Genomic DNA, 72,089 nt, shown 5'->3' with positions numbered 1-72,089 from the left:
CGTAGTGTTTGATCTCTGTCTCTGTAGCTCAAGATTTTAGCTATAATCGCCTTGGGAAATTTCCGGGTTTAGGGCGAGGTGTCAGCGCTCTGTGTGCCCCTTCTACCGCGAAGAAAGGGGACAGGTCTGGATCACCTAGCAAGTCCTTAAGCAGTTTTTCAGTTGCAATTTCCAGTCGTCCCTTAAGGGCATTCTCCGGGACCCCGATGATACGTATGTTGTTTCTGCGGGATCTGGACTCCAGATCATCGCACTTGGCCTTGACAGATTTCATGTCTCGGACTAGGATAGACACTGTGTTTTGCAGCATGGTGATATTGTCCTCCTTAGCCCCAATCCTAGACTCCGCCTCAGTAATTTTAGAGCTATGCTGATCCAACTTGGATCTAAGTGACACAACATTGGCATTAATGCCATCTAATTTTTCATGAAAAGAAGCAAAGTTCTTAGCCATAGACTCCATCATGGTGGCTAGGTCGGGGCCAGGGGGGGTCCACCTGTATATCCGTGTCGCTCTGACTGGCACCGACTTGTCCTTGCTCAGGCCCAGTTTCGCAAATTTGTCCATGGCTCTGGTTTTACCTATGCCACAGGACTTGTTGGACATCGTAGATATGGGTAACGCCGCGAAGAACGTCTGGAGCCGTGCACTGCCTGCAGTGATTACAGTAGCAGGATCTTGCAGTGTTGCAGTTCAGGGGTGGCATTCCCGCCGCGGCAGTTAGAGGTGAAATGGGGTTGTTTGAGATCTGCACTGATGGATGCAGGCCAGTGTGTGGCGTGGCAAGTCTATGTAGTGCACAGTGCCAGGCACCGTATGTGGGGCGTAGAGGCAGGCATTTTCAGGTAAGTCACCTGCCAGGTCCTCCTTGTAGATGCGGCAGTTCACGCTATATATGACGGTGAAGTTGGTGGAGCCCAGACAAGGACCAAACAGACAATAGGTTGGGGGCACCCCCGATTCGATCCCGCCGTGGCCCACAATTATCATGGCAGAGCACACTGCAGCGTGGCTGATGGAGGGGGCTGCCTCAGGAGCAGGAAAAGGAATATGTCAGTCTGGCCCCCTAGGTTATATTAAGCTTGCAGCCGTGCAACCACCTAGGCATGGTGAGTCATTCAGGGACCAAGTAGAGGTTGAGCAATGCCACTTTTCGCCCAGGTAAGATCCAGGGGTGTGCTGAGTTCAAGGATCCCCCAGGCCAGGGCTCACAAAGCGTTCTTACCTTGTGAAGTAAGGTTGGGGCAGTGCCTGAAGCCACCGCCGCCGGCTCTCCAGGTGGGCCCCCAACCTCAACACCAGCGGGTGCCGTGGGGGGCCAGCCGCAGCCCTAAGTTGCAGATGCCACCTCACCAATGGGGTAGAGATCCGGTGTGGCCCCGAGGACCTCACAGCACAATCCCAGGGGGAGCCTGACACCAGCCCGGCAGGCCCAAAGACGAACGGTGGCCGCCCAGCAAGGAATCCACAGGACCGAGGGGGCCTGCAGGGCCAGCAGGGGGAGGGAGGCCCCCTCACCCCTGGCGCTGGTGGAGATGAGAAAGTCCGGGGGGGGGGCGGACCACAACCCCGGCCAAGCCTCCAGGCAGAGCGGCAGCGGCCGGCCGGCCGCAAAGAAGGCAGGCAGGAGTGCAGGGTGGGAGCCAGCCTAGGCACCAGCTGGAGCTCCCAGCCGCACAAAGACAGCAAGTGAAGATGGCCGAAGGTGCAAGCAGCCGCTGTGCAGGTCTCAGTGGGAGCTAGGGCGGCGGGAGATCCTGGCCGCCAGTCTGGGAGATGTAGGAGTCCTGGGACAGGGTTCATGTCTCCCGCCACCAAGCGGCAGCGCACACTCCAGCTCCAGTGGATGCCAAGTCAGGAGGGCGGGTGAATTGGGCGGGACAGCGGCCCACTGTCTATGATCCCGGAGGTCCGCCCATGGCTTGGATGCGCGCAGCAGGTGCAGGGGCGAATCTTCCTTAACGATATTCGGGCCCCAGATGCCCAATATCTTTATCTCCTCACCTGTCGAATCTCAGGGCTAGGGAGCGTCGGGCACCACTACTTTGTCCGGATGATTGTTGGCTGTTCACAGAGCAGGTAAGCTAAGCAGCCATCTTGGTGCTCAACAGTGCCACCCCCTTCTACACAAATATTCTTAACATGATGAGAGATAGGCGGATCCCCCAGTGCCTTCATTTGGAGCCTCCTCACTGGGGAGAATTTGGAAAGGAGGCAATGGTCAGTGTTATAGAAGTCCCACTGTTTAGTAGTATGGTCCCCTGATAAGTGACTGTACCGGCCGATAATGTTCATTCTACTATTAGCATGCCCTGTTTAAATGTGATTGCATCTGTTGCAGATGGCTTGTCCCTGCCCTAATAAAATGTCATGTCCTGATTTGGTGGAGGGACAGTACTGTTTGTTATCACAGCTATGGGCACCACCCCTGCTTCCTTAACCTGTGTTCTGAGTTTTGCGCTTTCTCCATCAGTTGCCTGATCTCCTCCTGCTGGTCCCGAACATTTTTCCACAGGCAGATATCATCCATGGGGGACTGATACAGTGTCTGTATCATTTGCAAATATATGAAAATACATCCAACCCTTCCTCCTTGCATCCAGTCTCTACTCCCTTTCCTGCATGCTCTTGATATGCTGAAGTCTTCTGTACAGCAGTCTGAGTCATAGCTAATCCTTCCCAAAGGGGTGAACCCAGGAACCCACTTATATTTTCACCCCACTCATCCATCCATCTCCCTATGGTCCACAGAATTGTATCATCAACATCGGTCCTCAGTTCTACTGGCATGGTAATAGTGGGTGGTAACACTGACCAAAGTGACATCCTTGGGCCACTGTGGTAATCTTCACCAAAATGTGTGCATTCCATCATAATTTCTGAAAATTCCAAAGGGCTCTGATTTTTTCTCAAGGGAATTTGGGAATAGATGGCCAAGAGGAAATGAACATGAAAGACTTTTCTAAATGGCCTTTATATTGTCTATTAGAACCCACTGTTTGCTTCCGCCTTGGATGGATCTGTCCCAAATTCTGTATCAGAATAATTCAAACCTGCTATCATTCTACTGCCCTTAATGGGGTGGATGCTTCATGTTCCTGTAAATGGTGTCCATCTAACACCTTATAGGCCCCAATTAAGCCTGACAGCAGCTCAGTGGGTGACTCGTCTTTTTACTGAGGTAATTCCTTCATTGTGTAAACTTTAGAATATCACTGGGGTATGAGAACCCCTGAGTCTTACTAGTTCCCCAGTTTGGTCGTGTTTCTCTGTTACTACCTTCTCCAATTCATATTTCAATCATGTTTAGTTTAGTTTAGTTTAGCTTATTTATTTGTAAAGTGTGCCACGCCCGTAGGCATCTGGGCGCTGTGCTTACAAGTTACAAAAAGATTCAAACAGAGAATACAGCAGTATAAAACATAAGGACGTTGCATATATACATAAGACATTGGAACATACATACAGATATACATAGCAATAATAGCAATAGCAGATCGTAGTTATGCGACCGGACTAGGGTCTTGCTAGTGGAGCCAAACCTTGACCTTTTTCCAGAATAAGAGGCAGGAGGGTTCCTCTCTAATCGATAAGGGAAGGGCATTCCAGTTTTTTTGATTCTAGGACTAGGAAGCTGACTCCACCTGCTCTTTGTTGCTTGAAATGTGGCATATTGACACAGTGGATCTGGGCTGATCTGGTTGGACGGGTTGAAGTGTAACGAGTGATACTTTTGGACAAATAGATAGGAGCCTGGTTAGATATGCCCTTATGGATGATGGACAATGTTTTAAGTGCAATTCTTTGCTTGATGTTTAGCCAAATTAGGGAATGTCTAGTTTCCGAAATGTGTTGTTTCCTTGAGCTATTCAAGGCTAGTCTAATTGCATTGTTTTGAATGACTTGCATTTTATTAAGATTCTGTTGTGAAGTGCCTAGATAAAGTTCATTACAATAGTCATGTTTGGAGAGGAGAGCCCAAGTTGGGCTCTTGCTATTGTGATACAGTTAGGTGGTGTCAGAAAGTGTGTACAAGCGGTAATGAGCTTACATGTGTGGGCAGAAGATGAGGCCATGGCATTGGTTTGTCTTATTAAGGATAATGCGCAGTCAGTGTAGATGCCTAAAGTTTTCATAACCTTGGAGACTTTAATTATGTTACCGTCAATATTAAAGGAGGTGAATAAGTCATCAAGTTTGTTCAGGTTGGCAGGTGATCTTAGGAGGAGCAGCTCTGTCTTCTCATCGTTAAGACAGAGCCCATGCTTCGCCATCCAGGTTTGTATAATGAGATAACTGTCATGAGAGTTTTACAGTCTATAGTGTACTCACCAGTGATGGGGCTGAGTATCTGGGTGTCATCCACATAACTGGTGTAGGTGACACCTAGATAGTCAAGGTCATCAAAAAGTGGCTTGGTGAACACATAATAGAGAGTGGGGGACACACATGATCCATGGGGGACACCGGGGGTGACTGCATTAGGTTCTGCAGAGGCTGAGGGTGCAAAGACCCTCATGGATCTGTTATTGAGTAAGGACTGGATCCAGGCGTTCGCTTGCTCCGAGAAGTGCTCAGCAGATGTAAGGTGTTTACAAATAATGTTATGTTCACCAGATCAAATGCTGCTGATAAGTCGAGTAAAAGAAGCATGACCAGTTTACCTTTGTCTTTAAGGATCTGGATTTGAGTCTTGTGGTCGATCAGCTTGGTTTCAGTTTGGGTCTGAATCCTGATTGTCTAAGACCCAACATGTTATTAGATTCAAGATATTGCTGTATTTGCAGATAGGCCGCTCAGTCCAAAACTTTCAGCAGAAAAGCTACCGTCGTAATGGGTCTATAGTTTGAAGGATTATTTGGGTCTAAGGTTGGCCTTTTTAGGAGCGGGAGTGCTCAGGCGTTTCTCAGATTATTAGGTACCCGTACTATATTTAAATGAAACGTTGATGAAGGAGGTGATGAATCGGGCCATTTCCTTCACAGCCTCCTTGATGAGAGGAGCGGGGCATGCATCTCCCTGACAATTTGATGGTTTTAGTTTCATGATTATAGTCTCAACCTCTTTGTTAGAGAAGGGGGTGAAGATAAATTGAGAATGTGAATTCCTGGTAGGAGTCGGCGGGTTCGGATTGGGATCAGAATTGGAGATGAGAATTCTTTGGGTTTCTATTTTGTTTTGGAGAATAGTGATTTTATCTTGGAGTGCATTCTGGAAGTTAGTGCACCACATGATGTCTTTAGCACAGGTATCAAGAAGCGGGACAGGCTGTTCTAGCTCTTTCAGAATGTTAAAGAGTTCCTTAGTACTGGACTTGCCTTTGGTTATGCGGTCATTATAGTTATCTTTTTTAGCTTGGACAATGGCTTCTTTATAGTTGAGGGATGCTATTAAGAAGTTGTCCTTATTGGCTGAGGATGGGGTGCTTTAATATAGTGCCTCAGAAGTTCTTTTCAGTTTCCTTAAGGACTTGAGATGTGGGGTGTACCATGTGTTAAGGTGTGCACATGGTTCAGATTTGCGTAGTTTAAGTGGAGCTAATGTATTGATGGCGTTAAGAATAGTGTGATTGTACAGGTCGACTAGGGCCGTGGGATCTGAGAGAGTCGTGGTATGGTTGATGATAGGTTGAAGCACTGGTATTATTTTCTCAATAGTCAGGTTGCGTTTATTTCTAGTCATCATGGCTGGTACTTGATTTTGTGGATTAGGTGGCAAGAATTAATTTATAATGAACAAGATTAGGTGGTGGTCGGACCAGGCACAGGGAGTGTTGAATTGGATATCGATGTTGCAATTAAGGTCAGCTAACCAATCTAAGGTTATGCCTTTATTGTGTGCTGGTTCAGCTATATGGTGTGCAAATCCTAATTCAATGATTGTGTCTTTAAGGGCGCAAGCTTTGAGGTCGTTATGGTCTTGGAAACCTAATTTAAAGTCACCCAGGATAATGACTTGTGATTTAGATTTGGTGTTTGTAGATAGTAGGTGTGAAATATAATTTTCAAAGATGGAAGTTGGTCCTGGTGATCGCTAGATAAGGTGGATTGTGATAGTGGCTGTGGCTGGGAAGGGGGGTTTAATGGATAGTAGTTCTGCTGAGGGCATAGTTTGGTTGTTGAAGCTTCTTAGGCCTAGTGAGGTTTTGTAGATGAATGCGATACCTCCCCCTTTGGAGAGGTTGGCATCTCTGTCAGATCGGATGATGGGTATAGCTAAGGCAAGAGATGGTCCTGATGCTGAATGCAACCAGGTCTCTGTGATGGCTATAAAGTCTAGGTTATGTACGGTAATATAGTCAGCGATGTCTAATGCATGTGCAGATAAATATCTGCCATTGATGAGGCCAGATTTAATTTGTGATGACGAGTCTTCTTGTTTACTGTTAAGATGCGTAGGGCTATGCTTAAAAACAGGGGCTGTGGTGGCTGGGTTAACTGGGGAGTTGGCTACTAAAGTCATACCTTTAGTGATAGAGGCAGTGTGCCGCAGTGGGAATCTAGAGCTTAGTCTGTCATTCCTGTGGTGCGTGGAGCACGGCGATGTAGATGGTGGTGTAGGTGTAGTTGTTTGGGGTGGCTGGATGTTTGTGCTGCAGAAAGGATTGACTGCATATGGTGGTACACCGCTGTGGTAACAGGGTGCCGTGGATGTGTGCTGAGCTTTCAATACTGTAGGTATGCAAGGAGGTAGGGGAATGGATGTTGATAGCGACTGTCGAGGGATAGCTTCAGTGCATAGGCAAGGTGGTAAGAACCTTAATGGTGGTATAACGACAGATGGCGGGTGGACTGAGTGCCATAGATATACGAATGTAGGACACTCGAGGATTGATATGGGGGTCCATAATGGGAGGCAGATGTGAGCTGGCTATGGTGAATAGTAATATGGACAGGCATAAACTGACAATGCAGTTTGTGATAAAGACGAAGGCTTATTTAGATAGACACATAGCTAATCCTACCTATATTATACAGGGTATCTAAATATTCACAATCAGGAGGCAAAGTAAAGCTAGACTGTAAGTGGTAGGCCTTTAGTACAGACAATAGTTAGGATCCCTAGTTCAAATTATTCTACTAAAGCGGGCATATAAAGTTAGCAGTGGGTGAGTCTGCCAAAGCCGGCTTAGGAATCAGCAATAGGTGTGTCTACTAACGCAGGCAAACAGAATCAGGCATATAAAGTCAGCTGTAGGTGTACGGACATCTCCCAATACAATGGTCAGGCAAAGTCAAGCAATTACTGACCAGATAAAAGGCAGAGCACAGGAGCACACACTGAGCATGGAAAAGCACACAAGGAAGCAGCAGTTCAAAGATGGCAGTTTAACATGAAGAGAAAGTCGGCCAAATAGAAGGGGATGGCAAGGAGGGAAGTGCCCTGGACCTTTTCAATGAGGAACTGTTACTTTCACAAATCCTCGAGAATAGAAAGCGTAAGACCAGGAAACAAGGCTGAAGTATCCTGCATTGTGCGTCAGAGGTACCCGGAGCTCTCCAAAATCGATAATTAAGGTGGGGAGAATCGCTTGCCTCTGTGGTACTGTCCTTGGTTCCTACAACAAAGCAGCACCAGTGAAATCAACACAGCCGGTGACATCGCCAGTTCCAGATTGTCACAACATATGCAATGTTTCCAAGCAGAGTTATCTGTGTATACAAATGTCTGGACAAGTACAAGGTTGTTTGCTTGTGTTGCCATTGATTTTATCAAATCATAATGCTTTTGTTAGCTGTGTATCACTGGTGTAGCACAAGCCCCCACAGCCCCCATTGTGTGGGGGCACCACCACTTCATGTCCATTGGGAGGTCCTGACCCATCTCTCACTCTGACTCATGTCAGGATGCAGAATAGGCCGAGGCCAACTGTGGCTTGTTGGCGGCACGGGAAAAGGGCACTTCACCTTTGGCTTCTCTGTACATGTTAGACAGGAAGCTGTCCATGCTTCCTGGTTCCTGTGTGCATGGAGTGCAGGATCAGGAGGCCCAGAGTGATGAAGCATCACTGCAGAAAACAGTTAAGAAAGTGTTCTTTTTATATGTTTATGCATGTGTAGTCTGCACTATGTATATGTGTGTATTATTCATGCGTGTTGCATGTGTCTGTGTGTATGTTTGTATGGGTGTGAGTGGTTGTTTCATCCTGTGAATGAGAATGCAGTGTGTGTGTGTGGATATTCTGGTTGGATGCCCGTGCAGAGAATTAAGTGTGAAAGTTCTGGGTGTATGTCTAACTGAATATGGGAGATGGTCTATGGATGAGTGACTGGTGGCTGAATGTGTATGAATGTGTGTGTGTGTGTGTGTGTGTTCTGTGTATTGGCATTATGTGCAAAGCCAACATGAGTATGGTCTTATACAGGAATACTGTCATATATTGATGCAGCCAGTATGGAAATGTATGGGTGCAGTCAGTGTGAAAAGGTTTTATATACTGGCGTATATTGTGGGTAAATATATGAACATGAATTGGGAAATGCTCCTGTGAACTCTTGGTGGCTTGGATTTTCATGGGTTACCCTACACATCTCTGTCACTCTTGCATAATTGTTGCTGATATTTACGCAACTCCAATTACAAAAATCGACCAGCCACCACTGCTGGCTGGTACATTTGGGGGCCAGGAACCACCCCCCCCCCGTCGCTGTACTAGATGGAAGCTTTATGCTTTGATTACAAAACAATATAACAGAATTTGACACATAGATGAAAGATGACAATGTACTTTTTTAATTAAAAAATGTATTTCAATTAATCACAACATTTTTATATAACAAATTCAATATCCTTAAAAATGCGCTCATAAACTTTGTCCCATCATTCATACACTTGCATACTTCCATGCTAACATACCCAAAAATATAGGTGTTGTGATTAATGTTGTTGTATCATACATTGCAATTAATATATTGTGCTTGCACCCGTTTCATATTAACAGATGTGTCCCTCTGTATTCAATACAGGAGATATAACAGTCGACATATGTTTCGGTTGATATTAAGCAGGGCATAACATCTCTTGCCCTTCAGCTCTTATAACCTTCGGCAAGACTGAAGTCAACTACCCACTGTGTGTTGCCTCGCAGATGGATAGATACATTATTCTCTTTGTATCTCATTGTCATCTTAAATTATTTATTGATTCAATTAATGAAGAACAAGTAACTTATTGCGTTAATTACTAATATCATACTCACCTCCACCACACAGCTGTTGGAGGGGAGTATAGATATGTTGAGAAATCTCTGTCTAACTCTTTCTTAGAATATGTGGGTTTAATCTTGTTGCTACTGAGCAAAGAAAAGATGGATCAGGCTTTTAAATGCCAATGGAACCTCTTCATGCAAACCTTGGTCGCATATACCAGCATTCACAGAGGATTTTAGTACTCACTTGTGTATTTTATTCCGACTGTTTAAGAGTGTCTCATTTGCAATAACCAATGGTCATCTCATGGGTGTTGGAATGGGAGGTCATCATCTTGTTAATGAATCACCTATAATGGGGTAGTATAAACACCTGTTTTAGTATTACAGATTGTTTGTATATTGTATTGAGGGTATACATATATCATACATCTCTCGTGAATTCATTTATTAATAAAGCTTTCCTTACACTGATTTGAAAGAATCGCAGCATCCCTTCAATCATAGCTGAAAAACGAAAATGTCTCCATAATCACTCTACCACCACCCTTATCCATGGCTTTCAAGCTTATTTCTTGGATTTCTTCAAAAATATTCAAGCACAGTCTATCCTGTTTGCTGATATTGTCAGGTCGATAATTTTCTTCTTCATTGCTTCAAGTACCTGTTTAGTTACTACATTCTCAAATGTTGCAATTACTATGGGGCATACAGGGTGTGGGGATTAAAAATAGATTTCATTTTTAGTCTGTGATGTTTATCATGTCATCACAGGTAGCAGTCCTACTCCCTGTTTTGTCAGTAAATATGGTAATGTGGATAAAGGTACATGTCCCAGCAGCACTCACTATTAACAAGTAACTACACGAATGCTGATACCAGGTACAATCCTTGTAATTTTTATTGTTTTTTTTATTGGAAAAAAAGGCAAATATAACAGTTAAAAGTACGATCATGGACTTTAGATGAATGGAATACTCTCATCAATAAATAAGATTCCTGCGTCAAACAAATTGAATGACAAATAACAAAGAGATTAATCCATGAGAACATCTATGTATAAGGCATGATTAAAGGAATGGTTCGGTAAAAAATGTTTATTGTCCCTACGGGTCGGCCATGTGTTTTTAAGCCTAAGTCGCTCGATTTTAGAAACATTTCCTATGGACCTTACCTGAGTTTTCGTCCATTAAACGCATGCGAAAACAGGCATCAGGGCACTGCCATTTTGTGATAATCCTATCACTTGCCCCATCGCCCTGGCTTACCTGCTTTTGTGGCACTAAATCATATCCCCCGTCCCTGAGCCTGTCAACAGCAGACGCGTACCGCCCATTTCACAACGCCAAATCATGTCTCGTGTCAACATTCACTGCGCTTCAGCTAATGACGTGTCGCCATGGAAATGGCAGGACACCTCTTTCCTCAATAAGTATAAACAGACCATTTCACAACACACAGCAGCAGATTTGCAATTCCATTCCTCTCTCTGTGTTACCTTGAGTATTCTGTGACTCGTTTCTGTGCTCTGGTCAGCTACCTTCGTTGCTTGTAGCCCGTGGGAACAGATACCAGTACCACCGCTATAAATTATTTTAGTTTGTTTAACACACAATGGCTACAATAATGCCCTACATGTACGAGCCCGAGTATATCGAGGATGAACTACTGGAAAGGGAAACACGCGAAAACGATGGGTCTTCGGACGGCAGTTGGGAGGACGATTCAACAGCTGAAGAGCCTGGACCTAGTCGCATGGACGGTGTTTCCATCTGGTGCACATGCAATAGGTGCGAGCTAATGCCAACAGAGGACGAGAACTGCTGCTGCTGTGAAAACTCAGGATGCGTGGCCTATATTTCGGAAGGCGAGCCACGACCGCAATGCATCACCGAGCTGCCAGGCTTCAGGGCAGCCTGCCTCACACGGTCCGTGTTGAGGATAATGATGGTGCTTATGCACGAACTTCGCGCAACTGTTCGTCCTCATAATCCTAGTAACGAGTAAGTATACTCTGCTTGTCATGCCACTCATATTTCATGGTCTTCTACTATATCCAAAATTACATATACATATCATTGTAACGCATGAAAGTCGTTCAATAGTGTGCAGTGTCTAGATAGCATTTGTCCGAGCAGAATGCCACTAGTTACAAGAATTGTCATTGACAACAAACGTTTATTAAACTTATCTTGGTCATTTAAAATCAGTTTGTTTCATTCCTTTTCACTGGTGGTACAGGCTGGTGGCCTATCGTTCCTTTACATGGTGGCTTCACGGGAGGCTTGGACACCGCGTTTGAAGAGTAATACCTGTCTGTGCCGTTCGTGCCATACGTGCCTGTCAGTACAGGGGATTTTCTCTTGCTGTGCTGCAACCTGACCTGTACAATGTGTAAAGTCTTGTATTTTTGTGTCATCAAAATAAGATACAAAATAAAACACCATATATATTTTAACAACGGTTGTTTTGATTTTTTAAATGAATCAAGGGTGTCTCCATTCAAGGATGGACGTCAGACATCTGTGCTCCGAATGGGTGAAGGTCAGGTCGCTGTAAAGCAGGGTGGTCACTATCTAAGCTAACATAATATATTCTCAATAATGCATGCACTAAATAACACTTGTTCAAAGTCTTTCAGTCGGTTATGTCTCTATAAAAGTCACACATATATCTATACTATCAATTGACATTGGATTATACAGGCCATAGCTTAAGGGTCTTGACCACTATAATACACTGTTTGAAGTGTGGGTCTGTCATCACAAGAATCTCTGGTATGTGGCATTTGTTATTGATAGGCAACAATATACTGCAGTAGGGGCCTAATGTTAGTTGGGGATCTGCTACGTGGGCATCATGGCGTTGTCAGTGGTCTGGCACATGAAGAGAATACCTTGCAGGGACACAGGGTCAGAATGGCAGTAAGTTTCCACTGGCTAGGGTGCGTGGGGAAGGACACGTTTGTGGAGATGAACGAGCTATGTGCTTAGTTCAGGCTGGTTCACATGCAGGACAGTGATCTCAGAGGAAGAGTGATGTGTTACATTTATTAGCTGTTGCAAATACCTCTGGAGTTTTCCAGTCAGAGTGGGAACGAGGGTGGGGGCCATGTGCTCTGCGCAGTTAGGCCTGGTCACCAAGATGGAGTGGAAAGGGGGTACAAAAATGGATGCCCCGTGTCCTGCTCAGTGGTCCCATCTACGCGAATGTCAACCAAAGTTAACATCACATAAGGTCAAGGGGCAAACCCACTACTGGAGGCACTTGGTCTGAGTTTCTACTGAGAAGTAAAGGAGGAGAGGGGCCTGATGGCCCCTCGCACCCACACACTTGCCTGCATGCCCACCGGCCCATCCATCCCACCCCCCTCTATCAAAGGCGGTTCACACCCGGAGATGAGCGCTGGCATGGGGGGCTGTCACGGGCGCAAACGGTCAAGGTGCCAAATAACATGTAAACTTCAAAAGGTATCCCACGCCAAGGGGCCATCGCTCACATGGCCTCCTCAGACCCTGTGCCTCCAGGCAGGCCTCCCCAGAGGCAGGCCGCCCCCCTGCAATCCACATAAGTGTGTCTCCATTCAGCAGTCTTCCTGTGCCTTATCTGCACGCCCCAGGCCCATCCATCCCACCCCCCTCTATCAAAGGTGGTTCGCACCTGGGGATGAGCGCTGGCATGGGGGGCTGTCACGGGCGTAAACGGCCAAGGTGCCAAACAGCATGTACACTTCAAAAGGTATCCCACGCCCAGGGGCCATCGCTCACATGGTCTCCTCAGACCTTGTGGCTCCAGGCAGGCCTCCCCTGAGGCAGGCAGCCCCCCTGCAATCCACATAAGTGTGTCTCCATTCAGCAGTCTTCCTGTGCCTTATCTGCACTCCCCAGGCCCATCCATCCCACCCCCTCTATCAAAGGTGGTTCGCACCCGGGGATGAGCGCTGGCACGGGAGGCTTTCACGGGCGCAAACGGCCAAGGTGCCAAACAGCATGTACACTTCAAAAGGTATCCCACACCCAGGGGCCATCACTCACATGGCCTCCTCAGACCCCGTGTCTCCAGACAGGCCTCCCCTGAGGCAGGCCGCCCCCCTGCAAACCACATAATACCACGACATACATACGTCATTCATTCACAAACACACCCCTTTTTCTAATACTTTATAAACCACTTGAAAGGTCTCATGAGAACATCTTTGTGCTTTTCAAATGAACTCCTGAACCTTCTACCTGAGAAGCACTGAGATCTATGCTAATCTGCTCGTCGTCGTGCTATCTGTGACCGCTTCGAGCAAACTCGTGAGTGTGCTTCCTGTGGCCTTCTACCTGTTCTCCTGCAACATACTGCTTTGCCTGCTGAATCCAACTGTTGGTCAAGGTAAGGCCATGTATCCTAGTCATATTTCGGTCATTTTTACATTTCTATCTATTTGCGATTACAGTACCCAATAGTGCTATGGTCATTGGTCTCATTGCTATTGACTTGAGTTTCAATTGTTATGCTATCAATAGATCTATTTATTTTCATCTGTGCCAATTGTCATCGAATTGCATCCTTCGGGGGTCCAGTCTATAATGTAAGCATGTTTCCTTCTCGTGCAAGACAGAACATCCAAGGGACGAGTCACATGATCAGAATTTAGTCACATCATTTAATAAAAATGTCTGTAAGTTATGCAAATACTAAGCCGCACATGATGAACTGGTATAGTTCCGGCGACCAAAACAAACATTGAACATGGTATGGTTCATTTACTTTTTTATGACATTTTTATTCATCAAGGTTTTATAATAATCTTGATATTTACTTTTCAGAATGTTCAACAATCCCTGCCTGTTTGATTAGCGGTTGCCCTTCGAAGACCCATGCTAAATCTGAAGGCACTACAATGCATGTATTCCCTAAGACTGTTGATCGAATAAGAGAATGGGTCAGACATTGCGGATATCCAACGGAAGAGCTTGAAAGTAGAGTCCAGCAAGTCTTTGAAGACAAGAGGGGTGATCGATACGGCATCTGCACCCGGCACTTTTCCTCGAACATGTACGCCACATCTTGGGAAACAAAGAAGAATAACCGGCGAACGACACGAAAATTGCTCGCAAACGCTATTCCAACTATATTCGTCCACATTCCGCCACTGGTGAGTCAAGTGCCCGGATTTAGCTTTAGGCATTGCGGAAGTGTGTAGGAAGCTGAATGGATGAATTGATATTTTAGGTGTTGTGTCCCTTGTAATACTTTCGATATTGATATAGTGTATAGCTTTTTGAATAATGACATTTATCAATAAATTATTTTTCGATTTTATAACCCCCAAAGGAAATCTATTTATGGGCACAGGGAACTGTGCTATATTTCGCATTTTCAATAGCATTATTCTCAAGTATTCTATCGGTTTACATGGCAATTTTTTAATATTTGCATTTCATTATCAAACAATAATTTACCTTTACAACTGCTTGACTATCCACTGAATCTTAAGCAAGAACATTCAACATCCGTGACGTGCCCGCAGTTATCAACCACTTCTAGCGTGTATCAGGTAATCATAGTTGGCTATTCCTCTACAGACTTGTTTTATGCATGTCAAGTAATAGTTTTTATGTATCATGTGATTATTTTACCAATTGTTTGGTTAGTGCTTTCCAATTGATATACACCTTAGTTGTCATCCCCTGGTGCTTGTTTTCAGTTATAATTAGTGTTATCCATACTAATGCAAGTACTGTTTTTCAGGGAGATGCTGAAGCATCCACCACATTGACAACAGCCCTAGATGTTCTTCAGCAGCACGAGGTATGGATACTGACAGCTCCATCGACCGTGATCATCAGGACTGGAACACTTGTCGTTTGATTGTTCTACACCTTGTTTCATTTGTGGTTAGCCATTGATATGTACCTGTGCAGTCGACCCCAAGTGTCTGTTGTGTTTTCAATATTGTAATCCTTACTAATGCAAATACTATGTTTCAGGCAGTTGTTGAAGCGTCAACACGAATCCTAGCAGTGAGAGGTCCCCAGATATACTGTTGATCTCCCATTCATACCGCTGGGTCACACTCAAGCATCTAATCACGACTATGGGCATTCATGCAGGCAGGCAGCCAATCAGGCACACGAGGTATTCAGGCCATTCACTTCTCTCCAGACACTCACAACAAGTTATGTGTATTGGCACAAGTACCGAGCCATTCAACACACCAAGCTGCATTCATACCGGTTTCGGGCAGGGTTGTCTCAGTCATTGTGTCAGCCACCAGATACTAGACACCCACAACACAGAATGCATATTCCCCACACACTCTATTCACCCAGGTCCCACCCACAGGAGGTACCCACAACATACATCACCGGGAAGGCTCCAGCTAGTCTGACTGGGCCTTCACAACAACACCATATATGGCACTTCCATCCAACAGCCAGTCAGGTCGAAGGGACAGAGTCAGGGCTTCCCAGGACTTTGGGAAAACAAGGTAATGGGTAATAGAAAGCAAGAGGCCACCGGGGCCCTCTTGTTTTCCATCAGGGATCAACTGATCCCAATGGCAGGGCCGGGGTATCCCAAAATGGAGGATACGCTGTGCACCTGTCAAATTCAGCATGGAGCTGCCACCAGCCCATACACTGCTCTGTGGGACACCCACAGGTGCCCAAAAACATACACTAGCGGCACAGGGTTGTACCCCCACCCATGGGTGCCATAAGGGTATCCCACGGGTCCGTTCATCAAACCAAAAGAAAGAGAGCTGCACCGCCAGGAGTCCCACATGAACTCCTGCGCGGAAAACATGACAGAACACATGATAAAAAGCAGTAAAGGACAAGGATACGGAGGCCCTATCCCTCCCATGCATTTCCAGCATCACAGTAAGAAAGGAACATTGTGTGTACAAATGACACAAAGCCTGAGACACCCTCTAGGGAATGTGGTGGATGTAAACATGCCACATTACAATGTGGTGCGACAGTCATGTTATGCCATAAATGAAAATGCTGTCAAAAAGCTGATTGCTATCACAAGTATGATAGAGCAGGACAATAGAGAAAGTATTTGCCATGAAGATTCTTGTCCTGTGCCATTAAGATAACGTTTTACGAGACATATAAGCATACTAATTACAATGAGAAGGAGCAGAGTTTCATTTTTCATTTTTCAGCTATGATTGAAGGGATGCTGTAAACCCCATTATGACCTCACTTGGCAACAATTGGAAGTAAAAACGAAAACATCTACGATTCTTTCAAATCAATGTAAGGTAAGTTTTATTAATAAAGGAATTCACAAGAAATGTATAATATATGTATAACCTCAGTACAATGTAGAAACAATCTGAAATACTAAAACGGGTGTTTGCACTACCCGATATAGGTGATTCAATAACAAGATGATGACCTTCCATTCCAACATCCATGAGATGACCATTGGTTATTGCGAATGAGACACTCTTAAACAATCGGACTAAAATACACAAGTGAGCACTAAAATCCTCTGTAAACGCTGGTATATGCGACCAAGGTTAAACTGCATGAAGAGGTTCCATTGGCATTCACGAGCCAGGTCCATCTTGTCTTTGCTCTGTAGGAACAAGATTAAACCCACATATTCCAAGACAGAGTTAGACAGAAATTTCCCAACATATCTATACTCCCCTCCAACAGCTGTCTGGTGGAGGTGAGCATGATATTAGCAACTAACACAAGAAGATACTTGTTCTTCATTAATTGAATGAACAAATAATTAAAGATGACAATGAGATACGAAGAGAATAATGTATGGGACTATTGTATATTTTTTAGATCATGCTGCTCACCCCATCTAGCTGCGAGGCAACACACAGTGAGTAGTTGACCTCATTCCTGACGAAGGTTGTAAGAACTGAAGGGAAAGAGATATTATGCCCTGCTTAATATCAACCAAAACATATGTCGACTGTTATATCTCCTGTATTGAATACAGAAGGAAACATCTGTTAATCTGAAAAGGGTGCAAGCACAATGCATTAACTGCATTGTATGATACGGTGACATTAGTCACAATACCTATATTTTTTTAACAAAATAGAGAGTATGTTATTATGGAAGTATGGAAGTGTATGAATGATGGGACAACGTTTATGAGCACATTTTTAAGGATATTGAATTTGTCATATAAACATTTTGTGATGAATTGAAAATATTTTTTTTTAATTTAAAAAGAAATCAAAGAACATTGTCATCTTTCGTCTATTGGTCCAATTCTGTTATAGTGCTTTACTCACCTGGAGGACCATAGATCTTTGCCAGGTACCCTTTATTTTTGAAACCTTTATTACAAAACATACTTGTATGTTTTTCTTAGAGCAGTGTGCCCGTTTCCCTGCAGTGGCATGAGCAGCATGTGTATTGCGCATTCATGATGGTCCAGACCTACCTGGAGTGTGACTCGTGCCAAGATTTGTTGAAGGGGAGCTTAGCATGGCTCTCAGTGGGACACCCACATGTTTTGTTACACCTCTGCTGTGCAGAGGAATGTCTTGGTAACCAGCAGGGTGTTTGCTTGTGTTGCTGTGGACTTTATCAGGTAATCATATGTGTGCTTCATCCAGTCCAGGCAGCTGTACAGAGAAATATCCAACTAACCACAAGGTGTTTGCTTGTGTTGCTGTGGATTTTAACAAGTCATCATGCTTGCGCTTCATGCAGGTCCAGGCTAAGACAGCTGTATAGATGAATTTCCTGGTAACCACAGGGATATTTGCTTGTGTTGCTGTAGGTTGGATAGAGTCAGAAAGCTTGTAATTCAGGCAAGGACAGATAAGTTTACTTTTCAAAGCACCTAGGCTGCAGAGCTAGACATTATATTCTCCTTAGCAGCACACACGCCTAAGATAAGACACCATGTCAGAACAGGTTTGACTGAATGTATTTGTCTAGAGGTAAAACACAGTGCAAGACATATTAAAGCGGATGTAAAGTCACATATTTTTAACAATGTCATATTATTATCATCTTGGTGAGGTGACCCCTTCATGACATATTGTGTGTTAGCTTTCTGGCCTGGCTATACGCATAAGAACCATGTCTGACCTTGCCCAGGATGTTTCTCGTTTGATCCCCTAGAGGAAGGTTGACAACATTCTTGAGGAGAAAGGAACCCTCCCTCAGAGTTACTCTGGGAAGGGATGATTCAAAGACAGTTCTGGCATGCCAACGGATCTCTCACTCCAGGCTGGTAGTTCTTTTGAAGAAGGCAGAAATAGGTAGGGTTTAGAGTTAGAGTAGCCCTGAGAAGCGGTTTAGTACAGAGACGGGTTATACCATATTGGATTGTGTTGGGTCTCCCCAAAAGTTCTGCCTCCTCCCCACTTCCTGCAGAAAAGGTTGTCTCGGTATGACATCAGAAGGCAAATGACACTTGTTACAGCAACCGATATTTTACCTCTGTCAACAGGTTTGTTTTGAGCCAACTCACTGTAGTATTTGGCCTTCATAAGGAGGAGCCCCCACATTATTGGATGCATCTTTGGACCCATAGAAGAAGAAGTTACTGGAAACTTGTTGGGAGAACAGTCTTTTACAAAGTCTTCTGCAAGAGATGTACAGACCAGGATCTTGAAGAATAAGGCAATTTCCTTTCCTCAATCTCCCCAGATGACTAATTGAGGTGAAGGGTGCTGGGACAAATGTCTCTGTGTCTTGAACACTGAACCCAGTCCTGTTCACAGGGGAGGACAGATCCCATCAGGTTCTCTCAGGCAATCTTCCTGGACTGGAAGAACAGAACACAGGAGTCATGTTAACCCCGCAGACCCTGAACTAGATCTCCTAGCAACCTAGAAGTCAGGGATCAGCCATGGCCCCTTGTTCCCACCTGGAACCACTTGTTCACTACACCGAGATGGAAACCACCTTCTTCTTTATGCCACGTGCCATTCCTGCTTTGAACGCACCACGTGTTGGACCTATTCATCAACCCAACACTAAATCACCACTCATGAAGTTCCTCAAAGCTTTTCTGAGCACTGTTGAGCCACCTGAAAAATAACTAAAGGTATTTTAATTAGTCCTGTCCCCTTGCCCTGACTTAATGGGTCATGGTGACTTGTTATACACCCCTCTCTACCTCTCTACATTATAAAAGAGATCTTCATTGAACTTGAACATTTTCTGATACATGTATTGCCTGTCTACCCTATTGTCTTCAAACCCAGAGTTCCTCTTTTATTCCAAAGTCTGCATTTGCTCAGTTTTTCTTTTTGGGGTGGGTTATTAGTCTTCTTAGTTGAGTGCATTTTTAGTTGTGGATTTCTATAGAGTCCTGACTCGACATTTCTTTTATTTTGGTACCACAGTACTAGTGTTGCTTTGTATACTTCTCTACTAGTTCACGATTCTTCTTAAGAGCATAGCCTGTCTATTGCTTCTGCTACTTTAACAGATGAAGGAGGTATACCATTCATGTTGTGCCTTCTTCCACCTTTATAATTTGGATCACTGCTGGTTTATTAGTAATGTGGGGCTGAGTGGCCCTATACTCCTGGAGAGCAGTAGTCAATAGCTCACTGTAGTCCTCAGAATATTCTGTACTGGCAACAAGCAACTGAGGAAAGGCAGCATAACTTTGCTTTGGTTGCTTAGGGATGGTCCCACCCAGATATGCTCATGCTTTCATCGGCTCTGTGATACAGCTCTAAAGAACTTCAGATGGCCGGTGACACACTAGATACATCTGTATGTATATCCATGAGCAGTGTCAGATAGGTATTTGAGATGGGAGGAGGTAGGGGATTGAGTGGGGCCCTTAACAGTACGACAGAGAATGTTGACTGTGAATGAAGAGAAATGTCTCACTAACGATACCTGATCCCCCAAGAATGACACAAACCATTCCAGGGCTGTGGCATGTATTCTGGGAACTGAGGCAAGGCATGTCCAAAAGGGACACATTTCTGAAGTGAGTTTGAGTCCGAATTTTATCCCAGATTGTCATCACTGAAATCACCAACTGATGCTCATGTTGAAAACTAGATTGGTGGCCATAAAGTAGACTCTCACTATTTTAATAAAATATAATGTTGCTTCTCTACATTCCTGAAGGAATCCTGTAGGACCAGGGTGGACAGAGGGACCTCCAGTTATAGAACAGGAGATTATGGATGGAAAAATCAAAAGTGAGCCTCTTCAGGAACCTGACCTTATACTCCAATACAGTTTAAATGTTCTACGGGGGAACAAAAAAAGTTGATGGCAACTGCAATGTGAGGACAGCAATAGAAAGAGCTTTCAATCATGTTTTCAAACATTTGATCAAATTGACCTTCTAAAAGGTCCTCGTTGTAAAAGTCATAGCTCATATTTTGGATTGATTTTTTTCTCCAAGTGTGGGTAAAACGTAATTGCGCTTTCAACATACTTTTTTTTAATGTATTGTAATTCTTGTTTAACATGTTATATTCTACTATTTCCTTTATTATATTAACAATGTATTGTGGAGTAACCGTTATTTGCCTTTTGTTTGATAAACAATCATAACATTTTAAAATCTTAAAGATGATGTCCACTGTATTTCTAGACTCTCCTAGTCACAAATGGTGTCTAACTTTTTTTTTACACATTCTGACTTCGTAAATATTCGTCTACCAAATGTGATCAGTAGATAACAATGTTGTTCCTATTTCTACCCCATAACCACCCGAAATGAGTACTAAGAAATACTAGCATCCATATCGCAGAATGTTAGGCTGAGAAAATATGATATATAGAATTGTGATGTTTTTGTACTAGCGCTATCAGACTCTCCCAAATGAGTGGTTGAACTGACCCAAAGCACTGCAGTTTATCAAATATTGTGTTCTTCTTTATGAATAACCGACTCCCAAGTGTCTCCACTAACCCCATAGAAAGCAGATCTGCAAATTGGAATCAGGGGTGTTCCATGATAAGGTCGCTTGGAAAATGACTGACAGGCGTTGACATTTCCCAAAAAAATTCACCCTCTGCAAAATTAAGAACTTTCCCCAAATATTATTGGCAATAAACTTCTACCAGTCCTAGAATATTTGGTGAAAGTATTTTAGGGGTCCGGAAGAAAAGTTGCGTACCTGGCGACTTTTTCCAGGCGACATTATCACATGGAACCGAATCAGGTCCTTCCATCCTTCTACCATCAGCACCATAGATTTTGTTCACATCTGTCTCTCCCACTGCCTGCCCACTGATAACCACCCACCCCCTTGTCTTACAGAGGCACGTACAGTGTGGCAACCAAAGGTGGCAGAAGGGCACATTACGAGGCCAGTGCTACAAACTCAGATCTTGATAAGTGGTGCATGGCATTACTGCTGTATCAAAATGAAGTGAGTGCAGAACAGTGTGCTTCAAGCGGGAGCAGCCACACAAAAATAACATCCCTGACCACAATTTGCAAGAGCCATTGCACACAAAGCATGTGCTTCTCAATCAGAAATAGGTTGGCACATTACCCAAGGACTAGTCAGCAGAGGCGTCGCTAGGGGGAGCTGAGGTGGCTATAGCCCCTGTACTTTTGGCTATAGCCCCGGATAGAAGCTCAGGGGCTACATACAAACAAAAGGCTAGCTAGCCCGAGTCCTGACAGTATGGACATTAATGTAGCTCCTGACCTTTTCCAGACCTATCAACACCCCTGCTGGGCAGAAGAAGCAATTGCTGCAGTGTGTGGCTGCCAGTATGTGGATAAAATGGTTGCATATGTTTGTGGGCCCCATGCCTACCTTTATATGGTTTTGAGGGGAAAAGGACTTCATCAAGTTGTGTTGTTGTATCCCTTTTCTACTTGTAAGAAATTAGTGGTTTTCATAATGTTGATGTAAAAGTAAATTTTCCTTATATGGTCACTAAATGCGGTTGAGTAAAAAAAAATCATAATATTTAACTGAGTTTAGCAAGTTTGTTATGACCCTATAACCATGAATGGGCATAAACATCCTGGTAAATAAACATGTTTTGATTCTGCCACCAAATGTATACATAAACATGTTGTGCTCTCCTGCCAGGTTTAAAGGTTCATCGTGCTGTTGTTGCCACGTATGTACAAAATATGCAACACACATGTTTGTAATCTCCTACGAGATATGGAATCCTTCGCAGGGTTCCACTGTGTTGTATATATATGTGCCCATCTCACTAGATGGTTAGATCTATCTGCAGCAGGAGGGCGTCATTCTTTTTATGAAAATAAAGACTTCTTTTTGGACAACTCACCTGGCTCCTGGAGGTCCCTTACTACATGTGTATTATTATTATTATTATTATTATTATTATTATTATTATTATTATTGGTATTATCAGTACACACGAAGAGAGAACGTTGAAGTGAAAAAGTCTGAATTGGCCTTTGTGTTGTTCCACGCCATTTTGGAGGCTAAGGGTTGTAAATCAAGCCATTGGGTGGGGGTGCACCTAGGTATAGTCTTAACTATAATATTGGAATACTTTAGCTGTCTTTAGACCGTCACAGCCCATCTCCTAAAACATCCTAGGTGCTTATATTTTTGGCTTTTTTTTTGTATTAGACCAGTGATTGAAGTGAGCGGGAACTGGCGGGAGCGGTGTTCCGCTACTTTCATTTTTTACTGTTTACCATTCCTCTACTTTATACGACCATATTCTCCATTCACCATTCTATATGGAGGATTTGTCCATTCATGTCCCTGTTCAAGTGTAAAGTTGTCAAAGGAGCCTTAGTTACTAGTCACATAGACTATTGCAATGCCCACTACAACACCTTGTCACATGCTTGTCACTATGCTTCCACCTACCCTCTCCTCTGCCGAGACCAGAGTTCCACTACTTTCTGTCGGTACACTTCTATTACATAGTCGTCTTTGAGACTTAATTGCTCTGCCCAGTAGCTTATTGCCCTTACACAACGTAAATGCCCTCCAATCCTGTTGTTCCTTGCCTTCTGGCCGGGGTGCTCATTTCTCAGACAGTGTTCTTATAGAACGGCACCCCCACCTTCTCTAAAGCCTTCCCTAGTCGCCCGCCTGCCCCCTTTCTCACTCCCTATTAAACGGGGAAAGCAGCTCGTATTTCTGGCCTTAGGAAGTCACACCTTCCCGTGCTTCTTCTCGGACACAGGCGCATAAACAGGGCCATTCAGCCTGTAAACAAGCCGGCCTCACAACGTGGCTCGCAATGTTGCCTCAGCGGCGAAGCCAGGTGAGTGAAAATGAATGTTTTTGAAGCTGCTGTCAAGCAGTCACTGTGCGCCTGCGTCCCTCTAGTAATGTTTTATGAAAATAGCTGCGCTTAACAGGCCATTCAGTCTTTTTATTGCATTTACGCAGCAGGCCTCTTAATGCTCAAGGTAACTGCGTCGCCTGTTCACGCTTCCCCAAAGATGCCTGCTTGTGCTCTCTTCAACTAGTTACATTTAAGCTCTGTCGCTCAAACACACACACAAACACACACCCTTCTTTCCTTTCTCTCTCTTTCACACTGTCTCTGTATACATACATATACATATTTAAAATAATAGTCATGACTTTTACTAACTTTTTCATTTCAGTTACAAGCTGTTTTCCAGAAAGTCCATAATCTTGATAATCCTCCAAAATTCAGTTCATCTTGCATTCAGGTACCATCCATGACATGCACTTGAATATCCCGCCTTAAATGTATCAGAATATTTCCTTTGTAAACGCCATTATTTGTTTTCCATGAAAAGTGAATATTACTCTCTCACTCTACTAAATCTTCTATACATATAAAAGTGAAAATGTGTTTTTGCCGAGATTTGTGGCGAAGCGTTGTTCCTTGTACAATTCCACACCATTTCACCAATCTGCACCAAATTTTGCACCGTTGCCGGTTAGGACCCTCCGGTCATTACTGGCCACATGACATTTGGACACCCCACCCCTTCAGCCGGATTTCAGTAAAAGTCAACAGTTGTGTGTTTGTGGCAAAACGTTGTTCATTATACAATTCCACACCGTTTCACCCATCTGCAACACATTTTGCATAGTTACATGTTAGGGCCCTCTGGACATTACTGGCCGCATGACATTTGGACACCCCACCCCGTTCCCCGGATTTCAGCACAAGTCAAAATGTGTGGGTTTGAAGCTTGGTGAACCTTGTTCTTTATACAATTCCACACCGTGTCACCAATCTGCACTACATTTTGCATTGTTACCTGTTAGGATCCTCCGGACATTACTAGCTACATGACATTTGGATAATCCCTGGATTTCAGCACCTTCACACATGAGACGGTTGCCTGAAATCGGCAAAAGATCAATGTGGTCGTAGAAGGACCGGTCCAGGCTCGAGGACCAACATTTGAGGTCCAGGCTCTAGGATGCATGGTTTCCAAGATATCTGCACTGCAATGCGCCGCAACGAAAGGCACCATGCCAGTGTGAGGTGACAGGTGGGAGAGAGTGCATAAGGTCCCAGTATGCAGCACCACACCAACTGTCACCTCCTCCCCCCATCTGTTGCAGGGTATTTCAGCCAGCCACACGCACCCATTCTCTGTGCAGTTTGCTTCAGGGTGCAAAGCACATCAAACAGTAAGTGCATCAGAACAGCGACCTAGAGGATCTGTGCTATCATGTCTGTCTACAGAACCCATTTGGAGAATGGGTACTTCTGCTAGTGTAATATAGAGTTAAGTCTTCAATGTAGTGAGACCAATAAAGCAAGTGCCAAGGCTATTTCCAATGAAGAACGATGAGAATGATGTTTGTCACTACTTCAAACAAGACATACAATAGATTTAAATTGAACACCCCATTTATATTAACAGCTTTTTATCTAGTGCTACTTGCCAGATTCCTGTGGCAATCAAAGATTGAGTAAGGTCTGCAGTGATAGCCTACCCCAAAGTGACCTTTTGCGAGTCACTAAATATTTGAACCACTGACCAGGCAATGTTTGCCATCACTTTCGCACCCTCAAATAGAATTCAATGTAAAGTGGTCCTATATGTCACAATGGGCCTCATTACACGGTTTGGGCCTGGTTTTACCAGGCGTTAGGGGAGGGACCCGCTAAGGGACTTCAGAGCTAATAACGGTACCGCAAATTGCGGTGCCATTATTAGCTCCTTCCCCATTCCCATTGAGACCTATGGGGGCTCAAATGGGAATGGGGAATGGTTCCCGGAATGGGGACTTGCCGGGTCCTCCAGGGTCGGAATGACCCGGTAAATCCCTATTCCGGGAGCACATACCCAGAATGCGATAAGGGGCTAGCCATGGCGCTAAAAGCGCCATGGCTACTGCCTACCGTGTAATGAGGCCCAAGGTCTTTGATTTGTGTGGCATCCTAGCACAAGGCTCAGGAAGAGGAGGGCGAGGGGTAGGCATGTTACTGTATATAGGTCAGTTTATTTGGTCATCAATAATTTAACAGATATTTAATACACAGGAACAATGAGTAGACATTCTAAGAAGTCTCAAAGAAAGTAATAATACATTTTCCACCAGAAGCAAAGTAAAGGACAAGGACAAATCAAAACAATTGTACACTCGAAATGATGGTTTGTGACATAAAATATACATATGAATTCGAAAATACCCTTATAAAAAAGATTGTCTTGCAAAACAACTCTTTTTGTTGCTGCAAAGAGGGAGAAGCATGCTTTACCATGAAGAGTCCAATGAAAAATCCACAAGTGTTATCAGAAATAGAATCCCAATAGCAGATTGCACTTGCGGGATCTCAAGGTCACCTGGCCTAGTAAGATCGTTGTCTCTGCCTTCCCTCTGTTCCCCACCCTTACCTCGGCGCGCATTGAAACACGTGAGTCTATGCGTGTTATAAATGTCATATCATATCATATCATATCATTTTGCCAATTATTTTCCATTTTTCCAGGGGTGATAGTTTTCTGTGAAAACTGTGCGGTAGCTTGTATTTAGACAGACCCATTGCACATATCATTACATATCCATTTGTCACATACATTTTTCTAAGGCAAACATGTAAGATGTCCTGTGGCCATAGACTTGGATCCATCATCCATTGCTAAAATGTATCTTTTCTGTCTCAAGTGATAGTGGACAGATCTACTAGGAGACACTATCTCTTGCTGTACTTAGATGTAAGTTACTTGGCCACCTAATTTAACCTAAGCTCCTGTAAACAGGAATGGCACAATGCCTCTGTGAAGGATTGCCAACAGGTAAGGGTGCAAAAGCACTCATCGTTTTGAGTTGTATTAATAATAATATGATGCAGGTAATCCATCTCAGACAGGGTGGTCTGCTTACCAGGCCTCTCCCTTGCAGCAAACTCCATGCCAAAAGCATAGTGTAAATGGTGGTCAGTCAAAAGGCCGAAAAAATAATACCGAATGACAAAAATCTCGAAAACAAAATCTCAAAAAAAAAAAGATTGAATTATTTATTTATTTATTTATATGTGTTTTTGGGGTCAGGTAAGTAAAAAAAAGGGTTAAAATAAAAAAAAATAGAAAAAAAGGGGGGTTGGGGGGGAACCCCCCCATTTCGAAAAAAAAGTCATAAAAAAAATTCGATATTTTTTTTTTTCGGCTTTTTTTTTCGAGATTTTTGTTTTCGAGATTTTTGTATTCGGTATTATCACTATAAACCAGTGTAAATATGTGCCATGTTGTCTCGGTAGCCTGACCTGCAGCCCCTGTTCTTCCATAGAACAGACCAGATTCAGAGGTCACAGGTTCCTCCATGTTTTACATGTGCTGGTGATAACCACGTCATCACAGTATAGAGGTTGCATTTACATCTACACCTCGGCTCCAAAATCAATTTAATTATGATAAACCATCCACTTGGTGGCAGGGAAATCTGAAAATATAAACCACATCTATTTATATATGGTGGTTGGTAGTTTACATAGTTATTAAAGCCACATCTGATTTGTAGCATACCGTGCCATTCCTTTGAGCTCAGGCAGCTATGGGGGGCTATGCGGATTTTTGGCACCTGCCTGTCTGCATACCAGTGAATGAGACAAAAGGAAGGATGCATACCTGTATTGAATCTTGGGGAGGGAAGGAAGCACCCTCCTACCAGGCCTAGGGTCTCCAGCTGAAGACGTCCTGTGAGCCTGGCTTCAAAGAGCCATGTCCATAACAAATCCCTCCCTCGTAGGGGCTGCACACCAGAGATACTTAGATGCTGCAGGCCGAGCAAGGGGCACAGTTAGGGCAGTGAGGGAAGCACCATGGGATTTGAGGAAGGGTTCCTCCATCATACTTTTCTGCTGGCTTTTCTCATTCCTGACCCCTCCACTTCCTGTGGAACGAGGCATTCTTGGCATGATGTCAGAGGGAAAGGGGCACTTGTCAAAATTGGCAGACGTTAGACCCCTTAAAGCAGGCTTGCTTTCCTCCAATCCCATGTGGCGTTTTGCCTATAAAAGAGGCTGCCTCCCACTCCTTTTCTTTGGACCATCCAGGACATAAGAACGAATTAATGTGGATCTTGTTTGGAAGAGTTCATCTTTCCAAAGCCTGTACCCATTGAGATAAGGAGTGCTCCAAGGCAGAGACAAGATCCCTAACCACTGCCACGCACTTTGGGGGTGACTCTTGCTGAGGACCAAGGCCTACCACTCTCCTGCAAACCTCCCTAGTGTGGGAGAGCAGAGACTGAGAAAGACTTACCTTGTCCAAGAGCCATCTGCATTGGGTCTCATAGCATCTGGAGAGCCATATCCACCAGGATCCCTATTTAATTGCATAAAACCAATCAAACCACAGTTGAACCATGTTTGCCGCACTCATATCAAAGGCACACCACTGCTGCTTTTGGTACCTTCTCAAATTTTGAAGAATCAATGTTTTGAATCCATCGAAGCGGCTCACTGCTGCATAGCAAGAAGCAGAGCAAATGATCTGTTCAGTCTGAACAACGAGCGTGCCACTGCGGATGGCTTAGAACATCGCTTCCGACCTCAAGCAAACACAGCTTCGAACCGCCGCACCTTAACTTGAACTGCTGGAACAACGCATTACTCATCAACCTGTAGGGAAGGCCAGAAAAAAGCAAGCTTCATGAAACACAGCTACATTAAATTGCGCTATATAAAGGAGAAATATTGAAATAGTTACAAGACGCATGTAAATTCCTACAACCCCATTGGCTAATATCCTTGTTCCCCTAAAGAAAACCATACATTAGTTGGTCATATTGGCCCAAGTTTACCCTTGAGACCCAACAGGTACAACCCCTCTAACAGTGACCTAATGTCTTGGTCAGTTATAATTCTCCATCCCCATTGTCTGGTAGGTTCTGGTACATTTGTTGCAACAGGCTGTTTCCCCATTGGTCAGCTCACCCTTGAGAATATCATTGTGTGTTTCACCCCTCAGAATTCACCAAGCCCCTGTGAAGTGTAGACAGTGTGACAACAGAAACATATATATCATCCTATTCCCTTGCAACCAGAAAGTTTGGCATCCACTGATGCCGCTCACCTGTGTGGCTGGCCAGTGGCCAGCTCCTGCTGCAAACCTCATATGGAAACATGTTGCATCTCTGAGACACATCCTTCCCTTCCTCCTATGAAAATATGTGGCCTAATAAAAATGCCACTAGGATACCACTCTTTGGAAATTAATTTCTCTAAATGATGGGCTTTATTTACCCTGCTAACTGCAGTTACAATTGAGTGAGCATTCTTCACTGGGGCAGTACAACCACAACCTAATCAAGTCCCTCTGGCCACAGGTAAACACTATCCGGTTCCTACTGAGATATGTCCTTCACCACTAAAGTGATGAGCCAATGTCTGGAACACAAACTGTTATAATGTCCTTTGTTCGAAACCCTGGGATACTGATGCATCCTACAACATCAACCTATTACCGTACAGCAATTCACACCACCTCTAAGGTCATTGACACCATCTGTTCACCGGCTGCAGCCGAATCATCTAGGGCAACCAAAAACTCCAATGTATAATGTTGCCTAATTCACTCTGGCACAACTCAAGCCAAAATAACCTAGGCTCTGCTAATACACCTTGCATGCATCTTCCTTAATACTTAATAAAATCCAATTCAGCTACTGCTCACTAGTAAATGCCCATCATGCTACTTGGCATACACCCTAAAGCAGGTCCTACAGTGTTTGAACTAAATACAAGTTACACGTGGCAAAAATGTTGCACACAATGACTAAACATTTTTGTACTAGGAGCGTTCTTACTTTGTACTTTCTCTTATGTTTGGGGCATTGGCCTTGCATCCCAACATTCCTGAACCAGCAGTTACCAATTTCTAAAACTGACTCAAACTTGAAACTGACCGACCCTGGTGAGCAATCTGCACTGCACTGCTTGAGAACCTCATCAGAACTGCACCAAGTGCCCACATCTACAGCACCTCAAAGTCCCCCATGGTCGCTGTTCATGCAGTGAGCCTGCCCCCATTTCTGAGTGGAGGAAAGACTGTTTTAATGTTACGTGTATAAAAGTAAGAACATACCAGATATGTGCAAGTGAAAATACCATTTTACCTTCAGACTTCACATCATGAGCTGAAGCAGGTAACAATGGTCCCGCAGTGGGGCACTTTGACTATTTTCACTTACTTTGGATTACCTCATTTAAAACAGAGAATATTTGTTGGAAGAGAAATGCCACTGAAGAATTAACATTGTATTAAATGTGCACATTATATGAAGATGTTAGAGAGTTGTCCTATTGTTGACACTATTGAATTTAAAAGATACAGGACTCTGTGGTATCTGCTGTTCCCTCAGTGTTCCTCTCATCAATCATTGCAATTAACATTTCCTAGGAATATTTCTACATTTGGTCATGAGCTGCATTCCAATAAAAAGCACCAAGGCTTCCCTAGCAACTTCTTTCAAATGCCAAAGGGATATTTTCACCAGCACATTATTCTCCTGCTATTTATCTGCATTATATCAGTATGTATTTGTAGTCACCTACTTTGGAATTGCTAAGAACGGACCATGATCTGGTAAGCTCTTACTCCCACCTCAGAAACCCAGGGAGCGATGTTTAACATGGTTAAGAGGGCAAGGCGTTGTCACACATGAGAACCTGCCAAGATCTGTTCCCAAATTAATCTCCTAATCAGTGATTGGCACAGGAAAAATATTTGCTCTTTTGTTGGGGGTTTGTTGGTATGATGCATTCTGTGGGACACCCTTGGATCTCCCTCTGCACCTTGACATTTTCTTTGAACCTGACACTAGTCATGGATGCTTCTAGTGACCACTTCCTTTTCAACTGGTACATTTAGTGGGTTATTCCCCAATGGAAGACTGTGATTCTGAGCTTATGGCCCTTGGACCATGCATCTTTTTCTGGATGGGATTACACCAGAATAATTCTGAGTCCAAATAGCCAGACAAACTCAAGAAGCTGGCAATTTACTGTTTTATTAACAATCATCTAAAACAGGGAGGTTACAATGAACATCAACGGACGTCTGCTCAGTCTCTCAGTGATTTCCACAAAATATACTATTCTTATACTTCATTATGCATCAGAGTGACGTCATACTATGTCATACTACATCTCAATAGTGAAACACCTATCAAGGGTTGGGACTGGTTAACGGAAACATCTAGATATATAATCATATAGGAGCTAGGATTGTTATTGGCTGTCCTTTATCAGGTGAAACATGTATGCCTACCTCTTCATATGTGTCATTTTAAGACAAAATAGATGCACAGTTTTTCATTGGTCTTTCAAGCTATACGGTCCTTTGTTATAACGACTAATACAATTTGTATCAGTCGTTATAACGCTTGTGCCATGTCTGGAACATTTGGTTCAATTAGCAGCATGTAATCCAAGACCGAGGTGCAGGGAGATGAAGCCACCTCACCACCCAGCATCTCTCATCAACTTTGCCTTCTGCCGTGAAATTGTCTTTGTACTTGGCATTGCAGAGTATTCTTGTCCTGGGAATGCACAGGAGTGACGGCACTCACTATCGTGTCAGGAAGAGAGAGGAGGGAGGAACTCCAAGTTCAAACTCTATTTCCATTCTTGACTCACGTGACATGAGGCCACGATTTGGATCATTCTGCAAGCTTTTACATGCTTTAAATTATTTCAAAGTTTAAAAGTTGGCATCCTTTGTGTTCTTTCTTGCACCTTAACGTGAGAGGATTCGATAGCTGACCTTGACTTCTTTGTACTTCAGGCCAGACTGCCTCGCCACGCAGCTCCACTAGCCTGCTATTGTACTGCAACACAGCCTTTTTTTCATTCTCAATGATTCCTTAGCTTACTATTTCATGATACCAATGTCCAGTTTCAATACAGTGGTGGCTTCGCCTGCATTCTATTTACTACTTATATCTAGCCTATACAATGATTTGATCTATCTTGCGTTTCAGCATCTGTACATTCTTCATGATTCTTTTATCTGCAGTACTTTGTTAACATGTAATCTTCTTCTTTTTCCACTTTGATAGTTCACTCAATTCTTTACTTCATCATTTGCCTCTAGGATCCATACATCATCTTCATTCAGTATCTCGGGACGTTGTGCACACTATCTTATAACATTGTCAGTTCATCTTCTTAGCTCTTTCTCATATTCCTTCAGGGAGTTCCTCATGTAGGCTATCATCAACTCGAGGGTACATTTGATATGGTTGTCTTAATGGACACCTTCTTCCATATACTCACTGTATTATTGGTACAATAGCTGAAGTTAGACAGGGCATGGTTTCATGACTCCAATACAGGAGAGTTAGGGGGTAGGATCTCCTGCAGATGTATACGTCTGCTCCTCTACATTCCCCCCTCTTGTTGAGTCCTCAATCACCTCCTTGAGTGTTTCTGATTCTTTGGACCTTTTCTCGAAGAAAGATTTCTTTGGAATCCATATCTTCATCACCCCTGTCAGGGTCCCTGCACTTTTTACATGTTCATCCATAGTCCAGGTCATGTAATTGTATTCTCCACTTGGTGTACAGAAGACCCAACATCCCATGTAATCCTTATAATCCTTTGCATACCAGAATTGTGTTCCTTCAAGTGCCACAATACTTGCTTTTAAGTGGTCTCTGATGGCCCTATCGGTCAGCACTTTGTCTTCTGGTTCGCTCTTTGTGTTGATCACGATCTTCATTCCTAATGCTTTTTTTGAAGATTTCTGGCATTGTCCAATTATTATCCTTATGATTCAGGATCCAACTATTATTATCACCAATATTGGTCCAAGTAACTTGAATAAATTTGCCATTCACTGAGAAATCCATGAAAACAGGAGTGAGAACCAATTGTCATATCCAATGGACTCTATCTCGTCCTCCATTTGTTTGTGCAGTTCTGTCAACCTTGATATAGCCTCCATCAAAGTCCTGTTCTCGATGTCATGAGATGGTATGAATGTACAACATGTTGGCCCAATCTTGGCACAAACACCCCCGTCCATTGTTGTAATCATGTTGAGGACATACCTATTCTGGAGGGTCATCAACCTTATGGCCCTCAGCTCTTCTTTGGTGTTACATCCTTTAATAGTGGCATTGCTTGTTTGCATCAACTCCCATCTGGTGATCTACAACCATTTGGCATTCACTGTTTGAATTCAAGGCATTAACATGGATGTCAACATCATCACAGTCTTGCTGAACAACTTGTGCTCACTAGGAATGTTTGTAAGCCTTTAGTTATTTTTGTGAGAAATGATTTTCTTCATCTGCTGAAGTTCAAGTGACCTTCTTTTTCTTGGGTGCTCTTAGACTTTTGGAAATTCTTCAATTTTTAGATCACTCTGAGGAATCACCAATTCTGGAGCATGGACATTTACCAAAGAACGCACTGCACCCCAATTCCTGGGCAGTTACATATATGCTCTAGATTTGCAGGCCCAATATTGTTCCATTAAGACAGGCATTCCTCTCCTCATTCCTGGAACATCAATTATGGTTTTGCACCCTTAATTCCCACCAACTCTATTTTTTCCATGCTCCGAAAGCATAGTGTCACATTAACCAATGGAACTACAGTCACTGGGTCTGCTTCGTCTTCCACCCATGTGAGCAGTTTAGAGTACTTGCCCTATGACTAGGCACTCATCATTCACCTTCTGCACCTCTTGCACTGCTTCCTTCCTCAGCAGATGAACTTCACAGGACATCATTCCATCTTCCCATCCTTTGGCCGTACTCGCTTGTGCATATATTAGCAGCTTTGAACACTCCCAGCCCTTTCAGTCATGTCAGAGCAATTCATCCTCTTAATTTCTTCAACAGTCACATTGTCTTGTCCTGCAGACGGATACACAATCATCTTATCTGTCCATCCAGACTCCTTTTCTATTTGTGTTGTCTTGATATAATCATCCTGATATGAAAATGCCTGTCTTGATCTCCTTCTTGATCTCCTTTGCAAGGTTGCCCAGTTCCCTTGAAACTGTCCTTTAGTAGTGCATACCGCTAGATGACTGAGACACTTTGCATCTTGCGCCGACATCTGTTTGACATGAAGGTCCTTACTGTACTCATGGCATAGGGGATAAGAGAGCAGAGAGAGTAGTTCTCATCAGATGCTCTCTCCCCCACCTTTCTCATGTGCTGGTACCACATATTATTCCCCAAGTGATCTGAATTATGAAGATAGGTATTTATCCCCTGGTTATTTTCTTCTGCATTCCTCCTATGTCACCTGACATGCCCAAAGAGGTCAAAGAAATTATCATAATTTGTACTCATATTAGGAAAAATCACAGGTGTTGTTTTTTCAATTGAACCATTAGAATAACAAAGACTTTGAAATGTAAGATACAGAAAGAAAAAGAGAAAGCAGATGCATATATATATTCAGCATAGATGTCTAGAAAAACATTTGGTGTGCCACACCAATACTTGTTGAACTCACTCTCTATCTATAACCACATTATCTTCTTCCTGAATCATTTTAATACACTTGTTCAATTTACATTCGTAGCTGCTCAATTAGCGCAATAAGAAGTCTTATTATAACTGGACCATTTTTTGGGTAATGGAGAAATGTGTGAATATTAACATCTCTCCTAACGAGAGTAGGGTATGACTGAAGAATAAACACAGTATAAACATATAAAATGCAACTATAATCCGATGTGTATTAATGTTGACGGGTATCATGTATTATCCTTGAAACAGATATATGCTCCTAAAAACGAATATGGGTATTGATCTCTCTTCCAATTTCTAATAAGGAATTGGTGTTTAGGCATAAATACTGATATGACTTTTACTTTTTTTCCAAAGAATCTGTAAAAGTAAGCTTAAACTTTTGGAATTCTCTGCAAGTCCATGCACTTCCTGCTAAAGTTTTAAGAAGTGTCCAAAGAATTCCAGTATTCCAGTCCAAAACAAATGTGTGCTAACCACATGCTGCGTTTGATGCTGCAGACACAGCAATTCTTCTTCTTGTCTTGCTTCTTGGTCAACGGGTGTTGGAGGGAGGGTCTTGCCTTTGTAGATTTTTACATCTCATAAATGTAACCAAGCTCTTTTTGCCGCCACCCTAACTGCAGTAGGGGACACTTCTTCTACACAGAAAGGACCATTTAATCTTGGTTCATGTCATCTATGAGTAAAATTATTTATAAGCACTTGGTCTCCAACATACAACTTTGGTGGTGCAATAATTCACTTGGATTGGTTACTGGGCCATCCTCTTCCATGTTACTTGTCCTCTCCCTCCAATGCTTGACTTGATATGTAATGAAAGAAACCCTGGTAGTCATGATACCCATCTTGGAGGATAGCTCAGGGGCAACATGCTCGCCTTGACAACATGGAGCAACACAGGTTGGATCTCGGGTCTGTGCTTAGAAACCTCTGGGTATTAAGCACGTTATAAATAACCTATCATATCATAACCTATCATATATGTCAAATAATCATGCATTTGATCCCCTAGAGCCTGCACTACACTCTGGGCATCACTCCTGATTCTAGATAGGGGTTTAAGAGGTGTCTTCATGCGGCGCCCTGTAACCAACTCCTGGGCGTAAAATGATGGTCTAAACCTAGCTGGTTTTGAAGGGCATATAAGGCTAGGGGCTGACAGTATATCCATCCCTTTTTCAAAGTAAATCTGGTCTTGGCTTTCCTTTAGGAGGCTGTTGAGTCTCTCACATATTCCATTTGCTTGTAGATGATGAGCAGAAGAGAACCTATGTTTTATACTGAATAGAAGTCCTATTTGTTCAAATAACTCATTGATAAAATGTGTCCCATTATTGGACCTTAATACTTAACACACACCCCATCTTGGAAATACTTTGCACACTAGAAACTTTGCTGAGCAAGTGGTAACAGGATATATACAAGGACTGGCTTCGATCCATCTAGAGAAGGGAAAAACCACCACTAATAGATACCTATATCCATTAAATATCTTCAGCATATCGATGTATTCAAAATGTAAATGTTGAAACAGATGATTTGGTCGAGGTATTACTCCTCTAATAGTTCTTAGTGTATGCCCAGCTGTAAAATTCTGATACGCGATGCAACAGCTCCTGCTCTTCTTGTATGGATCTTCCCTGAATCTCTATTAGTTGCGTAATTGACTGCATATTACATTCTTCTCGTACTAGCATGCTTATATTCAATACTTCTTTGACATTCTCAGTATCGAAACTTGAAATGTATGAAGAATACACATCCCTTTTGACTTCCAAATCTGCGACTTCATTTCCACACAAGATAAAGCCTGTTTGTTCAGTATGCGCTGGTAATTTTACAACCGTTATGGCAACTGGGAGTTGTAGTGCCTTGATTAGCCTGTCCAATAAAGACGCATGTTGCACTGGAGTGCCGTCTGCGCAGAGATAACCTCTCCTTTTCCAGCATGACAGCCCTGAGTGTACAGTTGACATCACATAGGCGGAGTCACTGTACACCGGTGTGTTTTTCGAGCGCAACAATAAGCACTACCAATTCTGTTGCGTGTGCTGTACACGGGACAGTAGTCTTGCACTCGCCACTACCTCAAATTCACCATTTAATCTGTGTCCTACAACTGCAGATCCCAAATTCCTCCCCCCACTAGTGTGGTAAGTTTTTGAAGCACCATCAATAAAGAGAATCTCGCCTCCCACTAGAGCAATTTCTTTTACCAGGGGTATGTCATCATTGAATTCAACATAATTTGAGCAGTCATGCACATGATCACCTTCTTCTACAGGTTTAGCTACAAACGTGGCTGGGTTCACTATTTTAAACCTCACAATTTTGATCACTGGATTAGATATCCTCACCTCATATGCAGATGCTATTTATGATGTCAATGTACCTTTAGGTCACTCTAAAATAGCAAATAAGTTGTGCTCCAAGTATAGAGTCAATTGCCAACCCATGGTAATACTTGTTGGCCTCTCAATTGCAAATGTGGCAGCAGGCAAAATATTGTTTGCATGGAAAAGGTCCCCTCATAACTGGGTCTAAAATTCCACTATAATACGCCAAAGGTTTATACCGTAGGGTTGTTATTTGTGGTAGTACTGCTGTCATTACTGACCCATTGGTGTGTGAAAACAAATACAATTCTTCACTATAATTGTGAATTCCTTAAACTGGAGCTGTACATATTGCTCTTTTTAATTCTTCAAATCCTTCCTCCATTTCTTCAGTCCACTCTATCTTTTCCTTACCAACTTGTGCTTTCCTAAGTGCTTGCAAAAGAGTTTTTTTTGTATGTGCTTTAATGGAACACCCACACCCTGCAATAATTGCATAAGCCCAGAAATTGCTGCATTTGCCTCACTGTATGTGGCTTTGGTGTTTGCATGATAGCCTTAGCTCTTTCAGGTGTTACTTTCTTTCCTTATTGTGATATTAACTGACCTATGTACAACACCTCTTTCTGGCAATACTGTAATTTCTCCTTTTCTACCTTGCATCCCTTGTCTGCCAATATAGTCATCAACTGAACAGAGTCTTGCCTACATTCATCCTTTGTTTCACTGCAGATTTGTAGGTCATCTATGCATTGAATTACTGCACTCTTTAGTTCAATATTGCCTAAATCCATCTCTAGGACCCTGTTAAAAATTGACAGGGACTCACAGTACCCTTGATGCAATTGCATATGTTTTAGTCTCTTTCGTTTGAATGAAAGTCTTTGTGCAACGGGATCGATGGAAATGCGTTCTTTAAATCGATCACTGTGAAATACTTAGCTTCAACTGGGATGCTGCACAATATTTTTGCAGGATTTGGAACTAATGGAAATTCTGCTTCTACAATCTGATTAAGAGAGAACAAGTCCTGGATACATCTGCACAACCCCCCTTTTGATTTTTTCATCGGATACACCACAGTCTTTCACAGGATTCCCTGATTCATCAATGCTGAAATAGTTTTAAATATGCCTTAATCAGCTTCTCGAGAAATAGGATACTGTTTTGCTCAGGGTAAAATTGATCCTGGCTTGAGTTTTATTTTAATCTTTCCTATTCCCTTCACTAGCCCTATATCATATGGCCCGTAGTCCAAAGGACACTTGGCACTTTTTCTAGGCCTTCCTGAAAGAACGCTGGTCGTTGACACATTAGTGCAATTCACTGTGGAACTTCCCATTTCTCTATTCTTATCCAGTATTGGAACATATCTTCATCTGTTATGTCAGTCAATGTGTATCCCTTCAAGAGATATCACTGTCCTCTATGATCTACCTTCGTCATCTACTCCTTCAAGCATTGCTATTTCCCCTCAGACTATAGCTGCTTCCAATTCTATAGGAATAGTCTGCCCTTATTCCTCATCCATAGGTACCTGTGGTCTAAATAAAAATTGATCAGGTATCCTCACAATCTTACCTACTAATCCAGGTAGCCTTGTTAATTAAATGCTCACTCCATACATGAAGACTACCCTATCTAACGGGACTCCTCGTAGAGCCACTTGCCCTGTAAATGACAGTATAAACTCTCTCATGTTTAAATAGTATTTTCCTGCAGTGGAGAACACTATTCCTTGATCAATGAATGAAATTGTCATGTCAGGTTTTGTCATTAAGTCTCTACCCAGAATGTCAACTGGCTTTTGTGGTGAATATGACAAGGGGACAGGCATGCCACATTCCGCTGTAGAAACAGGCAATTTGTCAGTAAACAGCACTAAATTCTTAGCCCCACAGAACCCTTAAGCATTCATGGCAATACCTGACATTCAATATTTTCCTGCCCTTTTACAGGATCCAGTCACCCCAGTGTCCACAAGAAAATAAAAGGTTTTGTCTTCTATTGTCACATCGACCCTTGGTTCCTCTTGGGGGTCTAATGTTACTGGTAGTACTGAACACATCAAGTCACCCTGTGAGCTGTTCTATTATTCGTCCCTGTCCCCGTAAAAGGATTCCCTCCTACCACAGTGATGCCCCCTATTCTAGGTGTCAGTATTTGCCCTGTGTTCGCATTCTGTTGTGCTTGCATAGGAGCTTGTTGTGATTGCCCTTGCAGTGGGTGCATCTGCACGGCACTGACCCCTGCTGCTGTGTCTGCTGTGTATGCTGTACTTGCAGTGCCTTTATCTGATAGGATGTGTGATCCTGGGCAAAGCCCTCTCATTTTTTGTACTGTATGATGGTGGGTAAGCTGTCCTCCCTCTTGAAGACTATCCATTTTGATGTGTATTTACTCTGCCTCTACATTCACGTGCAATATGCCCTATCATCCCACAATTCCAACACACTGGTGTTATTCCTCTGGCAAACCCACCATTATATCCTCCCTGAGTATTCTGACTCCCACCTGGGGTATTTTGAAATCCACCTCGGGTGTTCTGAAATCCACCTCTTCCTCTAAATCCTCCACCTATACCTTGTGACCAAAACCCATACCCACTTTGATCCATTGGCTGTACATTATTCACCTGTGATGCACCCGTTATTTCTTGCGTTCCTACACCTTCTCTACTTGTCAATACTGCCTCTTCCATATCAACTTACTTAGCTTCCTCGATCTTCTTGTTCTCATCTCTCTTTCTGTTTTTCTCTTGTAATAACCGACAATGATGCATGATAGTTAATTGTATCTCAGCCCACAGATCTGCTTCTGTTCCTACTTGTATTTTCATGTGTATCTGCACCTGTTCTGGCAACCTCTAACCCAAATTATCATAGAATAGCACCAGTGTTTTTCCCATGGTTCACGTGTTTCAAGCTGCCATCTCTCTTGAATATCCTAAATATAAGCAATAGGGTTCCCATCTTCTTTCATTTTACGAGTCATTATTGCGCTCATATCGGACGTATCAGGATACTGTACTCTGAGAGCCCTCCAAACATCTGTATTAAATGGTACTCCATCATGCGCTGTCTTTTGTGCTGTCACACTCGCATATCCCGCTCATCTCCAAATGTCACCAGCTCCCTCTCCAAGAATAGCTTCAAGTAGACAATTTATGTCTCCTATGGCCAATGTATTTCCCCAGTCATTTTCTCTAATTCGTATATCCATTTCCAAGCCCCCAAAGTCAAACTAGGTAACTTACATTTTAAGTTATCCTTATGCTTCTGGGGCCATTGAATATACTGCAGTATTGTTCACCCCTTCTCTAGCAAGGGGAGCTGTGAGAATCCCATCCCATAATCGGATCCCATTATTCGTTTACCCAATGCAAGGGTAATCGCCCCTATTCGTCTTCATGCTAGTAACAACCTTAACCTACTCACATAAGGTGGCGATTCTCCTCTCTCACTACACTATCATCTTCAGGGAAGGTCGGGATATGGTATGGGATCTGGTGTCTACTCCTTAGGGTGTTCCATATCTGACCATATTACTTCTTTATCTAAATGTTGACTTCCAAGGGGGACACATGTAACCTCCCCTCCTATCTCACGACCTGACTCTAATTCCTCATCTGACATAGCTAGACCCCAACTGGTATGACTATCAACCTCCTCTTCTCTATCTAAATGTCATCTACTCAACGACAATACTCTGAGTTGATCACTGAACATGTATTCCTTCTCATCCCATGGTTTAGGTATCAGGGATCGGTTGCCACTCCCTAGGGTCCCATACTCGATGTTCTGCCTCATTTACTGATATATTTTGCCAATTTTCTCTCCAATACTTTCTGCATCATATCTTTCCTCTTCCTGTGCCACTTTAAGTATTTCTTGACTCTTTTCTCTCATCGGGAGAACTTCGCTTATCGTGTCCCATCGCCCTGTATTTCATCACTCAGTCTTACTCGTTCCTTGAGAACAAGACTGGCATCAAGACGTTGCTGCCTTCTATTCTGTTCTGTTCCTTTTTCTTCCTCCCTTCGCTCTCTCGCATCTCTTCTTGCCCTCTCTTCTTCTTGCTTTTGTGCTTCCCTTCTTATTTCTTCCCTTTGTTCTCCTTCTCTTCTTCTGTGTAATCTTTTTTCCTTCCTAGATAGTGCCTCTTCTTCCTCTCTCTTTCTTCTTTTCTATCACTTTCTTCTATTTGTTTCTTTCTACTGTCGTACTTCCTTTGGTCCTGCTTTTCGTCATGTTCGTGTTCTGCTCTACATATATGTTCCCTTCATTCCCTGCTTTTTCTTTTTTGCTCTGCCTCCTGCATTATCTTTTCGCGTTGCCTATCCTTCTTTTCTTGCTCTTCCTTGTCATTTGTTTGGCTAACCTAAAATGGTGCCTTACCGTGGATAGATTTGGGAACCAGGGGAAGACATTTTAATCTGGCCCTGTTTTGCATTGTCAGCCAACCATCCCTATGACGGCACAAGGAGTTAGGTGCAAATTTAGGGATTTCATAGAGAGTACTGGTGACAAAGTTAATGATCTTGTCGAGAGGACAGAAAGTGATGTTGGGGAGACTGAAGAGGATGCTGGCACAGCAGTCCAGTTTAGAGAAGACGATAGTGATTAAGAGATGCGGGGCAGGGTTTAAAGGAAGGCATTGCCTGATTTTCCTAATAGTTTGGAGATTCACGTGAGCTACTGTTCCAGTTTTGGAGATGAAAGTAGAGAAGGTTTGAGAAAGGTCATAGATAACGCTGAGGTTTCTAGCTGAAGAAGAGCAGGGGAGAGTGTCATGTGAGAACAGGATAGGCAGAGTAAGAGATGAGAGAGATCATTTGTTTGTGAGGGAAGAAGAGCAACTCTGTTTTGGTAGAGTTTAATATCAGAGATTGCAAAGCCATCCATTATTTAATGGCAGAAAAACAGTTGGACATAATTTTGATAGAGAGATCAGAGGATGGTTCAGGAAAGGAGAAGAATATGTGGGTATCACCTAAAAAGAGTTGATATGAGAATCCAAAGGACGAGATTAGTGCCCTAAGAGCAGAGGTGTAGAGTGTAAAGCGGATTGGACCCAAGACATTGCCTTGTGGAACACCAACAGTTAGAGGAGTGAGTTGAAAGGTGTTGTTGCTCCAGGAGACAGAGTATTGGTGAGGTGCAAATTAGAATTCAATCCAGGCAAGTGCTTGATCGCGAATCCTAAGAAGAAAGAGAATATTAAGGAGATCATAGTGATAGACAGTATCAAAGGCAGCAGACAGACCAAGGAGAATTAGGATATTAGTATAGGTTGGAGTGCTTAGCAGAGGCAATGAAGTTGGACACATTCATGAAAGCAGTTTCCGTGGAGTGACAGGAGTGGAAACCCGCTTGTAGGGGGACCCAGAGGATGTGGATGTCTAAGAAATTGTTCATACGGTTGAACACAATCATTTCTAGCGCTTTAGAGAAGTGTGGCAGGAGAGACACAGGGCAAAAGTGAGCTGGTAGGTTCGGGTCAGCCCTTGGCTTTTTTAGGAGACGGATGACTGTGACTACTTTGAAAACAGAGAAAGCAAGTGGAGTCGAAGGATAGGTTGAAGAGTTCAGCAAGATGAGAGGCCACTAAAGGGGTAATAGTCTTGACTAGCCGAGGAGCAAGAGGGTCTGATGGGGTACAAGAGGGCTTAGCCCTCATCATTAGAGATAGCACTTTGTCCGTATTAGTGTGACTAAAGTGGGAGATAGAGGCAGAGGATGATGGTAGAGTAGGCAGAGTGTAAAATGTAGGAAGACATAGTGCCAGGGAGGTCAGGAGAGAGTCTCTAATTTTGAAAATGTTTGCAGTGAAGTATTCAGCTAGGTCATTAACTGTGAGAGTGTAGTTAGTAGTCATATACTTAGGAGGCGTGAAGAGTGATTTTTTGGCGCCCTGTAGCCATTGAGCATGGTTAGAGTGAGAGTCAATGAGGGTTAGGTAGAATTCCCTTTTTGCTCCATCAAGAGTGGACTTGAAAGAGTTCAGGACAGAGTCCTCATGTAAGTGGGTACGCTTCCATTTGTGCAGCAGCCGACACATCTTTGTGGAGAGAGTGTATGAATGGGGTGGCTCATAGCTGAGGATGCTGAGACGTATAGGGTGAAAGAAAGCAACTGGAAGTAAGTGGAGAATTAGTCATATAGTAGGGATTGGAAGCTTGAGAATGCAGTGTTGGTGTAAGAGGCATTGGTTGTGAAGGAGGAGATTGAGAACTGTAGGTCGGAGAGAAAGGGGGAATGAGAGAAGGTTTAAATGTCCTTTTAGTAATAGGTAAAACAAGTGGTGAAGAAAGGTCAGGGGTGGAAAAGAGATGGAGGTGGAAACAATCGAGTCATTAGATATGGATGCTGTGATGGTATTATTAGTGGCTGAGAGGGAGCGCTGAATAAGAGATTGAAAGAATTACCCCCTATGTGGGTAGGTAGGTTATGGATTGATTTGAGAGTGTGGCCACTAAGAAAAGACTGAAGATCATAATTATGAGAAGCGGTTGGCGAGGGAAGGTTAAAATCACCTAAGAGAATGAGGTGTTGGTTAGTGGAAAGACAATCAAGGAGTTTCCCAAGATCATCAAAGAATGGGCTGGTGGGACCAGGAGGTCAATAGTTGGAGATGATGTGAACTGAGTAAGGCAGAGCAATAGTAGAGATAGTGAATTCAAACGAGGTAGGAACAGATGTGGCATTGGAGATTTGTGAGGCATTGAGGCTGGAAGAGAGTAGATGTCTGACACCTCCACCTCTGCCAGTTAGTCGAGGAGAGTGAATGAAGCATAGTTTGGAGTCATATAGGGCTGCCAGGGTGGCAGTGTCAGGTAGAGAAATCCAGTTTTCAGTAATAGCAAGAAGGTCTGGAGGAGGAGAGACTGAGTGAAAGTAGTCAGTGAAAAAGGAAGTTTTGTTGTTCACAGATTGAGTGCAATAGTCAGTTGTTGAGGTAAGGAAGAGTATAGAAGTTGTATCTCAGAGGATGAGAGCCGAGATGGATCGGTGTTAGAGGATGTACGGTTTGCTTGTCGGCATTGTTGGAAGGAGATGGAAGAGAGATGGAGTAGTGGGATTTTCGAGTTGTGAGTTTCATAATAGGAATAGGAAAGGAAGAAGTAATAACGTGATTGGAGAAAGCACAGAAAGAGGTGATTAGGAGGAGCAGTAGCAAAAGTATTATAGGTGAGTAGCACAGTGTGGATCGACAGTACAGTCATTAGGAAGCTTCGGGTACTCACAGGTTCAGGTGTATACAAGGCATTTTGGTGGCAACCTATGGCAACCAGGGGCTAACAGGGAGCACAGAATGAAATAGTAAAGCAGCAACCTGTAGCTCTGTCTTCCCTTTGCTCTGGACGCCCGTGCGAATGGACACACAAAAGACAGTGCTCATGTACCCAAAGTAACCTGGAAGTACCATTGTCGGAGGTGACGGGGCAGTCCAAATATCGATCCTGGATGTGTTTTTTTGGGTCTTCTGACCTATACAGGCATCCTCAGGCATATGGTGGATTCTGGTGGTGTCGGTGTGAGCTCTGTGTTGCTCCCAGCCCAATTGAAGTCCCTCCATGACTACACAGAATGTATGAGTGTTTACATCCATCAAAGTATGTTACTGTCTGAATGTGTAAATATATTTCAGGAGGGGCTCCTCCAAAGACTTGAATGGGTCTCCTTTAATTTATATTGACATTTTAGTTACATAAGGTAGTGCAATGCACGTCAAGGGTGCATATTCTACCGAGTGTAGATTCATTATCGTGGCCATGTAACTTAAACTGGTATAGTACTCACGAAAAAACTAGAGCAAAAATAAACATATTCAGCCCTGCCAAAAGGTGACTGAAAATGAAATCAATAATATACATATTTATGATATTTTCTTTTATTCTACATTTCAAACTGTAACACAATATCTACTATTTTAATCTGCACGCATTGAATGTTGCTATTGGTAAGCCTGGACAGGATGAGAGATATTTCTTTAGGATAAACACAATGCAGTATGTTTAAGCAGAGCTATTAATGCTACGCTTTGCTCTGTGTGTGTTCCAGTTAGGGCAATTCCCTGCAACTAATATCAAACATTAACGTTAGGGATACACTAAGCTGTTACAGGATAACAAGAACCAGAGACGTTTTTATGGGAGCGCAAAATGGGCACTTGCCCAGGGCCCCCACCTTGGAGGGGCCCCCACAAGGCCAGCTGACCTGAACAAGTAAGATTCCATTGTTCACCACTCTTAAATAGCATATGTTAGGATATTTTTTGGGGTGCTGCTTAGGCTCTAAAACCATTGCCTTTCTGTTTTGGCAAGTGCATTCTGCCTTGATCAATTCATCATGAATTGCTTTCTGTGTTCACTGTGGTATACATAGTTTGTGTGTTCCTTATGGCACAACTCTGTTGCATTCTTTCAATCCTGTGGAAATTATGTTTATCATGTGCAATAGGCAATGGTGAAATGCATATTGATAATTTGAGTGCTACAATGGTTCAGAAGTTAGCTCAGTGTGTGAAGCACCCATTGCAGAGATATGTGTTCATATGCAAAATTAGAATATCACATTCCAGCAAGGCTGACTGAGTCTTTCCTATGTCTGAAGCTTATAAACCTGCCTGCATATGTACTTGATTTTGCAGAACAACATCTGCTATTATCCGCAATGTACCTGTACCAGATAAGGGTTGCTATAAAAACGAACATATCATCCATATGTTGAAGGTCTAGAAATTGGTTTGTTGAGGTGGGGTGTTGTAAAATCTAGGCAAACGCATCCAACAATGGCATAAACTGTTAGTCCAAGAGGTGATAAAGTATCCAAATTCAAGACTATGGAACGACAGCGTTCATGTTTATATCCTGGATTTGCCAGCAGACGATACAGTGATCCTGGTCAAATCATCTAATGTATCTTACATTACTGTGCTGTCTTCTGTGAGGTTTGCCTTCTTGCATGCTGCTGGTATCATTTAACCCATGAATTGATCTTCTTATGTAGGCCATTTGGGTGGAAGGGTTGGTAGACAGAATAGAGCGGACCATATGTTGCAGGCCTCAGGCAAGCATATTTTAAGGCCTTCTTGTTTGAGACAAAAAACGGTTTACTTTTTGGTACAAGTCAAAAGGTTTATTGGAAGTTTATAAATGGAAATGTCACAAGCCATTGTTTTGGAAGTATTTAAAGCTTTAAAATACAAAAGGCAAACACAGATTAAATGTGTTAAATCACATCGATTAGTATGCTGGTTCTTATATACTTCCCTTGATGATAGAGAGAATGAAACTAGAATCATTCCTATTTTGCATAACACCCTTCTATAACATTTTGTTTAAAAATGGTCATGTTTGATAAGGTGATTTGTGTACTGTCCAGGTCCGTTTTTTTTTTAATTGAATGAGATTGTTTTAGTTCATGTTAAGAACTGGAAAAGAAAGGGTTAAAATGCAGAAATTGCAGAGTTGGCACAAATCCCAGCTTCACCCTTTCACCCCTTAAACAATGTGTGATCCTGGGTATCTCATTTAATCTTGTATTGCCTAAACTCTAAATATTGCCAGTCCCTAAACCTCTGAAAATGTTCAGCCCTTCCGAGTGATTTCCTTCTCATGGTATGATCTTCATAAAATCTTATTCATGGTTTCACTAGGCCTCATTATGAGACCGGCGGTAGCTGTGCCAGTAAAACCGGCACGGCTGCCGCCGGAATCATTTTTTTTCCGGCGCCTGGGAAAGGGCAATAACCCGGGCATTATGGCCATGGCGGACCCGGTAATTGCCCATTCCCGGGCGCCAGAAAATATTAGTCCCCATTCCTATTTGAGTCCCATTGGACTCAATGGGAATGGGGAGGCCGGATGCAGCGGCACCCATCGTGAATGGTGCAGGTGCATCGACATGGTCTGCTCGCGGGTGCCGGTCCCCCGCCAGGTCCGACTTGGCAGGCGAAAAGGCACCCGCAAGTAGAACCCGTAGTTGCCGGTCCGGTACCAACGGTACCGTCAAGTTTACCGGTACCGTTGTTACTGGTCCGGCAAACTTATGAGGCCCATTGTCTTAATAGTGAGCATATTTATATCGCACACCACAGGCATTTATTCCTTTGCTATCTAATGGCAACACTATTTGAAAACCATATCCCACTTCTAATCTCAGTCTGTCTGGATAAAGACACCTTCCTGGTAGCTTCTAATCTGCCTCCACTATCCATGCTACGGTATGTGTAGCGTTCTCCTTCCTTCCAATTGGTGGTCTTGATCCATGCATGAGCACTTTTGCATTCTGTGAGGCAGCTAATGTGAGTTCTCTGTTTATTATGGGTTACATGTACCTTTTTACATACGGTCCTGCATTAATACTACATCTACCTGCCTGGATGTTATTGATAAAAAAGTATCCTGTATGTACTAAAACAGTAACCCCTTTGTAGACTGCTAATGTCGGTCTTCAAATGCTACTTGTTTATCATTCTCATTAGAGCAAGAATGAAGAGGGCAAGGGGACTTAAAGGGAGTAAACATGCTTATTATGCTGCACACGCGATTGGATCTGGGTATGTGTATTTCGGGGGTGCGCAGGAAGTTTCACACGCGAAAGGGCCTGTGCGAGTGGGGTACGTGTATTCATGGGGTTCGCGTAAAGTTTTACACGCGAAAGGGCCCTGTGCGAGTGTGGTACGTATATTCCTGGGCTTCACGTGAAGTTTTACACGCGAAAGGGCAACGCCCGTGCGTGATACGTCACAGACGCGCTTACGCACTAAGGGCCTTTGGTCCAATGAAATCGCGTACGTGTGCTAACCCGCTTACGAGTCAGGGACCTTTCCTCGAATTACACGCCGACGTGCAAATATTTTACGCACCAAATCACTCTGTATCAAGCTGGAGGGGGTGGAAACCTGCGACATCAAGCACGTCAAGAAGCGCTGGGAGGACTTCAGGTCCAGGACCCTCCACAAGGCCCGGCGCCTCGCGGACGGGGACCGGGCACGCATGAGTAACATCCAGATGAGGGTCCTGGAACGCGTAGGCCCAGCGCTCCATGCCCAGATCCTTCGGAGGCAGACCCGTCTGGAGTTGAGCGGTAAGTGGCCAAGCATTGCTGTGTGAGACAGGGCATGTTGCAGTGTGCTGGTAGTCTGATGCGTGCCTGTATGTGTGAAATAGGCCATGTATGGATGTGTGTGTGCAGGGACATCATGGTCATGCATGTGAGACCAGTTATGTGTGAACCACATGGTTGCTCCATGTGTTTTAATGCAACATGGGGAGCTCTATGCGGAATGCACACATGAAAGCATGGCTGTCTCTGTTCCTGGACATGAAGGGGTGGTGAGGAATGGGTGCTGATGTCATGTACATGTATGGTGCACATGTGTGTGTGTGTGTGCCTGAGAAGTGTGTGTGTGACTTTGAAACGCCATGGATGCATGTCACTTTGAAGGCAACATCTTGGTTTACAGTGGCCCTTCTACATGGATGTTGATGTTGATTGCAGGTGCCAGGACTGTTTCTGCATGTGTGTTGTGTGCATTCACCCATGTGTTGTGGAATGACAGGAAGGAAGTGACATTTGACAGTGCCACCCATGTGTTATTGCTTCCTGTCTAGGGTATTTTGTACTGTACCCTGATGCTTGTGTTCTATGTCTCCCTCTACGCAGCATCAAGTGAAGAAGAGGGCGGAGACGGCGCTGTGGAGCCAAGCGGCGGGGATGCCTCCACTGGGTGGCGATGCAAGGCCCAGCCACCCTCCCAGGAATTACCATCATCCGGGACCGAGGGGGCTGGTGCTGCGTCTGCCACAACGGCTTTGGCAGAAGGGCCGGGTGAGACCCCACAGGGGCTTCCAATGGCGGAAGACGGTGTGGGACATCCAGATTGGTGGTCTCCACAGAGAAGGAGGAGCCCCCTACTGAGCCACACATGGGGCCTGGTGGGGGTAGTACCACTGGTGCAGTCCAGGGCCAGGGTCAGGAGGCAGCACAGGTCACCGCAGAGGGGCCTGTGCATGTCGCTGTCCCTGACCCTGTGACTGCACCACCATGCATCAGCAGGGAGGCCCCGTCCCAGGCCCGTCCGCAGGTAGGGGAGAGTTCCATGTCATCTGCCTCTCCACTACCTGCAGATGAGGGGTCCCACAAAAGTATGGGCTCCGTCCTGGTTGGTGTTGCGTTGGGCACGCATGTCATTTGTGATGATGTGCGTTCTTCCTAGGCGGAGAACGCACGCCATCACAGAGAGCAGCGTCGTGATGTGGCACTGCTGGGAGGGGACCTGGTTGGTGGGTTCCTACATGTGTCACACACTCTGGCGGACCTCTCCTCCTCTGTGGAGACTGTGCGCCAGTCGTTCTCCACACCGTCTTCCGGCCGAGATTCCACTAGGGCCCCCTGTGGACCTGGCCCAAACAACACAGCCAGCTTGGTGGAGCTCACATCCTTGCCACAGTCGGGAGTCAGCGGCCCAGCAGGGGTGGACACCACAACTGGAGACCAGCTGATGGAGGATGTGCAGGCACCATCAGACACGGCACATGGACAGCAGCAGCAGGAGCAGGCTCTAGGTGGGAGCAATGATGGCTCGGGGACATCAACATCAGAGGGGCAGGCATCGGCCAGAGGGCAGGAGGACCCAGGAATGGGAGTGTCTTCCGTGTGGCACCGGTTGGGCCAGCAGATAGGTGCGGAGCGGCGGCGGGCGGTAGAGGCACAGCTCACTATGGTCAGGGCGGAGTTCTCCATGCGTCGGGCTTTGAGGCGGGCAGAGTGCCTCGAGGCAACTCGCAGGGAGTTGGAACAGGACATGAGTGCCTCCCTGCGAGACCTCGGGGCCAGGACAGAGGCCCGTCTCCGGCAAATAGACATGGAGTTCGATGATGCCCTGGCCCGGGACACCACAGAGTGAGACGCTGGACTTGCCCGCCGCCATTGTATATGGTTAGATAGTGTTAGGTTTCCTTTCATTTTTTCTTTATTTTGGTTGCGCTGGACAATGCACCCTGTTTTTGTTTATAGTTTTTTAATAGGTAGTATTTTTGATAGGATTAATTTCATCAGTTGGGCTCATGGACCCTGGATTGTTCATCTGTATATAGTTCACCATTGGATTGTTCTCTTCTTTTTTTATTTTCACCATGGAGCAATAGTTTTCACTTTCTTTTTTCCCTTGGATTTGCTTTGTTGGACTGTGACTTTGGACACCATTTCTTTTGGATTTGTTTGGATTATGATTTTCTTTTTTTTAATTCTTTTACGGACATGCAGCTTTTCTTTTATCATTCCCATTGTTGTGTGTTGGATTTTGATTACATTCATGTTGTGTTTAATACATTTTTTTCTTCATACTTCGATGTGTGTTATTATCTCATTGGTTTCATGCATGTCATGATATGGGTTTTCACATTCACTTGCACCCATTGTGTGTGTGTGACGGACATGTCTTCATTTACATACTTGCCAATGGGGTTGTATCATGTAATTGCCTTTTCTATGTGGGTGGATGCAATACTTGTTTGGGTCTTTGGGCTGGGGAAGCTGGCCATAAGGACCACAATTGAGGATTGTCATGACCTGGGGGCAGGGGGACATGAGTGGGACATGAGTGGGGGCCTGCTGGCACGTGCCCCTCAGTGCTGGGGGGTTGGGGTACAGGGGGACATGAGTGGGGGCCTGCTGGCAGGTGCCCTGCACTGCTGGGGGTTGGGGGTGCAGGGGGACATGAGTGGGGGCCTGCTGGCAGGTGCCCTGCACTGCTGGGGTGTGGGGGTGCAGGGGGACATGAGTGGGGGCCTGCTGGCAGGTGCCCTGCACTGCTGGGGGTGGGGGTGCAAGGGGACATGAGTGGGTGCCTGCTGGCAGGTGCCCTGCACTGCTGGGGGGTGAGGGTGCAGGGCGACATGAGTGGGGGACTGCTGGCAGGTGCCCTGCACTGCTGGGGGTTGGGGGGTGGGGTACAGGGAGACATGAGTGGGACTCATGTCCCACTCATGTCCCCCTGTACCCCACCCCTCAGCAGTGCAGGGCACCTGCAAGCAGGCCCCCACTCATGTCCCACGCATGTTCCCTTGCACCCCCAGCCCCCAGCAGTGCAGGGCACCTGGCAGCAGGCCCCCACTCATGTCCCCCCTGCACCCTCACCCCCCAGCAGTGCAGGGCACCCCCCGCCAGTGCAGGGCACCTGCCAGCAGGCCCCCACTCATGTCCCCTTGCACCCCCACCCCCCAGCAGTGCAGGGCACCTGCCAGTAGTTCCCCACTCATGTCCCACTCATGTCCCCCTGCACTCCCACCTACAACAGCATGAACAGCCAAAGGTGAGCCTGACATCACATGAAACACAAGGAGTGCACTAGACATGCACACACGCCACCACACTTAAATGCATGTCTACATCTCCTCCAACTGTTGCAGTGATGAGATCGCCATACATGTCACATCTGCCATTCATCCTTCTACATATCTGTGTCACGTGCATCCATGTTGCATCACAGTTGCACACTTGTCAGATACACATACATGTACATGTGCACAGTGCAGATACATGCATTATGACCCACCATCCATGCCACAACCATGCCAATGTACATACACAGAAATTCAAACATGTGTGCCTCCACACCTGCATTTGCCCAGCATGCTTACCAACACATACACCATCAATGTGTCTCACAACTGAGAGGACTCACATGTGGCAGCCTCACGTCCATGTTCATACACATCCCTACATGGCCCTACAGAAACACATGTGCAACCTGCACACTACTGGCACACCACGACACGCACAGCATACTATCAACATGCATGTACACTTACCGCTCGACTCCAGACGGGTCTGCCTCTCAAGGATCTGGACGTAGAGCGCTGGGCATATGCGTTCCAGGACACTCATTTGATGGTTCGACAGCTGGCCCTGGCACCCCTTCGCATCTGCTGCCTAAGCGAGGCGCCGGTCCTAGTTGAGGGTCCTGGACCTGAAGTCCTCCCAGCGCTTCTTGACATGATGTAAGTCACGGACTGCCACCCCCTCCGCGTTGATGGCAGTCACAATGTCTATCCAGATCCTGATCCGTCCTTCATTGTCGGCGCGCAAACTTCCAAAGAGGGCATCATACTGCCCCAGGACTTGCTCCACCAGGACACTAACTTCGGTGGCAGTGAAGCTGGTGGCCCTCTGCCTCTCTGGCTGGGGGTTGCCAGTGCTGCCAGATGGTGTTGTGCCGGACATGGCAACCCCAGAGGCAGGAGTGGGTGGGCAACTGGGTCCTGGGGCTGGGCTGTGGAGCGATGGAATCCCAGTCGGGAGTCTTCGGTTCCAGCAGGGGTGGTCACAGCAACTACACCCCTGGCTGACGTGCAGGCAGCAAATGGCAGGGCATGTGGGCAGCAGGCACTCAGGCAGCAGCAGATGGCAGGTTGGAGCGTGCTCGGGGCTCTGGGGGGCAGTAATTCGGCCTTCTGGGCAGGAGCGTGGTCTTCTGTGTGTTTTCGCGTGGCCAGCTTGATGCGGAGTGATTTGGCATGTGAAAAAATTGCACGTCAGCATGTAATTCGAGGAAAGGGCCTTAGCGCGTAAGTGCGTCAGCACACGCACGCGATTCCATTGGACCAAAGGCCCATTACGCGCGGGGGCGTTTCCCTCATAGAACGTGATGACACAGCACAAGTGGAAAAACTGCCCGTCCGAGTGTCATCACGTGTAATTGGAGGAAAGCGCCCAGGTACACGCGTATCTGACATGTACGTGTAGGCTGGTTTAAATGCTACGTGTAGGACACCATTTCCTTGTACGTGCTTTTCGTGGAGAGCGAGTGGGTGAAATCTGTACATCTTGTCGGTTCACACGTGATTACTTCACAGCGTTTCTAGTTTGTACTCCCTGTTACCTCTGACAACTCTTTTCTGAATTTTTGTTGGGCCTGTTTCCTCAAACAGAGTTCACTTCTCCTTTTGTCCTGTCTCCTCAGACAGCGTACAATTCTTCTTTTGGCGGGGGTGTTGCCAACGCGCACACGCACGTATTTTTCACGTTCTTTTTCCAGGCAGACGGTGAGTTCCGCACGTACTTAGCAACTGTGCTTGCCCTGTGTGTCGCGTTCCCTTTCAGAGGTCATTGTAGGCTGCGTGTATTACGCTTACGCTTAGTTTTGTGTTTCTGGGTGCCACAGCGTAGTGCGGGATCATTTTTTCATGCACGTGGTCTACGAGGGGTTGCGTGCACGTTAATTTTTGATTTTGGGCTGCCTGTGCTGCGTGACCATCATCTTCCCCCACGGGTCACAGACAGCCTTGTTAGAGCAGTAGGGTACGAATTCCATCTGGTATCCTACCCCTTTAACCTCCAATTGCCCAGGACAATAGTTTACTGCAACTCCCATACGCACAACAACATCAGTGCCATGGTTGGGAGGCGACCAAGCGGTAAGGGAGGCAAAGGTGGCCCACCTCCAAAAGGTGGGCGTGGTGGGCACGGTAGAGGAGATGGCCGGGATTTTCAGGGTGCCCCTATAGCCCCATGTGTGGAGGAACAATCAGGGACACCCATGCCCCCCCCCATGGTTGAGGGAAACATGGCTGACACCATCCCAGCTCAGCCCCTGTTAGACAAGCCCATTGTGGCACCTGACCTGGCACAAGATGACTCCCTGGCTGACTTCCAGGTCAGCAAGTCTAGGCCACGTATGGTGGTGCAAGTTGTTGTCACCAAGCCACGTGGATCTGGGGCAGCTATGTCACCTGCTACCCCAATTATGCAGGGTGGGGGGGGCTGCAGGGGCAGCTGCAGCTCCATCCGCCCCAGCTCTGACTCTCCCAGCCAGGACAGTGTCAGTACAGGTCCATCAAACTGACGTTTCCCCTGCCAACATTACCCTGCAACCAATGCCTGCATCAAGACCTTTGGTCATTGTGCATTCCCACAATCCTACTACCCAGTCCACCGGTGATTCTGCCCCTATTGACCAGAGCGGCGTAAGCCACTCTGGCTCTGCTCCACCTTTAAAGACGAGGAAGAAGGGTGCTCTGGCACAACAGGCTGAGACCCCAGACACGGCTACACACTCCGGTACCTCAAGGAAGCCTTGCTTTAATGATCCGGAACTTGATGCACTTGTGGCCTATGTGTCAGCACATAGCCACGAAATGCTGGTGACTTCAGGGTCCAAGACCACAACTGGTCAACGTAAGGCACACTGGCAGATCATCGCCGACCGCATAAGTGCCCTTGGATCTGAGAGGCGCACATCTGATGATTGCTACAAGCGGTGGAATGACCAGAAACGCAGAGCAAAGAACAAGCTGGCCTCAAATCATGCCGCTACTCTGGTGACTGGCGGTGGGTCTCCACAAGAGGACAACAAACTCACTGAAAAGGAGTCTGTTGCTGGGGCCTTCGTCACAGAGGAACAGATCCAAGGTGTGGGAGAACTACCTGATTATGATGCATTGTCCGGTGAGTGCCTATGCGTGTGTGTGTAATGCATGTGTATGTTGTTTGGGTGACGGGTTCTGATTGAGTAGGGTGTGTGTGCCTGAGTGGTATGGGTCACCCATGTGCTTCATCTAAAACATTCAGCGGCCTTGGATTTGGGTGTGACAGTATCCCTTCTGCCCACAGTAGTAATTTAGCGCAACATTACGGCAGTTGCCCTTGAAGTGGCATCTTGCAACAACATTGTTTGTATTTTTCAGTGTTCGTTCAGGCTGATTGTTTCAATTCTCCCACTTTTGCTACGCATTCCTCAGCCCTATTGTCACATTTGTGACATGCTTCTGTCATTGATGAACCCCACATTGGCTCACATGTGTTACCTTGTTAGGTGAATGATTTGACCATTCAGGCTGATTGAATATTGGCCTGATCACATACATTTTTGGGGCCTGTTTGAATGTGGAACATGATAGTTGTTTCCTGTCATGTTGAAGTGCACAACCATTGATGTGTACATCGGCCTGCAATCACTGTATTTTTGTACACTGGATGTGTTGCAGTGTGTGGCACATGCCTATTTTGTCACACTATGTAGCATTTTTCATCTCATCATGTCCATCTCACATGGATGGCTGACAGTATTCATTCACTGACATATGGATGTACTTGTGGAATGTACCATGGCTATGGTACATGCCATCTGTGTGATGGCATGTGTCATGTATGTGTATTGTACATGCCACTCACAAGCCAATGTGTGATGGCAGTGCTACCCAGCATGCAGCAAATGTGTTGCTCTTCCATCTTGGTGTCATCAGTGCCTGCCTTTTGCCTCCCCTTCCAACTCAGTGACAGTGCATGCATGGGAGGGTTATAGTCATGTGGGACATGTGTAAATCATGTACTGGTTCTGTAACTTGTCAGGCCTATTTGTGTGCTATGGTGCTAATGCCTGTTTCCATTTTTTGTCTTTCATGTTTTTGCAGGGGATGACGCACTTGATGCTGTTGAGGTTGAGGAGATGGTGTCGACCCAGGAGGGATCTCAGGCATGACCGGGCACCAGTGGGGGACATGGTGTGGTGGTGGGTGAGAACCCAATCTTGCTGCAGACCATTCTGTCCAGGGGTGCCTCTGGGTGCACCTCCCCAGACCTCTATTCAGGTGCTGATTCGGATGATGAGACCTATGTGGCGTCGCAGGTAAGTGTTTCTGGCAGGGATTCTGTTCTGTCCAACCCACCTGCACCAGGGGTAGAACCCTCTATGGGGATGTCAGTGTTGGTAAGTCCGCCTTTGGCGGTTATGGATGCAGGGTCACACTCCACAACATCTGATCCTTTTCCTGGGCCAGCAGATCAGAGGGGAAATGCAGTCCTGCAGCCTCAGGCAGTGCCAGCACAGCAAGGCGCAGATCGCCTTGCCCCAAACAGGTGTGGTGCCCGCCGAAGCGGTGGCCATACGCCACCAGGCAATACCGCATGGGAACAATCCATGTACGGTATGGCAACCCAACAGGCAGCATCAGTTGAGATGATGGCTCAAGCAATGGAGAGGGTGGCCACTTCCATTGTCCCCCCTGAAAGGCAGATGGAGCAACTACAGCAGGCAACAGACTCAATTTGCCAATCACACAGGGAGGACATGTTGGCGTCCAACAGGGACAGAAGGGCGGCACTGGAGACTCTACGACAATCAATATCAATAGAGTCCCAGGGCCACAGGGAAGCCCTGAGGGTAGAACTCCATCACCTCAGGGAGACTCTTGTTGACCTTGAGGCTTCCACTAACTTGAGGACAGAACAGCAGCTGGAGCAGCTCACACATTCGCTCTCAGCTGAGATGCAGGCAACTCGGGAGGAGATCTGGACATCATGTCAGGTGGTGCATGGGGATCTCCGCACTATAATCCTCCAGAACGAGGCCTTCCACACCCGCATGCTTGCTGCCATGGAGGACCATACCAGGGCTTTGTGTGGTCTGCCTCCCATAGCACCACCACCTCCTGAGGCAGCAGCAGAGGGTGATGAGAGTGACAGCAGCAGTTCTCCCACATTGGCATAGCCGTGCAGGCCATGAGCCCATGGAGGTGTTTTTTTTCCCAACATCCACACATGTGGCTGTTGGTGCGCACCCTGTCCTCGGACTTCCTGGGTGGCCCCCCCACCCCTGGCCCCCATATGGCCATTTTTGATTTTGGATTTTGGATTTTTTTTTACAGTGTGTTGCCTTGTGTGGCTCCCGTGGGCATCCACTGTATTCCGGCTAGGCACATGCAGGCTTGCCCTGAGTTTGGGTTAGATGCTTGGGTTCGTGAGACACACACCCCTCCTGCTTCCCATTTTCATGGGCTTGCAAAGGGTGTTCCCAAGTGACAGTGACTTACACAGTGACGTTGGACTCCCATGAGCTGTGTGGGCAGTCTGTAGTCAATACTGTGTATAAATACCTAGTGGATATTGTTGTTGTATTGTACACTGCATGGTGTATTGATATGTGCTTGTGCATCCATGTCTTCCTCCTAATTTGCAGGTTCATTCCTCATGTCTTCACAAGGTCGTCTACTTTGGAGATGGAGTTCATGTTGTAAGCAGTGCACTTACACATTTGCGTGGCAGCAACACTGTACAGTTGGAAGTGGTCGATGTGCTGGCATAATCAGGTTGTAAGACTATCACTACTTTAACTTAGCACTGTCATGTTTATGCTATGTTTGAGGTTGTGTAGCTGCATTGTATTGTTTGTAAGTATTTGGTAATGTGTGTTGTTAGTTCTACATTACTGGGAGCATTTTGTGTGTGGCCAGTTTCCATTAGGGACACTGTACTTTGTGACACTTGTGTCATGTTTTGGGGATTGCTTTGTTTGCTCTCACATAGCATGTGATGCCATGGTGTGTTGGGTGGCAGTGCTGGGGAGGGGTTGGGTGACATGGCACTGTTGTCATGTTGTATTTTGCAAGGGGGTAATGAATTTAGCAGCATAGAAGTGTGTCTTTTGATGACACAGCATTGGTGGTGTTTGTGTAGGTAGGGATGCACACAATGTAACACTTCCAGGTGACCAATCTCAGGCTGGTATGGTTGTGACAGTTGACTGTCCCTTATGTCATCATCATTGATTGCCAGATGGTATGTGCCAGGGCTGTGTGCACTCCACAGGGGTGTGATTTTAGGTGAAGTAATTAGCCACCAGCTGCGTACGGGCTGCCTCACCCTGTGCCCTTCCCCCTCCCATGCGCAGCGGGCGTGCATGTGGTTGGGGATGTGGGGGCACCACCATGCCCACGGGCAGGCCCCGGCATGTTGCAACGTTGTGCAGGACACATGCTGCCACTATGAACCTGCACATTACTGGGGGAGCGTATAACAGCTGCCCGCCAGAACGGTCAAGGGAGCAAAAGCGTGACTTGAGCACTCCGAATGTGCGCTCCACTATGCCCGGGGTTGCAATTTGGGCTGTGTTGCATCTTACCTTGGGTGGCGTGGTGGGGTTCCGAACTGGCATCATCATGTGGGTGCTCAGAGGGTAGGCACTGTCCCCTGGGGAGGTGGTGATGGGTATCATTAGTGGGGTTGTGACATTACTCAGTATCTGACATGCATGCATGTGCTGTGGCATTTATACTCACCGAGCAGCCATGTATCGACATGCCGCCCAGTTTCTAGGTCCCAGTTTAGGGTTGACATTCTGTAAATAAAACTGTCGTGGGTGGACCCTGGATAGTTGGCATATACTGAGGTGATGATTCCCTTGGCATCACATACTACCTGGACGTTGATGGAATGCCAGTGCTTGCGGTTTCTATAGATGTACTCTGATGCCCTGGGGGGACGTAGAGCCACATGGGTGCAATCACTGGCACCTAGGACTTTGGGGAATTGGCCACCCCGTAGAAATCCTAAACGGCAGCCTGCCTTTCTGCAGGTGTTCTGGGTAGGTATATGTGCCTGCGGACGGATGGGTGTGCAGTCATGATGGCCAAGACCTGGTGTAGGCAGCGTGACTGCATGGCCTGTGACACCCCCCCCCCCCACTATAGCACTTGTCCGCTGAAATGATCCAGTGGCCAAGAAGTGCAGTACATTGAGGACCTTCTCCAGGGGGCTGAGTGCTTAGGAGCACAGGGTGGGTGATGTGAGGTCATCCTCCCACTCACTGACCAGGTCGAGTATTATGTGAGGTGGAAACCTGTACCTCCCATACACCTGGTCATAAGGCATCCCAAAAAGGCTGGTTCTGGGTGTGAAAATTCTGGGCCTGACTAACCTTCTCCTCCTCCTGCCGTATCCCACGACCACTGCTGCTAGGAACGGTATATTCATCCTGGCATCTGAGTTTGTTTGTTGTTTGCGCGCACATTTATGCTGCGCGGGTCCACGTATGCCTGCTTCCTGCTGGCGTACGTGTTCCCGGATTAGCGCGTCTTTTTTGGCGCACGCGCTAGCCCCGTTCGAATCCATAAATACATGTTTTGAACGTGCGTGTGGGCGTTCCGCGCATTCGCCTCCTGTACTTCCCCCGTGACGCCCACATTTTCATGCGTTGTTCCCCATTCCGCGTGTCACGCCCTCTGTTCCTCCTACTTTTGTTGTGTGCGCCGCGCTATGTGTGATTTCGCTGTGCGCATAGCGCACGCTGTTTGGAGACGTGTGCGCCAGCGTGCACCACGCAGAATTTTGGCACACATCCTGGGATTTACACGCGCACGGACTTCCATGAATAGCTGTGCGTGGGTTTCGCTGCGATTTTCACACTGGCATTGCGATTTGCACTCTTTCGCACGCTTTCGCACGCTTTCGCACGCTTGCGCTGAAAATTTCAGTGCACATTAATTACATGAATCGGCCGCTTAGTGTTTTGGAAAGTGGTTGTCCATGGATTAGTGGAAACATAGGGTGATTACTTTGGATGGATGTAGCGCATGCAGAAACGTTATTTATATGCCTCAGATCGAGTTTACTAGCTCCTGGATTCTCACCAATAATAAGGATATAAGAGGGTTAAATATTCGATCTCATCCTCAGTGGATGTTACCATGCCACAGGAGCCCCCACCACCTGCTCCCCACGGAGTCCACCCATAATGAGCAGTGGCAAATTGGTTGCAAAGTGCTGATGAATAGACTCGCCATTTGTGCCTGTGTCATGACCAGGATATGAACCATATTGTTAAACTACTATGAGAATGCATTCATAATGTTAAGTGAACATGTGTACATGTGTATGGATAAATAACTCTATTCTGGCCAAATACAGGGTTAGTGTAGTGTATACTTTCTATAAATCTAGTGGACATTACAGTTAGAATGCTAAATATAGCAAAATCTCGCTGAACACTCTACTCAAATTTTCTTTATACATATTTCAGTGGAGTCTTGCAATTTATGGGAGTTATTGTATGAACATGTGTTTTCATCAAAATACTAAGCAATGTTTTATTTGGTTCCCAGGCTCTTTAACTTTTGCCCTATTTCTCTTTGTCATGCAATGATAATGGGAGCAAATGAGAACACTGCCAGACAAAATATCATCTGGCCTTTAAATAAAGTACAGAACAGGGAACGCATTATAGTGCACCCTCTGTTAATACCTTAATGGCTGAGAGAGATTCGGCATGCTGCAATGCCAGGCAAACCAATTTAATAAATTATTAACACTAATCAAACATTTTTCTGACGGCAGTCAAAGGTTCCTTGCCAGCAAAGGTTACTTCTGTTACATCTTGACAAAGATGTTACTGTTTGTTGAAAGAGAGTTTTAACTAGCTCACATTTAATCATTAACCTGTGCTTGACTGCAGACAATGTAAACACTGTTGTAATGCAGTGTATAAATAAGGAATTTTGATTGCACCATGTTTAGTGTACAGTATGCTACAGGACTAAACTTCCCAAGTGCAGTCGAACCTAATTATCATATACCAGTTGCTTTTCGATGGATGTTTGTGTCATATCGAAAAAAAATGATAAAGGAAAAATACAATTCACACACACACACAACCACGCACATATGCTAACACGCCCCTGCCCCACTCCCACTCCCAGACCAACCACCTGTATTAAAAAGGATGGCATTAAAAAAGATATACTGACAGAACATTTCATGGCTGGAGGCAGTAAACATGGAATAAACAACAAGCACCACACGCAGGACGTAGTAACCTGAAAAACACAAAAAGAATACAAAAAGTCTTACATGTCACTCCTTTAAGATTATGGTCTAACATGTTCTCTTTCCCCTTCCCCATGATGATGACCTAACTGTTTTTCTTGCAGAAAACACCCTTCTCTAATTCGCTTACCTCTCCCACCAGGTTTTAGGGTAACTGCATTCCTTGATTCCTTTAGTGCTCACAACAGAAAAAAGAAGTGTGTGTGTGTGTGGAATGTTGCTGTTGTATGTCATAGAGGACTTCTGATATGAGTTTTACCTTTTGTGTGATTGTATGGGAACTTTCCTCATATAATCCGAGAGTATTCATGCAGCCACCATTCCACATTGTTGGAGCCAGAGGGGCTTGTAGATCTAGTTAAAGTTAATAAGCTAGCCATTAACTGTTTACATAATATTTCTATTAAGTTGCTAAACTCATAGGAAGAACACTTTGTCGGCGGTTTATAACTTTGCTCCCCGTGGAGGAATCCTCACCAAACGTATAGTATATGGGCGGCTTTGAATTTTCTCACCAAGTTGGGTGAGGTTTCGTGCATGGGGGGGCAAAGTTATAGGGGGGTCCCAAAAAATGTTTTTCCCATAGACTAAATAGGGAAATATTTTGCGCATGGCTATAGCCCGAACGGCTGGATGGATTTTCAGCAAATTTGCGGCAGGAGTGGGGGCTTGGGTCAGAAAGCGTGCTTTTGTCTGTTTGGTAGAAATCGAACCCGTACTTTTGTTGCAAATTACTGAATTGTACGTCCCAAAATATGAGTGATATCGGGGCATTTCCCTGTTCGCTCCGCGGACCGAAAATGTCATTGGCCTGCGGTACACCGTGATTTCGGCGAACGTTGGACATGGCCGGTGGTTAGCTGGAGGGAAGCGTGATGTGCGTCAAAGTTTTTGGGAAATGCCGCCATGGTGTATCGGCGGAAGGGTCTGGAAAATGCACTGTGCACCATGTGTTGGTGGCAAGAAGGCAGGAAACGGGTGGGGGAGTGAGAAGTGGTTCATGTGACATATGTAGGTAAGTGGAAGAAGACGGAGGAGTGCCTGTAGTTTTTGCGTGTACTACTTCAAGTCGCGGGTAGCTAGACAGGCGAGTACTTTGTGTGGTGATTGGAGGCAGGTGTCGTAACCTCCCAATAGCATCTGCCGTGACCTGTTTGCAGCAACCTCTTCCCGTGGTGAGTGGTGGTAGATCAATTTTAGAAGGGGAATGAATTGCACATGACATAGGTTTGATGGGAGCCTGGGTGGCTGTGCTATGTGGATGGAATGCAGTATTTGGGCACATGGTGGCATGCCGGGTGCAGGAAGTTGCATTGGGTCAGTGCAAGGAATAGACTATTGGGTGCCTGGGCGAAGGCCGTAGACCGTAGGGCATGCACTGAAGAGCGTAGGGCTTTAGCATACCCACTGCAGTAATGCAAGTTTGGGTGTACATCCGGTACAGGGTGGTGCTTGCATAGTGCAGTGTGTGCTCATTGGTTGCAGTAGGCCAGTGTTGCAAACTGAATGTGGGTAGTTTGGCAGTGACAATATAGTTTGGGTATGGAAGTAGTGATGGCCATAGTATGTGAATGAAAGTGCACAAGGGTGCAGGAGAGAGTGTTTTCCATCTACATTATGGTAACTGGTGCAATTTGTTGCTGCATAGTGCCATGGTGGTGCGCAGGTTGGGTAGGAGTGCTGGTGGTAGTGCTGTGTATGTGGATAGTCAAAGTTGGTGACATGGTGAAATGGATGGTGCCATTATGTAGCAGTGACAGTGTTGAAGGCCTAGACTGGTGGGTGCATGGCCGAAGGCCATAGGCCATGCACTCAAGAGGTTAGGACTGAAGGACACACACAGCAGTAATGCATTTTGGATTCTGCAGCAGTTAGAGGATGGTGACCTGTAAAGAATGGGTGTGGAGCACATTTCAGACACAATAGAGCAGGAGAAGTCAGCTGCCATGCGTGCATGTTTGGTTTTGCAGGTGAGGAGACTGTTACAACATGGTGAAGGTTTTGATGTGTACTTGGCGATGGTGCTGTGAAAAGTCATGCAGTGTGGGCACTGGGTACTGGGTTTGCATACTGTCAGTATGGAAGAGGATATAGTAGAAGAGCCCCTTAATTTTGCTTGGTTACTGTGCTGTCTGCTGAATTGTTGAAGTAGGTCCAATGTTGTGAAAACGCTGTGGTTAAGTTGGTAGTGACACAATACTTAGTGAATGGGTGTGGGTAGGGGTGGTGGAGGCTGTGGTATGTTTCTGGATTCTGTTGATAGCGACCTGTTTTCGTGAATGGGTGCAATGCAGAGGTTCAATATGTGATTGGTGGATGCGTGTGTAAGTTGGGTAGGATTGCTGGTGGCAGTGGTGTGTATGTGGATTGGCATAGTTGGTGATATGGTGAAATACATGGTGCCATTATGTTGTGGGTAGTTTGGCAGTGACACAATAGTTTGGTAATGAAAGTGGGGACGGCCATAGTATGTGCATGAAAGTGCAAAGGGGTGCAGGAAAGAGTGTTTTCTTTTACATTATGGTAACTTGTGTAATTTGTTGCTGCATAGTTCCATGGCGGTGCACAGGTTGGGGAGGAGTGCTGGTGGTAGTGCTGTGTATGTGGATAGTTGAAGTTGGTGACATGGTGAAATGGATGGTGCCATTATGTAGCAGTGAGAGTGTTGAAGGCCTAGACTGTTGGGTGCATGGCCGAAGGTCGTAGGCCGAAGGCCATGCACTGAAGAGGCTAGGACTTTAGGACACACACAGCAGTAATGCATTTTGGATTCTGCAGCAGTTAGATGATGGTGATCTGTAAAGAATGGGTGTGGAGTACATTTCAGACATAATAGAGCAGGAGAAGTGATCTGCCATGCGTGCTTGTTTGGTTTGCAGGTGAGGACACTGTTACAACATGGTAAAGTTTTTGATGTGTACTTGGCGATGGTGCTGTGAAAAGTCATGCAGTGTGGGCACTGGGTGCTGGGTTTGCATACTGTTAGTATGGAAGAGGATATGGTAGAAGTGCACCTTAATTGTGCTTGGTTACTATGGTGTGTGATAAATTGTTGAAGTAGGGCCAATGTTGTGAAAAAGTTGCTGTTAGGTTGGTAGTGACACAATACTTTTGGAATGGGTGTTGGTAGGGGTGGTGGAGGCTGTGGTATGTTTGTGGATTCGGTTGATAGCGACCTGTTTTCCTGAATGGGTGCAATGCAGAGGTTCAGTATGTGATTGGTGGATGCATGCAGAGGTTGGGTAGGAATGCTGGTGGCAATGGTGTGTATTTGGATTGGGGTATTTGGTGATATGGTAAAATGCATGGTGCCATTACATTGTGGGTAATTTGGTAGTGGCACAATAGTTTGGGAATGGAAATGGGGACGGCCAAAGTATGTGCAATAAAGTGCACAGGGGTGCAGGAGAGAGAGTTTTCTTTCTACATTATGGTAACTGGTGCAATTTGTTTCTGAATAGTTCCATGGTGGTGCAGAGGTTGGGTAGGAGTGCTGGTGGTAGTGCTGTCTATGTGAATAGTCGAAGTTGGTGACATGGTGAAATGGATGGTGCCATTATGTAGCAGTGAGAGTGTTGAAGGCCTAGACTGTTGGGTGCATGGCCGAAGGCCATAGGCCATGCACTCAAGAGGTTAGGACTTAAGGACACACACGGCAGTAATGCATTTTGGATTCTGCCACAATTAGAGGATGTTGCCCTGTAAAGAATGGGTGTGGAGCACATTTCAGACACAATAGAGCAGGAGAAGTGAGCTGCCATGCGTGCATGTTTAGTTTTGCAGGTGAGGAGACTGTTGCAACATGGTAAAATTTATGATGTGTACTTGGCGATGGCGCTGTAAAAAGTCATGCAATGTGGGCACTGGGTGTTGGGTTAGCATACTGTCAGTATGGAAGAGGATATAGTAGAAGAGCACCTTCATTTTGCTTGGTTACTGTGCTGTCTGCTGAATTGATGAAGTAGGTCCAACGTTGGGAAAAAGTTGTGGTTAAGTTGGTAGTGACACAATACTTTGTGAATGGGTGTGGGTAGGGGTGGTGGGGGCTGTGGTATGTATCTGGATTCTGCTGATAGTGACCTGTTTTTGTGAATGGGTGCAACGCAGAGGTTCAGTATGTGATTTGTGGATGCGTGTGTAGGTTGGGTAGGAGTGCTGGTGGCAGTGGTGTGTATGTGGATTGGCGTAGTTGGTGATATGGAGAAATGCATGGTGCCATTTCGTATGGTTAGTTTGGCAGTGACACAATAGTTTGGCAATGGAAGCGGGGACAGCCATAGTATGTGCATAAAAGGGCACAGGGGCGCAGGAGAGAGTGTTATTTTTCTACATTATGGTAACTGGTGCAATTTGTTTCTGAATAGTTCCATGGTGGTGCACAGGTTGGGTAGGAGTGCTGGTGGTAGTGCTGTCTATGTGGATAGTCGAAGTTGGTGACATGGTGAAATGGATGGTGCCATTATGTAGCAGTGAGAGTGTTGAAGGCCTAGACTGGTGGGTGCATTGGCTGAAGGCCGTAGGCCGTAGGCCATGCACTGAAGAGGCTAGGACTTTAGGACACACACAGCAGTAATACATTTTGGATTCTGCAGCAGTTAGAGGGTGGTGACCTGTAAAAAATGGGTGTGGAGCACATTTCAGATGCAATAGAGCTGGAGAAGTGAGCTGCCATGCTTGCATGTTTGGGTTTGCAGGTGAGGACACTGTTACAACATGGTAATGTTTTTGCTGTGTACTTGGTGATGGTGCTGTGAAAAGTCATGCAGTGTGGGCACTAGGTGCTGGGTTTGCATACTGTCAATATGGAAGAAGATATGATAGAAGTGCACCTTAATTGAGATCGGTTACTATGCTGTGTGCTGAATTGTTGAAGTAGGGCTAATGTTGTGAAAAGAATGTGGGTAGGTTGATAATGACACAATACTTTGTGAATGGGTGTGGGTAGGAGTGGTGGAGGCTGTTGTATGTTTGTGGATTCTGCTGATAGCAACCTGTTTTTGTGGATGGGTGTAATGCAGAGATTCAGTATGTGATTGGTGGATGTGTGTGCAGGTTGGGTAGGAGTGCTTGTGGCAGTGGTTTGTATGTGGATTGGCGTAGTTGGTGATATGGTGAAATGCATGGTGCCATTACATTGCAGTGCGTGTGTTCAAGGCCTAGTCTATTGGGTGCAACAGAGCAGCAGAAGTGAGCTGCCATGCGTGCATGTTTTGTTTCACAGGTGAGAACAATGTTACAAGATGGTAACGTTTTTGATGTGTACTTGGCGATGGTGAGGTGAAAAGTCATGCAGTGTGAACTCTGGGTGCTGGGTTTACATACTGTCAGTATGGAAGAGGATATGGTAGAAGTGCACCTTAAATGTGGTGATTTGTTGAAGTAGGGCAAATGTTGTGAAAAGGATGTGGGTAAGCTGGTAATGACACAATACTTTGTGAATGGTTGTGGGTAGGGGTGGTGGAGGCTCTGGTATGTTTGTGGATTCTCCTGATAGCGACCTGTTTTCATGAATGGGTCCAATGCAGAGGTTCAGATATATGATTGGTGGATGTGTGTGCAGGTTGGTTAGGAGTGCTGGTGGCAGTGATGTGTATTTGGATTGGTGTAGTTGGTGATATGGTCACATGTATGGTGGCATTACGTTGCAGTGCCTTTGTTCAAGGCCTAGCCTATTGGGTGCCTGGCTGAAGTCCATAGGCCGTAGGCCATGCATTTAAGAGCCTAGGACTTGAGGAAACCCATGGCACTAATGCAATTTTTACTGTGTATCTGGTAGAGGGTGGTGACCTTTAAAGAATGGTCGTGGAGTACATTTCAGACGCCATAGAGCAGCAGAAGTGAGCTGGCAGGTGTGTATGTTTGGTTCCGCAGGTGAGGTCGTATGTTTGATTCCGCAGGTGATGTCCCTGGTAAACCATGGTAACATTTTGGATGTGTGAGTGGAGATGGTGCAATGAAAAGTCAGGGTTGAATGGGAGTGAAGTAGTGTGGAATTTATTAGTTAATCCAGCCGTGTTATTTTTCTTTAAACCCCATTACTGTGGTTAGGTTTAGGAGTAACAAATAGATTTAGATATTTCTGTTCATGTTGTAATCCTTGACTTTGTGTTTCGTTAGGATTATCTGTACACTTCTCATTCCCGGTGTACTTAACTTGTCACCGTTGTGGGTTGGTCGTTGTTATTTCCCTTTTATTTGTTCTCCTTTTTTTGTTCCTTTTTTATGCAAACATATTTTTATGTAAAAAAATGTTTTATTGATTGTGTCAAAGATTTGTATTAAACGATGAATCATGCCATGTTGGCATTTTTATGCTGTATATTTACCATTGAAGGTTAAATAAAATTGATAATTGAATAATAGGTTAAATGCACATTGTTTTTTCATCCACTCCCCACTGTGCAGTGCTTAATACTGAAGTACAAATGATTAGAGATATGAGCACTGTTTTTTTTTTCCTATCTCTATTCCTGCTTCTAATTAGCGAGGTTGGACACATGACCTTGTGACACCACACTGTGGACCATTTCTTTAGTTTATATTATCTAGGTGTTCCTAAAGTTAGGGGGCTTTTTTGGTCCTACAGTTTAATCCCCCGTCCTCTTTTGTGTACATTGCAATGAAAAGTCACGCAATGTGGGCACTGGGTGCAGTGTGTGCATACTGGTAGTATGGCAGAGTGTATGGTTGAAGTGTAGCTTGTATGGGTTTTTTACTATGCTGTGTGCAGATTTGTTGAAGTAGGGCTAATGTTGTGAAATTGTCGTTGTTAGGTTCGTAGTGACACAATACTTTGTGAATGGCAGTGGGTAGGGGTGATGGAGGCTGTGGTATGTTTTTGGATGCTGCTAATTGCGACCTGTTTTCGTGAATGGGTGTTTTATGGTGTGAGGGAGTTGAGTTGAAGTGCTGCTACGTATGTTAGTTTGTGCACAATTTTAGCTGCCCACATGGTCCCATGCATGAATTCATAGTGTTGTGCTGGGTGTGGGCAAGGGTGGACTGTTGTGTGCATGGTGAAAGATGTGCTGGGTGCGCCACAGGATCATTGTGGATGCTGACCTAGGGCATCCTGTAGGAAAAGTTTCTGGTGGAGCGGCTTTAGAAGCAAACTGAACATGCTCTCAGAGTGTTTAACGGGAAATATGGAGTTGTGTACAGAAATGATATTGTGCAATGCCGAGGTTCAGTATGTGATTGGTACAAGCGCTTTTGAAAATGTATAGTCGCCAATAGGCGCCACTAAGGAAGTGTTCAAAAATGTGAGTGCAAAGGGAAGAAGCATTGTGTCTGCTTTACTGGAGTGAGGCCCTACCTGTAGCTGGGAAAGCACACGTGCCACATCATGGCCTTCTGAGCATGGAGCCTTCACAAATGGAACTGTGGGGATTCTCCAATGAGGATTCTAGGGTGTGGTTCACCGGAAGGAGCAGTGACACATTTACCCATAGCTCAATGCAGTGAAATTGGCAGAGATGGACAGACAGCCAGTGCTTATAGTCGGTGATATCTTTGTGCACGATCTGCACAGGTATGCCGTGGAAAGAGGCTTTGATACCGACATTCAGTTGGAAGGAGTGCAAGCTTTTTGGGACACAGTTTATGAGTTGGGTTTCGGGTGCATGGATCTCCTTTGCAAATATGTGGCCTCTGTTGGTACTGTAGATGTGGTGGTCGTGCATTTTGGAGGATGACAATTGGGGCACATGTCGTGCTCAAGTTTGCTCGCTTACTTAAACAAGTTGATGACAGCTGTGATGCAGATATTTCCTACTGCAAAGGTGATTCTCTCATCGATGACAACAAGAGGACAATGGGAGCATGCCGATGTAATTTGTCCACAACCAGAGGTCGGGAGAAGTTGGGTAAACAGAAGCATGTGTGACTTTATGTGAAGTGCTGGGTGGTTCCGCATCGACTATGAAAACATTAATAAACAGCAAGATTTCCAGTGGTGTCAAGGAAATGGTATTTGTTTTACCTCCATTGGCAATGCTGTTGTGTTTGCCACTCAAAACACAAGAATCAAGCCAGCGGATATACAAGCAAGTACACTGAAAGGAGCACAATCCCACCAGCGGAGTCGGGAACGGACCCTCAATCAACCCCTCAGATCACTGCACATGAATCACAACAGTATTATTTAAATACATTTCTTTATTAGATTCGAAACATTAAAATGATTATTAAATAAGTTAGAGCTCATACATGAATAAGAGTAAATATATGACATACAATTATAAACACAAATAAAGTGCATAATGTGAAGCAAACACTAATTTCAAAAAAAGACTCTTAAGAACCCAATGCCAAATCACAAATTGGAGATCGATCAAAATCACCCCCAAATATATCTGGATCAGTGCCAGTGAATTGGACACACTCGGGAGACGGGCATCTCTCGAGTGAAAAATTCTGGTCAACTGAACAAGTCTGAATGATTTAGAAATACATTCATAGGCTGGTTAAATCCTAAAAATGGCAGGAAAGAGGATTTGTTATTTCTAAATGTGACAGTTCAATAATAGAACAAACAGGAAACTGAAAAGCATCACAAATTTAAACTCATACTCTAAAAATTCTAACATGGGATGCAATACGTCAACTACTGCAGTGACATGCAAATTAGAACACAAATACATGAAAACAATATAGTAAGCATGGCACCATAAAACAAGTAGTTTCGATGGAAAGCACATCTAGCTGAATTGCAGATGATGTCCATCTTCATCCGGACGTGGCATTCCTGTGTATACATTCTTGAAAATTCATCTGTGTCTTTAATACACCGTGATCGCAAACCCTTCGGGGGTGGTCCCAGGAGCCTGACAAGTCCAGGAAGTAACAATCCGGCCACACCGAAGACAAATCTGAAATGAATTTGATCTATAATCAAAGTTACATCTGTCAATCGAGTGCCATCAATTGGTCTTTCCTTAGTCTTTGGTACGGCCTCAAATCCACAAGCAGTTCAGGATTTCTGTAGGTTCCCAAAAGAGGTGAACCTCACAATGTCATTCAGGACTAAACAAAGTATGCGTGTCATGGAAGTTACATGGCTTCCCAGAAAAGGCTTGTCTTTACAAGCTGGTGTTATTGCCTCTTTTCTGCTGCACCAGCATTGACTACACCAGCATTCTCCTTATTCCCTCTACCCCTAGTGCCCACTGTTAGCATCCTTCTCCCCCCTTGTGTTTGCCACTCTGCACGAAGTGTTGCAGAGAATTGTGTAGAAATGTAAGATAAGCATTCATCTTCAGTCGAGAAAAATGTCAGGAAAAGAAGAAAACAGACAGAGAGAAAAAGAGAGAAGAACAAGAAAAAATGTATGAATGCACGTACATAAGAAAAACATGACAAAAAGAAAAAAATAATATATAAGTGTTTTTAGAGACAATACTAAAGACACAATCCCCACCCTTGTTTCACATTTCCCCCAACCTCCAACAACCCCTTAACACCCTACTCCTCCAGTTTCTAGCATGGTTTGAGGATTATACGTGGCACATCCGGTTGTTTTTAGGATGGCAGCTATGGCATTGGCCCTGTGGAGGCTAAGCCAATGGGCAATGTGGTTGCTGGTTGTGGTGTGTACAGAAACACTGTGACAGAAGGCCTGTTTGTACTGATAAATGTAGGAGGCTATGGTGAAAGTGTGCAAGGTAAAGGGCATGCATCCTGTTTGTATGCATGCACTGCACGCACTTGCTTAAAGTTGCTAATATACATTCCCTGTTGCTTTTGTGGGATCACGTTTCCGACATTTGTAGTACATGCATTACAGTGGGAAATTCCATATTGTGAAGTGTACAAGGCACGTGGCAGGCATCATGTTGTTATGAATGCAGTGTGTGCATCATATGATATGATGTGCTATGGTATTTTGTGCCATTTGTATCGCGTCTACATACAAGTGTGTGAAGGCACGCAGAGGAAAGGGAGGCGGAACGGAGGCCACACAGAGACATTGATTCCTTTAGCACAGCTGATATTGAGAGTGCGTAAGTGAATGGGAAGGGGGAGGGCAATGTGCAGTACATGGGAACAAGAAAAAATAGAAATACATGCAACTAAGTGTAAACATCAAGTGGTGGCTGGATTGTTAGGGTTATAGAAAACAGTCCCCAGGTGCGGGGGTTGGTAGAAAGCCAGTGCAGGGGTGAAACTGTAGGGAGGCAGGTGGCATGGGGCACAGATTATAGGGTGGGTAGGAAACCATTGCACAATACTTTTTAGCCAGGAAGGGAGTATGGGAGAGGAGAAGAGAAAGAAGAAGCACATGGAAAGGCTTTCAGATGCTTTCAGACCCTACAATGCTTCTCCTCAAGGTCCAGGGAGACAGAGAGCGTGTTCCACAGGGAGGCCCCAGCAGAAGAAAAACATCTACCTCCATATGGTTGCGTATAGAGGCAACTGACAATGAGGGAGTAGGAGGCGGATGAGGGAAGAGCTGGAGCAAGCAGATATTTAGGAAGTGAGAGTGCAAGGTATTGAGGTCCCAGGGACCAGAAGGACTTCTGCATAATGCACAGTACTTTTATTTTATTGTTCGCAGACACTGTGAGCTATTGCAGACATTTTAATCCCGCAGAGATACGATCCCTGTGGTTCAGGCCAAGGACAAGTTGTGCACTCCTCCTATGGATGATTTGAAAAGAGCCTCTGGCAACAGTGCAGCATACAAAGCACCACAGCCACACAGACAAAGACCTTTTGGAAAGTGACTGTAGGTTGCTAAAATACATTTAGTAGTGACTTTAGTGTCTTCTTTTTACAAGTTATGTAGTAGGTACGTTAGTGGGGAACAATTTTCGTAGCATTGTTGGAAGGAAAGAACAGAGTTCCTGTTTTGCTCATATAGTGTATGATATGGGTAAATGAAAAGGTTGCAAGCACATACCAACAAATTGCCACTTCATGGTAGGAGATGGGAGGAACATCAGTATGCTTTGTAAACACATAGCGGATGCTTAGAGGCAGATACCATGCGCAAAGGCACTCATAACAGAGTTGTGATCATACTGCAAACATTTCTTCATACCTTTCTTTCATGGTGATGGCTGCTTATGTGGATGAATGTGCATGTGTAACTCCTGCAATGTTTCACTGAAAATTCCACTGGACGTACTTTCCAATAACAGCATACGTGCAGGCTGATTTTGTAACGGTACATACAAAGTCTTGTGGAGAACTGACATTGTAAGATGCTGAAGTTTTGGAGGGCATTTGTGGATGTGTGCCTCAGTACTTAGCAATACCTAATAAGGCATGGTGGGAAGAGGATAGTGGAAAGGGCAGAAGAACTGTTCATGATTTACTGGGGTGTGGCCCTTACGATACTTTGTGAGGTGCACGTGCTACATGTTGCGCTTTTGAACATGCTGGCCAATGAAAATGCGATTGTTGCAATTGTCCAATCAGGTGGCTAGAGTGTGCATCACAGGAAAGGGTGGCCATATTTTGTTTCATTACTCTGTGTAGTAAGGCCGGCAGAGATGGCGAGCCACACAGTTTTCATAGTGGGTGATCGCTTTGTGCTAGATCTGCTCCAGTATGCCGTGGAAAGAGGCCTTAATGGCAATTTGAATTTCGACGAAGTGGAGACTTTGTGGTGCGATGTCGCTGATCGTACTTTCAACCATTTGCTTGCAGAATGTCGAAGAGTGGCCACTTTAGGTACTGTACACGTTGTGGTAGTACACAATGGAGCATTGCTTTTGGGTTCCATAGCTTGTGCAAGTGTGTACCGTCAACTCAAAAACATGATGAAAGAAGTGCAGTGCATTTTTGCCGTTGTGAAGGTGCTTTTCTCATGTATACCACCAAGTCCAGTATATAACTATCCCAATGAATGTTGTCGGCAGCCAGAGGTGGGAAAGCATCTTATCAACAGAAGCATGTGTAACTTTTTGCGTGCTGCTGGGATGTACTCCTGTGACAATGACAACATTGGTTATCAATATGTGCACCTTCTCAATGGAAATGGCATTTCATTGTCGCCCAGTGGCAATGACATTTGGTTTTCCAATCTACAGGCTGATCTGAAGACACTATTGTAAGACTGTGAGGTGCAGTGTAACAAATAAAAACAATTATAAAAGCCTGAAAAAAGAGTTATTTCTGTAGAAGCTGTTTTAAA

Source organism: Ambystoma mexicanum, chromosome 4q (assembly GCF_040938575.1).
Source record: "Ambystoma mexicanum isolate Mex_15411 chromosome 4q, UKY_AmexF1_1, whole genome shotgun sequence".
In the NCBI taxonomy this organism is placed as follows: domain Eukaryota; kingdom Metazoa; phylum Chordata; class Amphibia; order Caudata; family Ambystomatidae; genus Ambystoma; species Ambystoma mexicanum.
This window is presented reverse-complemented; position numbering follows the sequence as displayed.